This window comes from Triticum urartu, chromosome 3A (assembly GCF_056163025.1).
Source record: "Triticum urartu cultivar PI428250 chromosome 3A, HENAU_Tu73, whole genome shotgun sequence".
In the NCBI taxonomy this organism is placed as follows: domain Eukaryota; kingdom Viridiplantae; phylum Streptophyta; class Magnoliopsida; order Poales; family Poaceae; genus Triticum; species Triticum urartu.
This window is the reverse complement of record NC_141875.1, coordinates 196,576,041-196,648,129: the sequence shown is the minus strand read 5'-3', so window position 1 is coordinate 196,648,129 and position 72,089 is coordinate 196,576,041. Positions and strand designations below refer to the sequence as shown.

At 44.8% G+C, this 72,089-nt stretch overlaps 2 protein-coding genes across 2 annotated transcripts; both read right to left on the bottom strand.

Annotated features, from left to right (window-relative positions):
• Positions 1–43,321: 43,321 nt before the first annotated feature.
• LOC147979177 (uncharacterized) lies at positions 43,322–44,546 on the bottom strand. Its single transcript, XM_087515069.1, has 2 exons — positions 43,833–44,546; positions 43,322–43,738 (listed from the first exon to the last, which is right to left on the bottom strand). Exons 1-2 carry the CDS (start codon positions 44,544–44,546, stop codon positions 43,322–43,324), a joined length of 1,131 nt encoding a protein of 376 aa, XP_087371195.1.
• Positions 44,547–45,045: 499 nt separating this feature from the next.
• On the bottom strand, positions 45,046–54,640 carry LOC147979176 (uncharacterized). The gene is made up of 4 exons (XM_087515068.1): positions 53,927–54,640; positions 53,643–53,832; positions 52,234–53,387; positions 45,046–45,813 (listed from the first exon to the last, which is right to left on the bottom strand). Exons 1-4 carry the CDS (start codon positions 54,638–54,640, stop codon positions 45,046–45,048), a joined length of 2,826 nt encoding a protein of 941 aa, XP_087371194.1.
• Positions 54,641–72,089: the final 17,449 nt, after the last annotated feature.

Sequence of the window (72,089 nt, the reverse complement as noted above, 5' to 3'; positions counted from 1 at the left end):
TTCGAGGGAACACGCCTTCGGTGCGTCCTTCCGCTCCTCGTCGTCATCTTTTGGTGCGTCCACCATGTATACGTCATATGACGAGGTGGCGTTCCAAGGCCCAATAGGCGCTGGTTCTTCATCGTCTCCTTCATCGGTGTCCATACCGTCAATGTCTTCGGAGTCGAAGTCGAGCATGTCGGTTAAATCGTCGACAGTGGCTACAAAGTGGGTGGTGGGTGGGCTTTGAATTTCTTCATCGCCCGAATCCCAACCTTGCTGACCGTAGTCCGGCCAGGGCTCTCCTGATAAAGAGAGAGATTTCAGTGTCTTCAGAATATCGCCGAAAGGCGAGTGCTAAAAGATGTCCGTGGCAGTAAACTCCATAATCGGCGCCCAATCAGATTCGATTGGCAGGGGCGCAGAGGGTTCGGAGTCCGGAGAGGAGTCCGGCTCCTTGGAGTCACGAGTCTCGCAGAGTGTGGGGCTGGTGTTCGGCTCGATCGCCGTTGGGCTCGCAGCCCCTGAGGCGGCGTCCAACCACCCATCCTCGATCGGCGCAGGTGGCTCCGAATTAAGGGTCGAAGCCGATGCGGGTGCGTTCTTCAGGGCACTGTTCGGCGACAGGGCTAGATCATGCTCGTCGTGACAGTGCGGCGCGCTAGGCAGCAGCTCGAATCCGTCGAAGATCAAGTCCCCACGGATGTCAGCCGTGTAGTTAAAACTTACAAATCTGACCTGACGGCCAGGGGCGTATCTTTCGATCTGCTCCCGATGGCCAAGTGAATTGACCCGCAGTGCGAAGCCACCGAAGACGAAGATCTGTCCGGGGAGGAAGGTCTCACCCTGGACTGCATCGCTATCGATGATCATAGAAGCCATCTAGCCTGAAGGCGACGATACAGAGGAACTCTCAATGAAAGCACCAATGTCGGTGTCAAAACCGGCGGATCTCGGGTAGGGGGTCCCGAACTGTGCATCCTAGGCCGGATGGTAACAGGAGGCAAGGGACACGAAGTTTTACCCAGGTTCGGGCCCTCTCGATGGAGGTAAAACCCTACGTCCTGCTTGATTAATATTGATGATGTGGGTAGTACAAGAGTAGATCTACCACGAGATCGAAGAGGCTAAACCCTAGAAGCTAGCCTACGGTATGATTGTTGTTGTGTATGTTGTCCTACGGACTAAAACCCTCTAGTTTATATAGACACAGGAGAGGGTTAGGGTTACACAAAGTCGGTTACAATGGTAGGAGATCTGCATATCCGTATCGCCAAGCTTGCCTTCCACGCCAAGGAAAGTCCCTTCCGGACACGGGACGAAGTCTTCAATCTTGTATCTTCATAGTCCAGGAGTCCGGCTGAAGGTATAGTCCGGCCATCCGGACACCCCCTAATCCAGGACTCCCTCACCAAGGCTTGTGTTTGTATGGTTGAGGGGGAGTAAACTTTACCTTTCAGTTTGGGAACCTGTGCTAATGTGTTTAGCAAGGAAGATATTGAAAACTCTCGGTCGTGACGTTGACAGGAAAGGCATACCTCTCAAAATTATATTAATCTCTTTTTAAGCTTCAAGCTCTCGCACCACTACAAATCCCTGCTTCCCTCTGCAAAGGGACTATCCATTTACTTTTATGTTATTTTACTTTTATTGTTGAGTCATCACCTTCTCATTTAAGCACTAGTTGGAGAGCACTATTGTCATTATTATGCCTTGAGTATAGTTAATGTTTGGTGTAACTTGACTGGACCTCTCCTACTGTGAATTACAATATTTAGTCGCTACTTGAACGTTGGAGGTGCTCTGCATTTATGTTTTGCGGACTCAGAAAGTGCTAGCGAGATATCATGTTATCATATTATATCATGATTGTTTTGACAAATTGTGGGCACCCGAGATATCTTATTATTGCTCGCTAGTTGGTTATGTCATAGATATGAGTAAATGAGAGACCTAAATGTTATCATGCACATGGTTAGTTCATAATCTTTGATGAAAACTTGAACATTAGTTAAGTATATTTACAACAACAAGAACAAAAAGAGTTTGTAAAAGTTTTTCTTTATCACTTTTAGTTTGTCAACTGAATTGCTTGAGGACAAGCAATGAGTTAAGCTTGGGGGAGTTGATACGTCCCAAACGTATCTACTTTTCCAAACACTTTTGCTCTTGTTTTGAACTCTAATTTGCATGATTTGAATAGAACTTACCCAGACTCACATCGTTTTCAGCAGAATTGCCATGGTGTTATTTTTGTGCAAAAATAAAAGTTCTCGGATTGAGCTGAAAATTTACGGAGATTTTTTTCATAATATATAAAAAATACTGGTGAAGAGAAATACCAGAGGGGTCCCACCAGGGTGCCACAAGCCCAGGAGGCAAGCCACCCCCACCCCAGGGCACACCTGCCAGGCTTGTGGGCCCCTGGCAGCTCCCGCAACCCTAACTCCAACTCCATAAGTACATATTCGTCCAAAAAACAACGAGAAGGAATCATCATATTTTGTGATACGGAGCCACTGCCACCTCCTGTTGTTCATGGGGGGCTGATCTGGAGTCTGTTCGGGGCTCTGGAGAGGGGGATTCGACACCGTCGTCATCATCAACCATCCTCCATGACCAATTTCATGATGCTCACCACCGGGAGTGAGTAATTCCTTCGTAGGCTTGATGGACGATGATGGTTTTGATGAGATTTATCATATGATCGAGTTAGTTTTGTTAGGGCTTGATCCCTAGTATCCACTATGTTCTAACATTGATGTTGCTATGACTTTGCTATACTTAATGCTTGTCTCTAGGGCCTGAGTGCCATGATTTCATACCTGAACCTTTTATGTTTTCACGAATATATTTGTGTTCTTGATCCTATCTTGCAAGTTGGATGCACCTATTATGTGTTATGATCCGTATACCCCAAGGTGACAGTAATTGGGATTCTTTCCGGTGATTACCGTAGTTTGAGGAGTTCATGTATTCACTATGTGCTAATGCTTTGTTCTAGTCTCTATTAAAATGAGGCCTTAATATCCTAGATTTCCTTATGGACCTTGCTGCCACGGGAGGGTAGGACAAAAGATGTCGTGCAAGTTCTTATTATAAGCGTGTATGACTATATACGGAATACATGCCTACATTACATTGATGAATTGGAGCTAGTTCTATGTCTGTCTAGGTTACACTACAAAAAAAGACACATCCGTGACATTTTGGGCCGAACGAATTTTTTTCCTGTCATACTTATGACACTTCTATGACGATGATTGTGACAAAACCCGGTATCATCATAGATGTGGCGGGCTCCTACTTCTATGACAAAAAATCATGACAGAAAATGGGCTTTTCATCCTGGGCAGGCCAGAGATGCAGCTGCATGACATTCTTTGAGCCGTCCATGACAGAAAAAACCGTGGTAGAAGCGAGGGCGAGGAAAATATCGGGGTGTTCCCGGTTACGGTGGGTGGTCGAGGCCGAGCGATGCGCATTTCTCTCGTACACGCACGCGCATGGGTGCGAGGCGTTGGGCTCTAACTGAACCCGAGTGATGCGTTCGCCTACTGAACCCGAGCAATTGCATTGCAGGCTACGTGTTACTGAACCCGAGCGATCGATCGATGGCTGTTAACTGAACCTGATCGAGCAATTCCTTTGCTACTGCTACTAACTGAAGCCGATTCATGCTGCCTCTGGATGAACAGTGAGCGTTGCTGGGGGGTTTGGATGAATAGTTCCCGGTGGGGGTGGATGAACATGACCCCGTGGTGTTGCCTCTGGATGAACAGGACCCCGATCGATTGAGCTGGTTGGGGCTGGATGAACAGGACCCCGTGGAGGGCTGGATGAAAGGACCACCCCGTGGAGGGCTGGATGAACAGTAGACGATGGAGGGCTGGATGAACAGTAGCCCGTGGAGGGGTGGTTGAAAAGGAGCCCGTGGAGAGGGCTGGTTGAACAGTAGCCGGTGGAGTAGCGCGCGGTGGAGGCTGGATGAACAGGAGCCCGTGGATGAACAGTCGCAGGTGGAGGCTGGAGGAGGTCGACGGTGGATGAACAATACCCCGTGGAGGCTGGAGGGGGTCGACGGTGGAGATGAACAGTATCCCGTGGAGTCCCGTTTTGCGGTACGCCACACCCCTCCCAATGAACAGGACCCCCGTTTCGACCGTAGCGCTCCAACACAAGTCCGTTTCCTCCGTTTTGTGGTACGCCACACCCCTCCCGATGAATAGGACCCCCGTTTCAACCGTAGGAGGTCCGTCTCCTCCGTTTTGCGGTACGCCAGACCCCTCCCGATGAGCAGGATCCCGTTTCGACCGTGGCCGGTCGAACACAATACCGTTTCCTCCGTGCTGCGGTACGCTAGGCCTCGTTTCCATCGGCTGTTCCATCCAAGCCCTCCCGATGAACACGACGACGCATTCCATTCCGATCCAGCCGGTTGGCTCCCCATGAACACGACGATGACGTTGTTTCTCCGTTCCGACCCAGACATGTACACGAGCCCTGGCCGTACGTATGCGCGAGTAGGCGTTCGAGACCCCTCCCATATGTACGTATGTGGCCGTATTTTCTTTCTTGCACACTAGCCGCTGTACGTACATGTACATGCTACGTGCGCCTCTACTACGACACGTGCATGCCTCTACATCGACCAATATGTACATACACATTCGCGACCAGAATGACAACGCTACGTACGCTTCGACCAGGTGGGTCCTGACTGTCAGGCACTTCCTTGCGTGTGAAGATATAGCTGGTGGGTCCCAGCAGTCAGGGGGCGAATCGTTTTTTTGCCCGGACGCACTTCCTTGCGTGCGAAGATGTAGCTGGTGGGTCCCAGTAGTCAGGGGGGAAATGTTTTTTTTGTGAAATACGGTGGCCCGTCCGATGGGTCCCCGCTGTCAGGTGGAGGAATAATTATTTTGCGCGTAATAAGGAGGCACTTCCTTGCGGCTGCCGTGGACCCAGCTATCAACCTCTCGACATACAGTACTCTTCTGATGGAAGTCGGTCGTTGACCACATTGACCACGCTGGGCCGAGAGCACCACGGCGGTGGACGACGGCGAGGCCTAGGAAGGGGACGACGCGGAGCCGGGGAATACGTGGCAGTGGATACCCACATGGAGAGGAGTACGAGGGTTCACTGGTTCGGCTGCGGTGTGAGGCTACCGTCGTCGCAGAATAACAGGGGGTGTGGGTGAGTGGAGGGATGGCCTGGCCAGCGGTGGGAGTAGTAGGGGGCGGTGAGGCCTCCGTGGCAGCACAGCCGGCCACGGGAGGCAGGAGCAGGCGACACGACCGGCGCTGCTTTGGGCGGCTGGAGCAAGAAGACCAGAGGTTGAAGAAGCATGATGGCCGTTGGATGGACATCGTATGGTCACCGCAGCTAGAATCGTTTATATTGATTAAGTTGACAAAGTTCTTGGTACGCATCAACTTAGTAGACCCACAGGTCAGCTTCCGAAACGGTGCGCCCCAGATGTCAGGGGAAAGAATCATTTTTTGGGAGGGTGAAGCTAGAATATCCGAGATTGAAGAAGAAGCATGGAATCCGTTGGATGGACATCCAACGGTCACTGCTACTAGAACCGTGTGTTGACTATAAGTTGACAAAGCCTTTCATACGCGTCAACTCTTTTTTTGAGGGGACGCGCCAACTTAGTAAGGCCACAAGTGTGTGGCAAAGAACTTATAGCCCATTTGAGATTTGTAAGAATGTGCAGCCAATTTTTGAATTCTAATGGAATTTACTACAGCCCATTTACATTTTGTTAAAAGTAAAGCCCATTTCAACCAACTGTTCAAAACAGAATTCAATAAAATTTCTCCCATTTTGATGGGATTCGAAATACTTTTATCCCGAAATTTCTAGTCATATTAAATAAAATTTCAATATAAATTTATATTACGTAAAAATCCAACGAAACATTGTGCTCGCAACAATTAATGAAATTAAAATTTTCAATATCTAAAAATAATATTTTATAAAGTAATTACGCGCTTGGTGCATTTTTTATAGTTACTGCCCAGTTTTTATAATTACATCCCATTTATTATTTCTTAAAGCCCATTTTCTTGTTAAGCCTAATGCATCCCTCCTAGGAAAGAATTGCAGCCAAGCAGGGCGGAGAATAACAACTTGACCTTGCCTGGGTATTTCTAAAAAAAAGTATAGGTGGGCTAGCCATTTTTAGCTTGAAAAAAAATTAATATCTGGGCTGGATATCTGGCCTAGGCTAGACGGGCCACAGCCCGCCCAGTTAATACCTGCAGCGATGTTTTCGTTGTTGTTTAGAGAAGAAAAATTAATATCTGGGCTAAACATCGCTGAACAAAAACTCTGCAGTGCTCACACCTCAAAAACACAAATACTGCTCAAGCTGCTTGGTCCCAGCTGTCGGCCGCTTCTTGTGCAATTCTCTCGTTTATTGACTACATAGGTTGACAATGGTGTGGGACCGTGATGTCAGGAAACCAGGAGGAAGCAAAAAAATTATAGTTTTATATACTAATAAGGAGGCCCTTGCGTACGTGCGGCTATGGCCCTGGTGAGTCCCCACTGTCATCCTCTCCAAGTAAAGTCATCTCCTCATCCTCATGCCCATTAACCATGTTGACAACGCGAGACGGCGGCGCCACGGCAAGCACAACAACTCAAAGGATGACGGAGAGGGCCTCGCGGGCCCTACGGATGGTCTGATACAGCGGCCGCTGCTCATTCAGGAAGCCAGGATTATAGGACCACATATCCGCGATGGCATTATCGTTCGCTTGTTCACTGGTGCTCGTTGAGGAGGCGGAGGTTGCAGCACAGGTCCTCCTGCGCTGGTAGCTCTTCCTCCATTAGGGCATCGAAGTGTAGCCGCAAGTGCTCTATGGTGAACACGGCATGAACCGGCTTGGACAGTGGCGCTGGCTCCTGGTCGGAAGCTACGTCCATCATCTGATTGTCGTCGCTCAGCTCGGCGAGCTAGCTGGCGAGCCAGCATGTCCGGCTGCTGGACCGACCTGCTACCAAGCACAAGTCTGACTGCCGTGGCCCACCCAGACTGCCTCCCTCGCCCGCGCGTGATTTTTGCCCGAAACGGTTAGCGCCGCCCGCCCCGCTTCCCGGTACAGGCGATTGCTCCGCCTTCAAATATCACAAGTGCCATCCGTCCGTCCTTCTGCCGCCCACATTAATGATACGCGGTTGCCAAGGCGGCTACTCCGGCGCCACATGTTCGTCCCTCCACCGCCCACCATTGCTATATAAACTGCTGCGCCGGCCATAGCCACAGTCATCCGCATCCGTTCCCTTTCTCCTGTCCATACCACTACTGCCCACCATGGCTTCCTCGCGCTCCAGCGCTCTTCAGGACGGGCGGACGATGGACCACAAGGAGATGGCAGCCATTGCTGCCGACTGCTAGGGAACGTAGTAATTTCAAAATTTTCCTACGCACACGCAAGATCATGGTGATGCATAGCAACAAGAGGGGAGAGTGTCTTCCACGTACCCTCGTAGACCGTTAAGTGGAAGCGTTATGACAACGCGGTTGATGTAGTCGTACGTCTTCACGATCGACCGATCCTCAGTACCGAACGTATGCACCTCCGCGTCCAGCACACGTTCAGCTCGGTGACGTCCCGCGAACTCACGATCCAGTAGAGCTCGAGGGAGAGTTTCGTCAGCACGACGGCGTGGTGACGATGTTGATGAAGCTACCGTCGTAGGGCTTCGCCTAAGCACCGCTACAGTATGACTGAGGTGGATTATGGTGAAGGAGGGCACCGCACACGGCTGGGAGAGATCAATGATCAACTTGTGTGTTCTAGGGTGCCCCTGCCCCCGTATATAAAGGAGCAACGGGGGAGGCCGGCCGGCCCTGTAGGGCGCGCCAGGAGGAGGAGCCTCCTAGTAGGAGTAGGACTCCCCTTTCCTACTCCTACTAGGAGGAGGAAAGGAAGGGGAGAAGGAAGGAGAGGGAGGAAAAACAGGAAAGGGGGGCCGACCCCCTAGTCCATTTCAGTTTGGGCTAGGGGGCCCGCGTGCCCTGCCTCCTCTCTTCCACCACTTGGCCCATTGAGGCCCAATACTTCTTCCCGTATTCCCGCAATTCCCCGGTACTCCGAAAAATACCCGAATCACTCGGAACCTTTCCGAAGTCCGAATATAGTCGTCCAATATATTGATCTTTACGTCTTGACCATTTCGAGACTCCTCGTCATATCCCCGATCTCATCCGGGACCCCGAACTACCTTCGGTACATCAAATCACATAAACTCATAATACCGATCGTCACAGAACTTTAAGCGTGCGGACCCTATGGGTTCGAGAACTATGTAGACATGGCCGAGACACGTCTCCAGTCAATAACCAATAGCGGAACCTAGATGCTCATATTAGTTCCTACATATTCTACGAAGATCTTTAAAGGTCAAACCACATAACAATATACGTTGTTCCCTTTGTCATCGGCAAGTTACTTGCCCGAGATTCGATCATCGGTATCTTAATACCTAGCTCAATCTCGTTACCGGCAAGTCTCTTTACTCGTTCCATAATACATCATCCCGCAACTAACTTATTAGTTGCATTGCTTGCAAGGCTTATAGTGATGTGCATTACCGAGAGGGCCCAGCGATACCTCTCCGACAATTGGAGTGACAAATCCTAATCTCGATCTATGCCAACTCAACAAGTACCTTCAGACACACCTGTAGAGCACCTTTATAATCACTCAGTTACGTTGTGACATTTGGGTAGCACACAAACTGTTCCTCTGATAATCGGGAGTTGCATAATCTCATAGTCATAGGAACATGTATAAGTCATGACGAAAGCAATAGCAGTAAACTAAAATGATCAAGTGCTAAGCTAACGGAATGGGTCAAGTCAATCACATCATTCTCCTAATGATGTGATCCCATTTATCAAATGACAACTCATGTCTATGGTTAGGAAACATAACCATCTTTGACCAACGAGCTAGTCAAGTAGAGGCATACTAGTGACATTCTGTTTGTCTATGTATTCACACATGTACTAAGTTTCCGGTTAATACAATTCTAGCATGAATAATAAACATTTATCATGATATAAGGAAGTAAATAATAACTTTATTATTGCCTATAGGGCATATTTCCTTCACCGACTGGCTGGCCGGCAGGCAGCCGGAGGACGACGACGTCCCAATGGAGAACATGGTAGTCGACGATCCGGCGCCAACGCCCTCCTCCGCGCCATCCTCGCTAGTGCATTGCACCATGACCATCGGCGAGGCCCATGCCCAATATATGGACACAGTGAGGCAGAAGCATGAGGAGCAGTTCCGGGAGGCGCAGGCCGACACCGCCTACAACCACCATCTCCTCCAGGAGCACCTGCAGGCAGAGGAGCAGATCGCCGCGGAGCAGGAGGCGCTGCTCGACTCGTACCGCTCCGCCCACGAGGGCCGCCTCGAGCGCTGGCGGTACCGCATGCGGGTGGCGGAGGCTGCGGCGGCCTACAAAGAGGGCGATGAAGCGGGCAAGGCGCTGTTTGGCGAGACCGAGGACTAGGCAGAGGACAATGCCGGTTCCGACGAGTCCCCACTCCGCTGGCGTCGAGGAGGCCCTACTCCGCCGAGGCCCCACAGTGCCAACAACGAGGCAGAGGACAACGCCGGCTCTGCCGAGGCCCCGCGGCACCAACAACAAGGCAGAGGACATCGCCGGCTCTGCCGAGGCCCCACCCTATCGGCAACGAGGGGGGGGGGATTTCCCCCGCTCCGCCGAGGCGCCGCCCGCCGACAATGAGACAGAGGACATCGCCGGCTCCGTCGAGGCCCCGCCCCGCTGCCAACAAGGCCGAGCCACACAAAAAACAAGGAAGAGTAGAACACGGTAGGTCGCTGCCGCTCGGGTCCAAGTAAGGCCACCGCTGCTACCCTCCGGTTGCTGGAACTGAGCTGTACATCATGTAGCAATTCTATGATTACATGATGATTAAATACCGCTCCGTGGTTGAGCAAGCTCATGAGATACAATCATTTGCTAGAGAACTTGAGCACTTCAGTTTTATGCTACCGGGCACAGGTGGGTAGCTTCGGTTAATTAATTATACATCCAGCACACCCCTTTTTAGTTGAAGAATGTATGAAATGTAATGAAATCTGGCATGTTTATATGAAATCCGACCGTGTATGAATGAATTTATTTCGATTAGTTCGAATTCTTGTATCACTGGCATTGGATGAACATGCAAAACAATACATACCAGCATTATTCCCAGGGTGATCACCTCGTTTGCAGCAGTTTCACATGTACTCCCTCCGGTCCTTTCTAGTCTGCATATAAGTTTTGTGTGCAGTCAAAGTATCTCTACTTTGACCAATCTTATAGAAAAAGGTATGCACTTTCACAATGTGCGAAGGGAACAGAAGGAGTACAAAGAGCTTGAGCAGCTTTTTAGCGTTCCTGTACATTGCTATCAAACACACAAGCCTGGCAATTCATAGAGAACATTCAAAACAATCGATGATTATGCATCTTAGCGATTCACATGTCAGAGCCAATATTTACTTCACAACTAAAGAAAAAAGAAAAAATGGATCGACGCTGCTGACAGCAAAGGGCGTCCCATTCGAAAATATCAAACACATGTCTTCTTGCTAAAATCAGTGAGCAAAATTTGACAAGGTTGTTGATACGTCCATTTTGCCTCATGCTTTTATATCTATATTTATTGCATTATGGGCTGTTATTACACATTATGTCACAATACTTATGCCTATTCTCTCTTATTTTACAAGGTTTCCATAAAGAGGGAGAATGCCGGCAGTTGGGATTCTCGGCTGGAAAAGGAGAAAATATTAGAGACCTATTCTACACAGCTCCAAAAGTCCTGAAACTTCACGGAAGACGTTTTCCAAATATATAAAAAATACTGAGAGCAAGAAGTTCACCAGGGGGGCCACACCCTGCCCATGAGGATGGGGGCGCGCCCTACCCCCCTAGGCGCGCCCCCTACCTCGTGGGCCCCCTGGTGGCCCTCCGATGACCATCTTCTGCTATATGAGGTCTTTCGATGAGAAACAAAATAAGAAGCCAACTTCTCGGATGAAACTTCGCCGCCATGAGGTGGAACCTTGGCAGAACCAATCTAGGGCTCTGGCGGAGCTGTTCCGCCGGGGAAACTTTCCTCCGGGAGGGGGAAATCATCGCCATCATCATCACCAATGCTCCTCTCATCGGGAGAGGGCAATCTCCATCAACATCTTCACTAGCACCATCTCCTCTCAAAACCCTAGTTCATCTCTTGTATCCAATTCTTGTCTCCAAGTCCGGGATTGGTACCTGTAGGTTGCTCGTGTGTTAATTACTCCTTGTAGTTGATGCTAGTTGGTTTATTTGGTGGAAGATCATATGTTCAGATCCTATATGCATATTAATACCCCTCTGATTATGAACATGAATATGCTTTGTGAGTAGTTACGTTTGTTCCTGAGGACATGGGAGAAGTCTTGCTATTGGTAGTCATGTGAATTTGGTCTTCGTTCGATATTTTGATGAGATGTATGTTGTCATCCCTCTAGTGGTGTTATGTGAACGTCGACTACATGACACTTCACCATTGTTTGGGCCTAGAGGAAGGCATTGGGGAGTAATAAGTAGATGATGGGTTGCTAGAGTGACAGAAGCTTAAACCCTAGTTTATGCGTTGCTTCGTAAGGGGCTGATTTGGATCCATATGTTTCATGCTATGGTTAGGTTTACCTTAATACTTTTGTTGTAGTTGCGGATGCTTGCAATAGAGGTTAATCATAAGTGGGATGCTTGTCCAAGTAAGGACAGTACCCAAGCACCGGTCCACCCACATATCAGATTATCAAAGTACCGAACGCGAATCTTATGAACGTGATGAAAACTAGCTTGACGATATTCCCATGTGTCCTCGGGAGCGCTTTTCTCTATATAAGAGTTTGTCCAGGCTTGTCCTTTGCTACAAAAAAGGATTGGGCCATCTTGCTGCACTTTATTTACTTTTGTTACTTGTTGCTCGTTACAAATTATCCTATCACAAAACTACCTGTTACTACTTATTTTAGTACTTGCAGAGAATACCTTGCTGGAAACCGCTTATCATTTCCTTCTGCTCCTTGTTGGGTTCGACACTCTTACTTATCGAAAAGACTATGATAGATCCCCTATACTTTTGGGTCATCAAGACTCTTTTCTGGCGCTGTTGCCGAGGAGTGAAGCGCCTTTGGTAGGTGGAATTTGGTAAGGAAAAATTTATATAGTGTGTTGAAATTTACTATCACTTGTTACTCTGGAAAGTAATCCTGTGAGGGGCTTGTTCGGGGTATCTTCACCCCGACCAGTAGAGCAAAGAGTTGCTCTTCAACCTACTAAACCTACTGAAAATGAAAATGTCTGCTTTGAAATTCCTTTGGGTATGATAGAAAAACTGCTAGCTAATCCTTTTGTAGGAGATGGAACAAAGCATCCTGATGAGCATCTAATATATGTGGATGAAGTTTGTGGATTATTTAAGCTTGCAGGTGTACCCGGAGATGTTGTTAAGAAGAAGGTCTTCCGTTTATCTTTGAAGGGAGATGCATCGACATGGTATAGGCTATGTGATGATATGGGGTCATGGAACTACAAACGATTGAAATTGGAATTTCATGAGAAGTTTTATCCTATGCATCTTGTTCATCGTGATCGCAATTATATATATAATTTTTGGCCTCGCGAAGGAGAAAGCATCGCTCAAGCTTGGGGGAGGCTTAAATCAATGTTATATTCATGCCCCAATCATGAGCTCTCAAGAGAGATGATTATTCAAAATTTATATGCTCGGCTTTCTGATAACAATCGCACCATGCTCGATACTTCTTGTGCTGGCTCTTTTATGATGAAGACTATTGAATTCAAACGGGATTTATTGGAAAGAATTAAACGCAACTCTGAAGATTGGGACCTCAACGAAGGTAAGGAGTCAGGTATGACACCTAAGTTTGATTGTGTTAAATATTTTATGGATACCGATGTTTTCCGTAAATTTAGCACTAAATATGGACTTGACTCTGAGATAGTAGCTTCTTTCTGTGAATCTTTTGCTACTTATGTTGATCTCCCCAAGGAGAAGTGGTTTAAATATCATCCTCCCATAGAAGTAAAAGTAGCTGCACCTATTAAAGTTGAAGAAAAGATTGTCACTTATAATGATCCTATTGTTCCTACTTCTTATGTTGAGAAACCACCCTTCCCTGTTAGGATAAAGGATCATGCTAAAGCTTCAACTGTGGTTCATAATAGCAATATTAAAACTTATACACCTCCTGAGCAAATTAAAGTTGAACCTGATATTGCTATTGTTAAAGATCTCTTGTCTGATAATATTGATGGGCATGTTATTCATTTCCTTGATGAGACTGCTAGAATTGCTAAACCTTGTGCTAAAGATAAAAACACACCTGTGGTAGGCATGCCTGTTATTTTTGTTAAAATAGGAGATCATTATTATCATGGCTTATGTGATATGGGTGCTAGTGCTAGTGCAATACCTTACAACTTATACAAAGAAATTATGCATGATATTGCACCTGCTGAGATAGAAGATATTGATGTCACAATTAAACTTGCCAATAGAGATACTATTTCACCAATGGGGGAGTTGTTAGATATGTTGAAGTCTTGTGTGGGAAAACTAAATATCCTGCTGATTTTCTTGTTCTTGGTTCCCCACAAGATAGCTTTTGTCCCATTATATTTGGTAGACCCTTCTTAAACACTGTTAATGCTATGATAGATTGCAAAAAGGATGTTGTTACTATCGGTTTAGATGATATGTCTCATGAATTTAATTTCTCTAAATTTAGTAGACAACACGGTGAATAAGAATTACCTAGTAAGGATGAAATATTGGTCTTGCTTCTATTGCCGTACCTCCTAGTGATCCTTTAGAACAATATTTGCTAGACCATGAAAATGATATGTTTATGAATGAAAGAAGGGAAATAGATGAAGTATACTTTAAACATGAACCTATTCTGAAAAACAATTTACCTGTTGAAATCTTAGGGGATCCTCCTCCACCCAAGGGTGATCCCGTGTTTGAGCTTAAACCGTTGCCTGATACTCTTAAATATGCTTATCCCGATGAGAAAAAGATATATCCTGTTATTATTAGTGCTAACCTTTTAGAGCATGAGGAAGAGAGATTATTGAAAACTCTGAAGAAGCACCATGCTGCTATTGGGTATACTCTTGATGATCTTAAGGGCATTAGTCCCATTCTATGTCAACATAAAATAAATTTGGAAGAAGATGCTAAACCAGTTTGTGATCATCAACGACGACTAAATCCTAAAATGAAAGAAGTGGTAAGAAAAGAAACACTAAAGCTCCTTGAGGCAGGTATAATCTATCCCATTGCTAATAGTCAGTGGGTAAGTCATGTCCATTGTGTCCCTATGATGGGAGGTATTACTGTTGTTCCTAATGATAAAGTAGAATTGATTCCTCAAAGAATTATTACAGGTTATAGGATGGTAATTGATTTCCGCAAATTAAATAAGGCCGCTAAAAAGGATCACTACCCCTTACCTTTTATCGATTAAATGCTAGAAAGATTATCCAAACATACACATTTTTGCTTTCTAGATGGTTATTCTGGTTTCTCTCAAATACCTGTGTCAGCCAAGGATCAATCAAAGACTACATTTACTTACCCTTTTGGTACTTTTGCTTATAGACGTATGCCTTTTGGTTTATGTAATGCACCCGCTACCTTTCAAAGATGCATGATGGCTATATTCTCTGACTTTTGTGAAAAGATTTGTGAGGTTTTCATGGACGATTTCTCCGTCTATGGATCTTCTTTTGATGATTGCTTGAGCAACCTTGATTGAGTTTTGCAGAGATGTGAAGAAACTAATCTTGTCTTGAATTGGGAAAAGTGCCACTTTGTGGTTAATGAAGGTATTGTCTTGGGGCATAAAGTTTCTGAAAGAGGTATTGAGGTTGATAAAGCCAAGGTTGATGCTATTGAAAAGATGCCATGTCCCAAGGACATCAAAGGTATAAGAAGTTTCCTTGGTCACGCCGGATTTTATAGGAGGTTCATTAAGGACTTCTCAAAAATTTCTCGGCCTCTGACTAATTTATTACAAAAAGATATACCATTTGTCTTTGATGATCATTGTGTAGAAGCATTTGAAATACTTAAGAAAGCATTGATCTATGCACCTATTGTTCATCCACCTGATTGGAATTTATTGAAATTATGTGTGATGCTAGTGATTATGCTGTAGGTGCTGTTCTAGGGCAAAGTGTTGATAAGAAATTAAATGTTATTCAATATGCTAGTAAAACCCTAGACAATGCTCAAAGAAATTATGCTACTACTGAAAAAGAATTCTTAGCAGTTGTGTTTGCTTGTGATAAGTTCAGACCTTATATTGTTGATTCTAAAGTAACTATTCACACTGATCATGCTGCTATTGAATATCTTATGGAAAAGAAAGATGCTAAACCTAGACTTATTAGATGGGTTCTCTTGCTACAAGAATTTGATTTACATATTGTTGATAGAAAGGGAGCCGAGAACCCCGTTGCAGACAACTTGTCTAGGTTAGAAAATGTGCTTGATGACCCACTACCTATTGATGATAACTTTCCTGATGAGCATCTAAATGTCATAAATGCCTCTCATACTGCTCCATGGTATGCTGATTATGCTAATTACATTGTTTCTAAGTTTATACCACCTAGTTTCACATACCAGCAAAAGAAAACGTTCTTTTATGATTTGAGGCATTACTTTTGGGATGACCCACATCTTTATAAAGAAGGAGTAGATGGTGTTATTAGACGTTGTGTACCTGAGCATGAACAGGAACAGATCCTACGCAAGTGTCACTCCGAAGCTTATGGAGGACACCATGCTGGAGATAGAACTGCACATAAGGTATTGCAATCTGGTTTTTTATTGGCCTACTCTCTTCAAGGATGCCCGTAAGTTTGTCTTATCTTGTGATGAATGTCAAAGAATTGGTAATATTAGTAGACGTCAAGAATGCCTATGAACTATTCACTTGTTATTGAACCATTTGATATTTGGGGCTTTGACTATATGGGACCCTTTCCTTCCTCTAATGGTTATACACATATTTTAGTTGCTGTTGATTACGTTACTAAGTGGGTAGAAGCTATTCCAACTAGTAGTGCTGATCATAACACCTCTATTAAAATGCTTAAAGAAGTTATTTTTCCAAGATTTGGAGTCCCTAGATATTTAATGAATGATGGTGGTTCACATTTTATTCATGGTGCTTTTCGTAAAATGCTTGCTAAATATGATGTTAATCATAGAATTGCATCACCTTATCACCCTCAGTCTAGTGGTCAAGTAGAATTGAGTAATAGAGAGCTCAAATTAATTTTGCAAAATATTGTTAATAGATCTAGAAAGAATTGGTCCAAGAAACTTGATGATGCATTATGGGCCTATAGAACTGCATATAAAAATCCTATGGTATGTCTCCGTATAAAATGGTTTATGGAAAAGCATGTCACTTACCTCTCGAACTAGAACACAAGGCATATTGGGCTATTAAAGAGCTCAATTATGATTTTAAACTTGCCGGTGAGAAGAGGTTATTTGATATTAGCTCACTCGATGAATGGAGAACCCAAGCCTATGAGAATGCCAAGTTGTTTAAAGAAAAAAGTTAAAAGATGGCATGATAAAAGAATACAAAAGCGTGAGTTTAATGTAGGTGATTATGTATTGCTATACAACTCTCGTATAAGATTTTTTGCAGGAAAACTCTTCTCTAAATGGGAAGGTCCTTACGTTATCGAGGAGGTCTATCGTTCCGGTGCCATAAAAATCAACAACTTCGAAGGTACAAATCCGAAGGTGGTGAACGGTCAAAGAATCAAACATTATATCTCAGGTAATCCCATAAATGTTGAAACCAATGTTATTGAAACCGTAACCCCGGAGGAATACATAAGGGACACTTTTCGGAATGTTTTAGACTCCGAAAAGGAATAGGTATGTGGTACGGTAAGTAAACCGACTCCAAAACATTTTTTAAGGCAATATTTCTCCGTTTTGGAATATTTAGAAAAATAGGAAAATAAGAAGCAGTCCAGGAAGGACACGAGGGCTCCATGAGGGTGGAGGGCGCGCCCCTACCTCGTGCGCTCTCTGGACTCCGTTTTCTTACACTACACATATTTTGGTCGGTAAAAATTCATTATATAATCCCCCTAGAGGTTTTGACCCCCGTATCACGCAAAAATCTCCTGTCTTTGTTTCGAGCTGTTTTCTGTCAGGGTTGTCAAGGCCAGGCACTATGTCGTCTCCCTCCTCCTCCAACCATGAGGGCAACGATGCTTGGCTAATGAAGATAGAGCTGAAGAGAGAAGAACCCATGGAGATCAACAAGGATGAAGGGATCAAGAAGGCCATGGAGGACCAAGTTCCAGCAATAGAAGACACCCCTCAACTTGATCACAATCTTCTTACCCCAACAGAGATTGAAGCTTTCAAGATGATTGAGTTAGCTCGTATACAAAATAAGTATCTCACATGTGAAAATATTTTGTTGAAGGAGCATATCATCGCACTCAAGGGCATTATCCGCAAGTTAGAAGACCTCCTACGCTCGATGTGTGACTATCCATCACCAACAAAGAAGACATAATCACATGGGTATGGGCACTCCCCTTGGCAACTGCCAAGCTTGGGGGAGTGCCCCGGTATTGTATCACCATCAATTTTATCTTTACCGTTTTTCTTAGTTCGATCCTTTTAGTAATATCTTGATCTAGTAGAATAAAAGTTCTTAGTATGATCTAGTTGTGAGTTTTTCTTTATAATCCTTCTATGTAATCAAGTCCGTGAGCTATATATATAAAATAACGATTAGTATTGAGTCAAGGGCTTGATTATTTTGCCATGATTCTAAGTGAATAAAAGAAAAGAGAAAGAAATAAAAAGAAACAAAGAGATCATATGGATCTCATGGAGAGTAATGAGCTCACATAGAAAAATATGATGAATAAAAGTTGTTGAGAGTTGACAAACATAGTTTTGGTCATCGTTGCAATTAATAGGAAGTAATAAAGAAAGAGAGGTCTTCACATATAGATATACTATCTTGGACATCTTTTATGATTGTGAGCACTCATTAAAATATGACATGCTAAAGAGTTGATGTTGGACAAGGAAGACAACGTAATGGGTTATGTTTTCTTACATCTGAGATAAATTATATTGTCATGGATCATCCAACATGGTTGAGCTTGCCTTTTCCTCTCATGCTAGCCAAATTCATTGCACCAAGTAGAGATACTACTTGTGCTTCCAAATACCCTTAAACCAGTATTGCCATGAGAGTCCACCATACCTACCTATGGATTGAGTAAGATCCTCCAAGTAAGTTGTCATCGGTGCAAAGCAATAAAAATTGCTCTCTAAATATGTATGACTTATTAGTGTGGGAGAAAATAAACTTTATACGATCGTGTGATATGGAAGAAATAAAAGCGACAGACTGCATAATAAAGGTCCATATCACAAGTGGCAATATAAAGTGACATTCTTTCGCACTAAGATTTTGTGCATCAAACCATAAAAGCGCATGACAACCTCTGCTTCCCTCTGCGAAGGGCCTATCTTTTACTTTTATCTTCTACCTTGCATGAGAGTCATGGTGATCTTCACCCTTCCTTTTTACATTTTATCCTTTGGAAAGCACATTATGTTGGAAAGATCCTAGTATATATGGCTAATTGGATGTGAATTTTCATGAACTATTATTGTTGACATTACCCTTGAGGTAAAACGTTAGGAGGCAAAACTATAATCCCCTATCTTTCTCTGTGTCCGATTAAAACTCCATACCCATAAGTATTGCGTGAGTGTCAGCAATTGTGAAAGACTATATGATAGTTGAGCATGTGGACTTGCTGAAAAGCTCTTATATATTGACTCTTTCCTATGTTATGATAAATTGCAATTGCTTCAATGACTGAAATTATAGTTTGTTAGTTGTCAATGAAGTTTACGATTCATACTTGAAATTGTGATTGAATTATTACTCTAGCATAAGAAATTACATGACAAGAATTATATAAGTTGTTGTTCTAAGAATGATCATGATGCCCTCATGTCCGTATTTTATTTTTATCGACACCTCTATCTCTAAACATGTGGACATATTTTTCGATTTCGGCTTTCGCTTGAGGACAAGCGAGGTCTAAGCTTGGGGGAGTTGATATGTCCATTTTGCATCATGCTTTTATATCAATATTTATTGCATTATGGGCTGTTATTACACATTATGTCACAATACTTATGCCTATTCTGTATTATTTTACAAGGTTTCCATAAAGAGGGAGAATGCCGGCAGCTGGGATTCTGGGCTGGAAAAGGAGCAAATATTAGAGACCTATTCTGCACAGCTCCAAAAGTCCTGAAACTTCACGGAAGACGTTTCCAAATATATATAAAATACTGAGAGCAAGAAGTTCACCAGGGGACCACACCCTGCCCACGAGGGTGGGGGGCGCGCCCTACCCCACTGGGCACGCCCCCTACCTCGTGGGCCCCTTGGTGGCCCTTCGATGACCATCTTCTGCTATATGAGGTCTTTCGATGAGAAAAAAAGAAGCCATCTTCTCTGATGAAACTCCGCCGCCACGAGGCGGAACCTTGGCGGAACCAATCTAGGGCTCTGGCGGAGCTGTTCTGCTGGGGAAACTTCCCTCCGGGAGGGGGAAATCATCGCCATCGTCATCACCAACACTCCTCTCATCGGGAGAGGGCAATCTCCTTCAACATCTTCACCAGCACCATCTCCTCTCAAAACCCTAGTTCATCTCTTGTATCCAATTCTTGTCTCCAAGTCCGGGATTGGTACCTGTGGGTTGCTAGTAGTATTAATTACTCCTTGTAGTTGATGCTAGTTGGTTTATTTGGTGGAAGATCATATGTTTAGATCCTATATGCATATTAATACCCCTCTGATTATGAACATGAATATGCTTTGTGAGTAGTTACGTTTGTTCCTGAGGACATGGGTGAAGTCTTGCTATTGGTAGTCATGTGAATTTGGTCTTCGTTCGATATTTTGATGAGATGTATGTTGTCATCCCTCTAGTGGTGTTATGTGAACGTCGACTACATGACACTTCATCATTGTTTGGGCCTAGAGGAAGGCATTAGGGAGTAATAAGTAGATGATGGGTTGCTAGAGTGACAGAAGCTTAAACCCTAGTTTATGCGTTGCTTCGTAAGGGGCTGATTTGGATCCATATGTTTCATGCTATGGTTAGGTTTACCTTAATACTTTTGTTGTAGTTGCGGATGCTTGCAATAGAGGTTAATCATAAGTGGGATGCTTGTCCAAGTAAGGACAGTACCCAAGCACCGGTCCACCCACATATCAGATTATCAAAGTACCGAACGCGAATCTTATGAACGTGATGAAAACTAGCTTGACGATATTCCCATGTGTCCTCGGGAGAGCTTTTCTCTGTAAGAGTTTGTCCAAGCTTGTCCTTTGCTACAAAAAGGATTGGGCCATCTTTCTACACTTTATTTACTTTTGTTACATGTTGCTCGTTACAAATTATCCTATCACAAAACTACCTATTACTACTTATTTCAGTACTTGCAGAGAATACCTTGCTGGAAACCGCTTATCATTTCCTTCTGCTCCTCGTTGGGTTTGACACTCTTACTTATCGAAAGGACTACGATAGATCCCCTATACCTGTGGGTCATCAGTTGTCCCATTCCAAAGTATCCAATGCCTACGATTGTGGAATGGGCAGGGTTTGCCATCAGTTTGGACATTGACATGGCACCTCATGCTAAATAAACCAGCTGTTCTTCTTGTGCAGTTCCACCAAAATTAACCAAATTCGCTCGACACCTCTTTTCTTGTGGTGGAAATGAATGATTCGATGTATTCATGAACATTTTGTGCAGTTCCCATTGAAATCAAGCTGAGCACCCATGTTTGCACAAATACAAAAAAGTGATTAGTATAAAGAAAATTGTACTATGAATTGACGGTTTAAACAGGCACCTACATGGTCCGTGTAGAGCACACTTTTAGAGAAATGGAACTCACCGGAAAGAATCCTAGAACAACACTGTACTCGCGCATCACAGCAAGAAAATGGAGATTTTTCAGTCCTTCTGAGCTGAAGTTAGTTTGGTCTTGTGGGGGGTAATGTAACCATCCTTCAACTGCTCCTTCTGATGAGAAGATAGACAGGGCTTCTTCATCCTGGCATAATAGGAACTAGTCACTTCACGTACTCCATATTCTTCTTCAGAGGAGGATGATCCTGTTGTGCAAAGACAAGAGGACAACTAAATGCTAGCATCCCTGTTTGCTCGAAAAAAGGAAAGGAAATATTTAAAACATCACAGATGAAGCACCTCTCAAGGACAATACCACTTTTTATGATAGTATCTAAACAGTAGCACAACACCAATAGAGATGACAAAGCTCAATCATATGGATGAAATCTGTGGGCGAGTACCAACCTTTGTCAGGAGGCTTATTGGCCGGAGCATACAGATGAAGCATTTCTCCGAAACCATCTGTTGCTATCTACTGTGGTGGCCACGCTTACTATATACTCCTCGATTAGTTTAATGTTTCCAACATCTTCTTGTACAGTTCCACTAAAATATATGGTATCTTCAAAAAAGATCCCTGTTTGCACAAGTAGAGATAATTACGTATTACATTAAGAGTGGCATCAAATCAGTGGCAAAACAATTGCTCGTTCTAGCCATAGCAATAAACTAAGATGCAAAACTATATCATTACTTGTGTCACCACAGTTCCAGTGTCACCACAGTTCCAGTGCTTCATTACAGCACCGGGAGTTGATTTTTGTTTTTCTTCCGCTTGTTCTTCCCCTTCATCACTTGGTTTAATAACAGACAAGCTTTGCCTTCAATGTAAGATTTGGCATGTCAATTAGGCTGCACAAGTATAACACTAAACAATGACATTAATTTTCGGATGAAAGTGGCAAAATACAGGCCAACAGTTGTGAAATATCCTTATCTTACCTCAATGGGATATTACGATGCACATACAGATTGGAAGTCTTGTCTCCATTTGTGCAGTTCACTAAAATCAAGCAACATTACCGTACAAGTAGCACAACATATGAAAGCACACTGCAGAATCATGTGAAAGAAGGCTAGTACTGACCTCTCATGACACGGAATTCAAACAACTCACAAGAAGAAGATCTGAACCAAATTTGCCAACACGGATAGGAAGTAAGATCTCCTCTTGTGCAGTTCCACTAAGATCAAGCAATCAAGCAACATTGTCGGTGTGACATTTTGGTTGAACTGCACAAAACACTCTTAAAACAAAAGTGTTTTGTGCAGTGCAACAAAAGGTCACAATGGCAACGAGGTGAAGTAGATAACCCTGTTTACATAGAGGTGCAAAGGAAGCAACTAGTGGTCAATAATGGTGGATGACACAGAAGCCAAAAAAAAGAAGCATCTACCTTATCTAAATGGGAAAGAAAGCAAGACAGTAGCATTTCTCAAACGGTGGCATTGTTTAATATTAATAGAGAGATTATATTAATAATAAAATTCGTTAAACATGTAATTTGCTTTTAACTGTAGCATTGCATCAATTTTCCAGCGGCATTATTAGAGGGTGTTTCTTTATAGGGACATTTTGGTGGAGGGACTAAAAAAACTCCGTGTCAGTCCCATCTAAACCAAACAGGAGGGACTTTTAGGGACTAAAAGTGGGCATTTGGGACTAAAGAAAGAAGAACCTGCCACGCATCGCACCTTGTCTCTATTAGTTCATTACTAGGGGTAACATGGTCTTTTAGCATGTCATTTAATAACCTCTACTCCATGTTTAGTCCCTGGAACCAAGCAGGTAGGGACTAGGGAGGTTTTAACCAAACAGGGCCTTAGATTAACAACAGCTAAAGAGTTGCACGGGACAGTGGACGCACCAGCACCATGTGCATCTACCGATGTACTGGGGTGATGCACAGTCTGTTGCAACAAAGAACAAACAACCAAAGAGCATATTTGTGTTGGTCCCAGTTTTTTTATATTTAGACACCTTTCCCTATGTGAGCGCATCAAATCTAGTCCTGCTCAAACTCTATAGCCTTGTCCCCCAAAACAAAACAAAAGATCAGTTCGTTATAGATGTGCATACTGCGTTTGTCATTGTTTTCCCTTTTCGACCAACATAGGTGCTGGATAGCCAGTCTGTACTAGTACTTTCCCCCCTTCCTTTCCTTTTTGAACCACGTCCTAGATTTATGCTATACAACTTTCCCCACAACTTTCCCCCATTCCTTTCCTCTTTGAACCACGTCTTAGATTCATGCGATACAACTTTCCCCACTACTTTCCCCCTTCCTTTCCTTTTTGAACCACGTCCTAGATTCATGATATACAACTTTTCCCACTACTTTCCCCCATTCCATTCCTCTTTGAACCACGTACTAGATTCGTGGTATACAACTTTCCCCACTACTTTCCTGTTTGATCCAACACCTAGATTCGAGTGCAGAAGCGGAAAAAGCCCACATGCAGCTAGAGCAATGCATGTGGAATAAGTAAATTATACCTCAAGGTTCTTGGGGTGTGGTTCGGTGGGCAACCGGAGGCCGTTCGGCCCACACTATGTACGTTGGCAAAGAAGAAGGGGTCGAAGGCCCTCCTGCACTGCCGCTGGGTGAAAGTGAACAGCTGAGCCGGTAGTGGATTCCCTCCCTCGCCGACGGCGGCAGCGTTAAGCCTCCTTCCCTTCCCGGTGGATGGATCCTGCCGGCTCTTTGACCAGTAGTGAGGGGAGAGAGAGAGAGAGGTCAAAGAAGTCTTATTTAGATCTGGAGAGAGTGATAGAGTGTGAAGAGAGCAACTACAAGAAGGCCAGCAGTGAGGGGAGAGAGAGAGGCCAATGAAGTCTTGTTTAGATCTGGAGAGGGTGAGAGAGTGTGAAGAGAGCAACTACAAGCGTTGAGGCTCCAGCGTGTATATATATACTCGAGAGAGTGTGAAGAGTGCAAACCCTAGAAAACAAGCGCCGAGGCTGCAGCTGATCGTATAGCTCTGTATCCATCCATTTTGAGCAGTCAAAGAATCCTCCTGGCACGAATTATGCTCAAGTGTAGTTATCGAACCCGAGACCTCAAGTTTGATGAGCGAACATGCTAACCAGCTACACAACCCCCCGTTATGTTCAACGAGAGGAAAATAACCTTTTATACATTCCTGCATTCGTGTGACAAGCATGCCGTGTTTTTTTGTGTGGGAGTCATTGGGATTTAAATCATAATCATGTCATGTGGCTTTGGTGGTAAGACTATCCACAGTGGTGCAGAAATAATGCTGCCTTAGTCACCTTACCTCTCTCCACGTAGTACATTGGGTCCCACCAGTCAGAGGGTGAAACAAACAAATTAATAAGAAAAATTAAAAGCACCAGCGGTGTATCTTACCTCACACATCTCGCTAATGCTCGGGAACACTGTCCAATTGATCCCTCTGTTCTCTCACGTACTATTTTAAGTGAATCCTTATTATAACATGCGCACAATTTTGGGCACTTGTATTCGACCTAAGTTAGTGTGCCACCGTATCTCGTATGACTCCCTCCGTCTAGGTGTAATAAGTCACATTAGAAGGTGCAGCAGGACCAAGGTGCAAGTAGATTGGAGGAGAAGGAGAAACTTGACCGGTCATTCCTCCAATCAAAGCCCTGGTTTCTGTCTCTAAACGCAACAATTAATCTAAACAACTAAGAGATGCCGTTCTAGCTACCATGCAGGGCCACGTATTAACTCACATGCAAGCCGACTTTGATTTCTTGACTGATCAACGCGTAGTTGCGCTCCATGCATTGGGTTTCCGGGGGAGATAACAAGGCAGAGTAAGGAGCGTTTGGTTACATTGCTTAGGCTGGTCATAGTGGTGAGTAACTTGGACTAGTAACATGCATATGTTACTAGTCTATGTTACTACTACGCGAAGTTTGCCGTCGGAAGCGAGCCGATCTGGCTCTCCTGAGCTAGCAAGGTTTTTCTAGCCCACCCAAGCTAGCTGGCCCACAAAAGCTAACATATTTTAACAGTTCCAAATGCCTAACCTTGCCCGGCTATGCTATAAGCTGTTCTTTCTAAGGATCCAAACGCTCCCTAAGTAACAACGCTCGCTAGCAACGAGGCCAGGAGGGGATTGAGATGCGAAGTTAATGGACGACGCCTAAATATTTTGGGAATATCTGATTTCCGTAAGATGACTTAACACCTAGACGGAGGGAGTACTACTCCTCAGTCCAGGTTTGATGGAATATTCGTCACCTCTTCGCTTCTTGTACGTACTCCATTTGTATCTCACTTCATGTGGCTTCGCACTCGCATGATTTTCCTATTCTATGAACTGGCGTGTGCGTGCGTGTGTGTGTGTGTGTGTGTGTTTAATAGCATGTGTGTGTTAGAGAGAGCGACAGATCGACCTACTCCTACAAAGAGATGGTGTGTAGTGTATGATTTTATCCACGAGAGTCGGTGCATCCTCTCGTTTCCGGGCCTCCAGTAGAGGGACAGGCGGACAGGTGCCACGCCCGCTCCTGACCAGCCTGGCCCACCCAAAGCCCCTCCATCGCCCGCGCGCGCTTCCTCCCGAAATGGTCAGCGTTGATCCACATAATCGGTGCCACATTCATGCCCGGGCAGAGCGGACGTGACCTCTCACTGGCGCCTGCGTTGAAGGGAGAAGCGGATTCAAGAGTGATGGTTGCTTCGTCCGTCCAACTTACTGCTGGGTCTATGTGATTTGACGGCTCATTGGTCATTATTACTAAGGTGGTAGGACTGCTATATGTCCCACGCTTTCGGCGAAAGGAGGTACTACTAGATTACAATTTTCTCCATTCTTATGGCGGAGGAGTGCAAGAGCAGCGAAGACACGCAGGCTCAGTGATTACATGGCCCACCTCACACTATCACCATATTTTCTGGGCACCATGCGACACCTAACTCTTTACATAGTACTCCCTCCATTCCTAAATATATAAATCTTTGTAGATATTCCACTAGGTGGACTACATACGGAACAAAATGAATGAATCTACACTTAAAATGCATCTATATACATACGTATGTGGTTCATGATGAAATCTCTACAAAGACTTATATTTAGGAATGGAGGAAGTACTAGTATAGTACGTACTGTAATTTATCAGTGAGATAGTACAATGCTATGAAGCTTCCAGCTTCTGTTACATGTATCTTGCATCCAAGGATGCCTGTTGCAACATTTCATCAAATACAAAGGAGACGAACATGCATGCTATTGCATCTCAATGATTGACAGACCATTGCAAATATGTACTCCCTCCGTTCTAAAATAAGTGTCTCAACTTTATGCAGGGGGGTTTGTTTCCAGGGACTTTTTAGTGTAGGGACTAGAAAAAGTCCCTCTTAGGGACTTTTTAACCAAACAGGAGGGACTACTAGGGACTAAAACTTGCTTTTTGGGACTTAATGAAGAAGACTCTCAAGGAGAATCTTTTTTGGGACTTTTCCAACAATGCCCCTCCCTGCACCCATTGCCCCACTGCCCCATGGTGTTGTTTGGTTGTTATTTTTCTGTATACTAGTGGTAACATGGTCATTCAATAACCTCTACGGAGGGACTAGGGACTTTTTAGTCCCTGAAAACAAACAAGGAGGGACTTTTTAAGGAGTAGGGACTTTTTAGTTGGGACTAGAAAAAGTCCTAGGACTTATGAACCAAACAGGGCCGCAATATGGACTACATACAGAGCAAAATGAGTGAATCTACACTCTAAAATATGTCTACATACATCAGTGTTTGGAGTATGTACTAGTAGTTCATATTGAAATCTACTAAAGGTCATATATATTCCAAACAATATGATAATCCCTCTAACCAAGGTAGTAGGGACGAGGAGTAAACGGAGGGAGTAGTAAAATTTTCTCCTCGTCCCGCGAGCCACCGCGCGCATGGGCGAGGGAGCGGGTGTAAGGCGTATAGTACTACTACTAGTAAGCAAGCTTCACCTCATCCTACGAGCCACCGCGCCCGTGGGCAGGGGAGACGGTGTACTAAGCAAGCTTCTCCTTGTTCTGTGAGTTGACGGGACACATCAAAAGTACTCCAGTGTATAGAGCCTTGCCTCTAAGGTAGGCCCCACATGGTTTGCCTCTTTTTTAACATAATGCGTCAAGTCGCAATTTGTTTGTTCACCCGTGGTAGACGATCCACCCTCCATCTAGTGGACAACCAGTACACATGTCAAATTACCACGTGGGCTGCCTTTTCATACAGAAATGAGCTCCACCGTGTACCCGCGCGGGTGTGGTTGGGAAAGAGACGGGAGTACGTGCGCCGTGCGTGCATCTCTTCTCTTCATGCACGTCCACCACCTACGTGGGTGTGTGTGAGAGATACAAACCTAGACAAATGGCTTGTGCGTTCGTGAGTGTTTTTTGTTTTTTGTTTTTTTTTGGGGGGGGAGGTTGATTTCGTGAATGTATTTGTGGGAATATGTGTCGATGACATCTCAAACAAAATTTTGCATGCAATGTGTGTGAAATGGAGGCCTATCCATATCATATATGGAGGGCCGGGCGATCCACGAGAAGAGAGGGAGGGGTCATAGATTTTGATAGAGTCGAAGAGAGGATCAAGTGGGTGGGTGCGAGATCGATGAAGAGAGCCATCGAAATTGTGTATGTGTGCAAGTCAAAGATATAGGGTGACTGACCTACCGGAACATCAGAGGGCACAAGTCAAGTTTGTGTGTGGCAGGGAGACATGACTAGAGCGCTCGATGTATCGGTGTGTGTGTGTGTGTGGGAGGGGGTGGGGGGAGGGGTAGGCAGAGGCCTAACTATAGGGGTAGAACGACTCATGTATGTGTTGAGAAGGAGAGACCCAGCTATGTCTTGAGGGAGATCGGTCGACATCCATACATAACTGAAGGACGGGAAATAGGATGGGACAAAAAGAGAGAGGAGAGAGAGAGAGGCAAGGAGAGGGGTAGAGTGCTGGATGGGTGATGGAGTTGCTTCTCAAAGATGGTGGGAGAGGCCTACTAGACAAACTGAGGGTGGAACTGCAATATTATCAATAAGAGTGGAGATGTGTTTCTGTGTGTGCCTGTGCATGATAGATCTGTCGGGATGCCTCCATGGATGATGAAGGGGAACCATGTGTTTGGTAAGCAAACCTAACTAGATCGGTAGATCAATTGTTGTTTGTCGGAGGAAGGGAGAGACATAACTAATGAGGTAGATTGATCGACGCGTGGGGAATAACGAGTTGTAAGGACCTAGCTAGCTATATGTATAGCGGGAGATCGGTCGGTGTATGTCCATTTGTTAGAGGCAAATAAGGCCCGGCGAGACAGATAGACAAAGAGAATGGAGCTAGGAGGTGGTGCGAGAGGCCCATCTACTAGCTAGATAGGGGGGGGAGTGTGCGGTTGTGAGATTGTTGAAAAGAGGGGCGAGAGTTTACACGTGTGTGGGACCATATGAGAGACACGAGGCAAGGACACATAAAGGAGGAGATTGAAGGTGCGTGTGTATGTTGTAGGCAGACATCGCTGGAGAGGTTTATCGATCGGTGTGTGTCAGAAAGGAGTTGTGGAGATTGTGGGAGAACGACCTAAAGAAAATAAAATGAATGTGCACGATGGATAGAATGCTGAGGGAGGGGGAGGGCGAGGAGGGCGTGTGCATGCATGAGAGAAAGTTAGTGGTAGCTACAAAGGTTAGAGGATTGTGTGGGTGTAAGAGACTAATAAAGATCATAATTTGATATGAAAGTGGATTCATATTTGAATAGGAGATCATAGTGTTTTAAACATATGCATGCATGAATATAGGGGTGATACGCGTGTTGTGGTTTTGCACATGTTATACCATAATGTGATAATGCATGGCGTTTGCAACTCACAACTAAATGTCGAACAATCTAAACCATACTATACATCGAACAATCTCACATTTTATTTGAATTTGTGATAATGTGTGGCATTTGCAGCTTACAACTAAATATCGAACAATCTAAACAATACTATATATCGAACATTCTCACATTTTATTTGAATTTGTGGTAATGTGTGGTGTTTGCAACTCACATCTAAATACTTGTAGGCGTAGGGGGCGGGGCACCGTACATAATGTGATAAACACATTATACATATGAGACATGGTTTAGATTATGAAGATCTAGCTAGAGCTTGAAATGTACTATGATTTGAAATCAACATAAAGTGGATTCAAAAAATTGAGTTCGAGTTCATATAGTACACATAGTTCATATCTAACTCGAGACTAATCATGTGGTGTGGTGTGAAGATAATACACAAACGATGGTTTAACTTGACAATAATGATGATTGTAGATCTTATTAAAATAGAGAAATGAATTCAAATGCTTTGACTTCACAACAATCATTATTGTAGATCTTATTCAAATAGAGAAACAAATTCAAATTTAGTTCATATTGAAGCGGTAATATATACATTTGCAATGCACTAAAACGTTCATTTGAGTAGTAGGTTGCATGCATTATACACGTAGAGAAATATTTTAATTGAACATAACATGAATTCAAAGTTTTGAATGACATTTGTAGTGCGAATTGATTTGGTACATTACATGTTAGGCTTGTCCGAAAATTTCAACCCGCACCTTGTTAGCCCGAAATATTTAAGATATATCTTTGTCTCGTTGTGCTCCGACAACACCCTCCATCTCAACCCGCGCCTTGCTGTTCCAAAATTACAACGCGCGCGAAAACTCCCACCTCTTGTGAAATCCCGACACGCAAAATGCCCATGATACCCCTGAACCGAAACAACTGCCTCAAATCGGTGGGGGTATTTTCGTAACTTACCCCACATTTTGGACAAGCGCGTACCTAAGCCATGGTTCCCCACTCCCATCCCATCCGCCCACCCATTCGTACGCCGAGGCCGGGAAAACCCACGAAGCCCCACACCCTCCTCCGTCCGCCACCCAGCTGGAGCCTCTTCCCCGACGACGTCGTCCACAGCAACACCTCGACGTCCCTCATCCACCGTACCAGATGAGGATCCGTCGTCGATCTGGTCGTCCCACCGGTTCAGCCACCCCGTCCTCCACCTCCAATGAGCTGCCCCGACGTTCCCCTCGTCTTTCGCGCCACCTCCATTCCCACACCGTCGTCTTCACCTGCACCACCGGAAGAACATCATCATCACCGTTTCCTCGTATGAAGATGCGGCTTAATCGGCGCCACCAAAGAGGTTGTACACTAATCGCCGCATTTTCTTCTTGATTCGATCTTATGGTGCTACCGGCGCTCGGTCCCGAGCCGACACGGCGCGGCTCCATCCATGGCGGCGTCGCCAGCCACTTCCTCCATGGCGTCGCTCCCTCGGCGGCGACGTCCACATCAGTAGGAGCTGCTGCTGCTTTAGCTCTCGCTCGTGTTGCTGCTCTGCTCTTGCTCTTGCTCGCGCTGCTGCTCTCGCTGTTGCTCTTGCTTGCGATGCTGCTCCGATTTAGCTACACTTCAGTCGACTGAATCGACTTTTGTGTCAGTCGATTTTCAGGGGGTGGGGGGGGGGGCTTGCCGGAGTTAAGGAAGAACCAGCCGCAGTGGGGAGGGGGCTCGCCAGAGAGGTACCTCACTATCTATCTTAGGGTTTAGGGTGGGGCGGTGGTCGCCGGCGGTGGTGGGGCGGTGGCGTGGGGATCGCCGGAGAAAAAGCTCGGCAGGGGGGGCTAGAGGGATGGCCGGGGCGGCGGCGGACTGGTGGTGGGGAGTGTTTTCGGGGCGGGCGGGGCGGCGCACCGCCGGCCGCGGGCGGCGGGGGGCGCTGTTTGGCCGGTGGTGGCTGGCGGCTCAGGGGGGTGGAGGTTGAAGATGAACTGCAGGCCCTTGATTTCGTATCCAACGGCTGCAAAATCGACCAATCAGAGATGAAAAAGTCAGTCGACTGACGTGTAGCCTCACCTCTAGTGCGTTCAGTTTCGACAGCAAAATTCAGTTTCGACTGTTAAGTTCAGTTTTGACAGTTAAATTCAGTTTCGACAGTTAAGTTCAGAGATGAGCGGATGATGTATTTTACATCTAGCACTTTGTGGTTATGTATTTTACGTCATCTATTGGAGATGCCATTAGAATTCCACTCAGGTTAACGTTGTCTCTCTTGTCCTACTTCAGCCTCGGCCTCGTACAACTCACCGGAGCTGCTTCAACGATGAAACCCTCCATCACAGCGGAGCAGTACCTCGGGCTCCATATCCAGACGCCTAAGATCTTCTTCCCCTCATCCGAGAGCCAAGTCAGCCGGAGCATCCTCACCGGCCAACCCAATCACGCTGAGATTGACATGGCTTTGCCAAAGAGGTTGTACACTTGTTGCATCCCTTTTTTACTCTACATGTTATATATATTGTCCACTGAGCACACAGAGTAACGGGAAATATGATTATTTTATCCTACTATATGACAAGCAGTGAGGTACCAGGCAACTTAGCTATCCGTGATGGACTGTCCTGAACGCCATCATTATTTATCTTTGCGCATTTGAGCTGTGCATTTGTCGATAGCCCTGGGAGCTGAGCTAGTAGGGCAGTGGCCCGGGTCCAAAGTAATAGAAGTAGCACAAAACCATTTTTAGTTTAGGCTTTTCCTTGCTCAAGCCTGCCTACTAGAATCGCCAATGCTTGAAAGGAAAAGTGAATGAAAAACATAGGAATTGGAAAGTTTCCTATGGTACTACTTTTCATGAATTTGGTGCAAAGGAATGGAGCAAAGGAAAACTGTAGGATTTGTTCCTTTAGTGTCTCCTTGAAATAAAAACCGTAGGAATTTTAATTTCCACTTGTCCTCCTTTTCAAATTCCTATTCATGAAGCACAAGACTAAGAGATAGTAGCATAATAGCATTATAATCGTGCATTTTCTTGTGGTTTGACTTAATCTCACCATGCTTCTTTGCATCCTATGTTCTTACAATTCTTGTGAACCAAACACCCAGATTGGCAGAAATCCTGTGTTTTTAAATTCTCTGTTTTGCACGTGCATTCCTGTCCTATTCCTGTCTATTTCCTATCCCTGCATTGTTAGAATCCTCAAATTTAAACAAGCCCTTACACAATTACTTCTGTTACAGATATGTGTCAAAGAAAACCTTGTGTGGTTTGTCTTGCTCCTGTGATGTTGTCTTCCACCCCAGCTCAGCTGCTCCAGCGACGGAAGGGTTCACCACAGCAGGGATCCGCTCTCTAGACTGTCTTTTGCTCCCTCAGATCTTCTTCCCCGCCACCGGCAGCCACGACAACTGCATTACCATCATCAACTGAGCAGATGACCTTGAGGACTACACGGGTCCACAAGAGAGGTCACACTCTTCCGTGTCTGCTTACGTTATGCATCGCTTAATATGATGACATGCTACTTTATCGTCGTGTTCACCTATTAGACTCTGAGTCAGGTCCAAACTTATGCTGAAACTTGAGTTTTTAAATGGTTGTGGGGTACATATTGGGGTAGCAATCAGTACTATATGTCTACTATCTAGTTAATCTCGGGTGTCTACTATGAGTTTCATGTTGGGTGAAAACAAATATTAAAGGAGCCATTATCTATATTTTTTAACTATAGCTATTATCTGCCTGCTATCATTGGTTTTGGGTCTATCCACAATTTTCTACCATCACTCTGGATTTGTGCATGCACTCCTTACATAATCTCACTATGTTTTATTCCTATGCATGTCAGTTATTGTACACAACGGAACTGAACATGTAGAGCAAAAGAGACGAGCCTTGTGTGGCAATAAAATTTCATGCAGACGTTGCTCCATGGTGGGCACAAAGGCAGCCCCCCTCCACCATTTTGGATCGTAGTCAAGAGGAAGATAACTGTTCTGAGGGGGATTCAGAAGCAGAAGAGCACTCCTATTTATCCCATGAGGTCTTCGCTCTAACTTGGCATGCTGATGTTGGTAATATCATGCATATGGTGCCTTGCATTGCTTACTGTATACATCAAAGATGTCATCTGCTTAGTTTAGACATGCTTTATGTCAATGCCACCTCTTTAGTTTCTTTATCGTATATGTGAATCATGGAATGCCATCTTGTTTAGCCAGGCATCATATATGTGAATTTTGCAATGCCACCCTGGTTAGCCAGTCATCTTATATGTGAATTATATCATGATATCATTTTTTATTATGTGTTAAATTTTTCAACAATTTTAGTACATTCAATTACTCTTCCTGTGCATCAGCCATTCGGCACGGACATGGAAAAATCTGGAGAGGAAACAAGGTCTTCAGAGCATTCAATGCTATCTGACGAAGTGCATGTCTTGCTGGTTACAGATAGCTCCTCAGAGGAGGATTCAGAGATAGATGACCAGTCCTATCCCCCCCGAGGTGCATGCTCTAACTTGGTAGGGTTATGTTGCTCATATCGTGTGTATGGTATCTTGCATTGCTATGTCATTTGCTTAGTTTAGACATGCTTTGTGTGAATGCCACCTGTTTAGTGTCTAATTACCATATATGTGAATTATGCAATGCCATCTTGTTGCAAGACATTATATATGTGAATTATGCAATGCTATCTTGTTGCAAGGCATTATATATGTGAATTATGCAATGCCATGCTGTTTAGCCAAGTGTCATATATGTGAATTATATCATGCCGTCCTTTTTTTTATTTCTCATTGCTTTTGTCAACAATGTTTGTATATTCAACTGCTCTTCCTGTGCATTAGCCATTTGAATTGGTGATGGAGAAATCTGGAGCGAAAACAAGGTCTTCAGAGCAGACAATGCTACCTGCTGAAGCAGATATCTTGTTGGTTACAGATAGCTCTTCAAAGGAGGATTCAGAGGCAGATGACCAGTCCTATTATCCCCCTGAGGTGTATTCTCAAACTTGGCAGGGTTATATTACTCATATCATGCATATGTTGTATTGCAATGCTTAGTTTTTACATCATATACATGATATTGAATGCCATCTCCTTAGTAGACACATCATATATGTGATTGCCCTCTGCTCACTTCCTTAGTATATAAATCATATATTTGAATTATATCATGCCATGATGTTTACATATACATCATGTATCTGAATTATGGCATGCCAACCCATTTTCTAAAGACATAATATAGTTATATCATCTCATCCTGTTTACAGAGTCATCATATTTTGAATTATGTCATTCTATCCGTGAATTATATCATGCCATCATGTTTGCATCGACGGCATGCTTGCGATTTATGGCATGCCAACCACTTTAATAGACACATCGTATAGTTATATCATGTCATCCTGTTTACATTCATCATATTTTGAAGTATGTCATTCTATCCTATTTAGTTAGCCATCATACATGTGAAATTGTGTCATGCTATCCTGTTTAATTAGCCATCATATATGTGAAATTATGTCCTGCTATTCTGTTTGGTTAGACCACACAAATGTGAATTATTTCATGCCCTGTTTTCTTCCCTACTATCCATTGCACCTGTCTATCTTACAATGTCTGTACATTCAATTACTTTTCTTGTTTATCAGCCATTCCAATTGGAGGGGGTGATGGCAGTATCTATGGGAGTAAAAACACGGTCTTCAGAAAAGATCATGCTACCTGTCGATGGAGATAGAACCACGATTGTACTTCCCCAAGAACTAGCCCCACCACACATAACCAAGACTCACGCAGATTGTACCCCTACCCAGTTGGACAGAGAACCAGCTACACCCCTTCTTACCCCAACCCCAGCAGATGGTAACCCAGTTCCCGTTGACACAGCACCGTCTCCACCACAGAGCACCCAAACACGAGCAGTTAGTAAGGCAACTGCAGTGCCCAAAGCACGAGGACCACCACTCCGGACCCCAAGTCAACGCTTAAAGCAGAAGAAGAATTGTTCTCATGTCATGTTCCATAGCTATGGTTCATACTACTTTGCTCTTGCATCACTATATTTACTCATACCAACTAATTTCAAATTTGAAGGATGCAATTGAAACTCTAATGGCGCAACAAGTATGTTTTAAACCTGTTTCTTTAACGTGTTTGCTGTTGTAACTTGCTCTATGTTGATTTCAGTTTCAATTGAATAAATAGTTATGTTCTCATGCCATGCACATTACAAGTGTTGTTATTGCTATGTAGTTTCCCACACTTATATTCTGTCTATGCCGCTTTATCTTAAATAGATATGATTCGAACTGTATCTATCTTGATTTGGCAACATAAACTAGAATGATATAGACCATACAGTGACCATACTACATAGATATATGTTTGTTTCATGCTGTTATCCTGTCCACCTTACTACTGATCTGGTTTACCAAAATGAGTTTCATATACTACATTGTAAACCTGTAATGTGTTTGTTTGTTTCTCTTTTAGAACGCGGCTATATATTGGAGAAGAGTACCCTGTTATGCAATGGTAAAGGAAGTAATGCAGATAAGGTTCAAGATAGTAAGACATCCCTGTTGGTCTCCAAGAAAGTTGATAAAAACTATATTGAAGACACTGAGACAACCCCAAAGTCCTGTCTTGATGTAGTGTTCGAGTTACTGGCTACTACTGCTGGCACTAGCTCTTCGAACTCGCTGCCTGAATTAGTTCGGCTTCTTGAGTCTCAACTTCAAGTTGAAAGACATCGATCAGATGTTATGTGACAGGAAGCCGAAGGACTGAGGAAGTCCCTACAGAATTCAGATGCATACTTTCTAGTGCAACAGCAAGTGTTGGAAGATTTAAGCGCCAAACAAGAGAAAGTTAATAAGCTTACTAAGCATCTTGCAAGCATTATGGGTACCTAGGATATTGTTTCTTGAGCTCTTCTGAAGTGGTTTCAGTTCTAGACTTGTTTTGCTGTGGCGTTTATATGCTGCTTTGTTCCCTATATTTGCACTGGTGGCGAACTTTGATGCCTAGTGGATGTAATATGTGTAATAGCCGTGATAGCCTAGCGTAAGTTGCTTGCTAATTTATTTCCTTATTGTCTTGTTTATTTGTTTTCTTGTAGTCAGTGCAGTTCTTTTTCTTCGGCTTGCTAGTGGCCGCAATAACCTATTTTTTAAAACTAGGCCACAGTAACCATGGGCTACATATTTACTGTAGTTAACATGGGGCTCCTACGGGCCGTAGAAACAATGAGCCTTCTATGGGGCGTAGAAACAATGGGCCTTATACGGGCCATAGACACAATGGGCCTTCTACGTACCGTATCATCAATGGGCCTTCTCCGGGCCGTATGATCGGTTGGCCAAACATGGGCCAACAACAGACCACATTATGGCCGTAAATGGGCTAGAGTTGAAATCGTCCGTTCATGGGCCGACCATAATGGGCCATCGTTAATCGGCCGTATTTGATGATGCTATGAAAATAGACCAACGTATTAATGGGCCACAAACGGGCCGACTGTAACCACGGGCTGAATTTGGCCCACAAGCAGAAAATGACAGTAACGGGCCGTAAGTAAACGAATAATGGAAATGAGCCCAACAATAAATGGGCCTTGAGAAGGCCGAAAGATAACATGGGCTGGAAACGGCCCAACGGAATAATGGGTCGTTAATGGGTATAAAGTGATACACTGTTCATTACGGGCCAGTTTCACCACATGTCGTTAATGGGCCGAGGGTTACTAAGGGCCTCATATGGGCTGAAAGACGTCATGGTCCATACATGGGCCTGAAGTTAAAACGGGTTGGAATTATATTGGACGGTCCAGATGACGCTACTGGGCCTAATTTGGATAGGCCGTAAACAGGCCCTGGGTTAGCGGGCGGTAAATGGGCTATATGTGAACACGCCGTTAACAGGCTTGCCGTGGGCCGGCCCGCCACCTTTTGACCAAGTCAAACGGGCCGGCCTTTTCATAGGAATGGGCCTCTGTTGGGCCGTGCCATGTGTCGACGTATCATAGGCGCTTTGGGTCCAATGAGTGGATGACATCTGTCCCAACGGTGAGCCGACACGTGTTTCCTCCAGCCAATGATGATTTTACACGTGGAAAATCCCCATTGGTCGGGGCTGTTAACAGGTTATCGGATCCAAAACCGGACCCAATAGCTTAATGGCATTCCGTTACAGTGGATGCCACATGTCGGTCACCCTTGACGAAAGCACTTCTGTGACGCACGATTTATCGTCATGGAAGTGGACACTTCCGTGATGATAATTTTGGTAATGTCATGGAACACTTCTACGACAGCACAGGTATGACTATCTTGATTCTGTCATAAATTTGTCATGGATGTACATGCATGATAGAAAACGTGACCTACTGTGACAAACACGTATCATCACGGAAGTGTATTTTTTTGTAGTGTTATGATTGTTACATGATGAATGTCATCCAACATAATTATCCATCACTAATCCAATGCCCACGTCTTTCGCATATTTATCTTTGCTAAGTTACTTTCGTTGTTGTTGTTGCTGCTGTTACAATCACTATAAAACTGCTGTTGTTACTATTACTATTGGTACTATTACCACTGCTATCAAACTATCATACTACTGTGCTACTAATCACTTTACCACAGATACTTAGTTCTCTAGGTGTGGTTGAATTGACAACTCAACTGCTAATACTTGCGAATATTCTTTCGCTCCCCTTGTGTCGAATCAATAAAATTGGGTTGAATACTCTAACCTCAAAAATTGTTGCGATCCCCTATACTTGTGGGTTATCAAGGACCTTCTCCTCAAAGAACTTCTCCTAAAGATGTTCATTTTATTAAGAGAAAATTTCTGAAATTTTTGGACCACAAAAATACTTTAACAAAACTTAACTAGATTGATAGCAACCACTCATATAAGTGTCTTGAGGCTATATAAAGCATTCAAACTACTTGGAACCCAAAGAATTCAACACGAAAGCTCATTTTTAGTGGCCCCAACAATAGCAATATAAGAAAAAAAATAATCCACTAAACTAAAAACTAATCGGAGCAATGGAGGAGTCACATACCAAGGAGCAATATCACAAAACAGTTTTAGAAACGGAGCTTCGAGCAAAGAGATAGAAAATCTCAGTTTTGGAAGCAAGAACACGAGAGAGAGGGAACTACCACGATTTTTCTGGAGGTAGGAGATGAAGTGGGCTGAAGCACTAAGTGAGTGGGGTCCTTTGGGCCCCACAAGGCAACATGGCATGCCATGTTGCCTTGTGAGCAACAGGTGCACCCCCTAGGATGTGTTCAGTGCCAAAAATTCTTAAATATTCCAGAACAAATCATGTTAAAAAATTTCAACACTTTGAGCACTTTATTTTTGGGTAATTTTTTTATTGCATGGATAATTCAAAAAATAGGATAATCATGGCATTTTACTTTATTAAACTATAAATAACAAAGGGTAAACTAAGATTACAGAAATGTGTGCGTACGAAATTCATTGACCACATGCCCCTCAAAAAGAATCCATTAATAATGTTGATCAAGTCTTATTAACAAACTATTTTCGAGTAACATGAAACTGAAGAACTTTTGTATAGCACTAAGTTACCTCAACGGGGGTATGCATCTCCCCAACAATAAGAGTTTGACATTTCTTTTTGGGAGCCGGAAGAGGAAATTCAAAACCTCCAATAGCGATTTTCATAATTCCTTTAATAGAGTTGACACTGTTCACTAAACTATGTTTCTTTAGAAAATATACCGTATGCCCTTTACCATTGACCTGAAAAGTGACCTTGCTTTTATTGCAATCAATAGCTACCCATGCAGTTCAAAAAGGGTCTACCAAGGATAATCGACATGTTGGTCCTCGGGCTTATCAAGAATGACGAAGTCTGTTAAGGTGGTAACATTTGCAACTACAATGGGAACATCCTCACAAGTTCCAATAGGTATAACAGTTGATTTATCATCCATTTGCAAAGATATTCTACTAGGTGTCAACTTGCTCAGATCAAGTCTTCTATATAAAGAGAAAGGCATAACACTGACACCAACTCCTAAATAACGTAAAGTAGTTTTGACATAATTACTTCTAATGGAGCATGGTACAGTAGATATTCCTGGATCTCCTAATTTTCTTGGGTACTTTCCCATAAAAAGAGTAGTTTCTAAGCATGGTGGAAATTTCAGCTCTGGTATCTTTCTCTTATTAGTGACAATATCTTTCATACATTTAGAGTATGGAGGCATTTTCAAAATATCAGTGAAATGTGTTTGCAAGTACAAAGGTCTAAGCATTTCAATAAAGCAATTAAAAGCCTCCTCATCTTTATATTTCATGGCCTTACTAGGGAAAGGCATGGGTTTTTGAACCCATGGTTCTCTTTTTTTACCATGTTTCCTAGCGATGAAATCACCTTTATCATATTTTTTATTCTTAGGAGGTGGGTTATCAAGCTCAACTGCAGGTTCTATTTCTACTTCATTATCAGATTCCTCATTATTGTCTAGTAGAGCATCATTATGATCATCATTATCATTATCACTAGGTGCATGCTCATTACCAGACTGTGTCTCAGCATTAGAAATAGAAACATCATTATTATTGTCGGCGTTCTGGGAACGGGGGTCCCCAGACTTGCCTGCCTGCGGCCCACGGCGTGGATTTGCTAGCAGGCATGTACGGCTCATCTTCATCAACAAGGAATCAAGACCCTCAAGAGGGGCCAAGCCTTGCGAGGCGAACGACACAAGACCTCCTCAGGAGAATCCTCGCCTAGCTGGCTCGTGAGGGGCAGAGAGTTCAAGGTCGGGCAAACCTCGCGAGGTTCTCGTGACATGAGACATGACGATAGAGACCAGACGGGCGCCAGCGCGCGTAGCGTCCTTGTTTCCTCTTTGGTGCTAAGGGGGCAAGCGCAGGCGCGGAGTACCGAGGCATCAAGCAAAGGTTTCCATATTGATGCAACGAGACCAAGACCAGAAGGACGGCAAGACGGAGGTCACCTTGGAGCCCAGGACGGCATCACCACCAGAACCTTTGGCAGGCGAAGACCACCTTTTGTCAGGATAGCTTGTACTAGGTGTCCCCTTTCAAATTGGCCGTTGTTGGCTCCCTTCCCGCTCAATTTTTGGGGAGAGGACCAGGGCCTCTATAAATAGGACTAGCCACCACCATAGGTAGGGACGGATCATCAAGATCATCCTCAGCCACACAAGTGCACCAAGCACAAGAACACCTCAACCTGAGGAGGCTGTTCTTCCCCTTGTACTATTCGTCCTCAGCCCAAGAGGCAATCCACCATCACACTGGAGTAGGGTATTACACCACAATGGTGGCCCGAACCAGTATAAATCTTGTGTCCTTTGTGTTGTGAGTTCGTCGAGTTAGTTCATGAGATCTAGACTAAGTTAGGACACGGATTGATAGGGGGGAGATCTTCACGCGCACCGCAGTGTTTGAACCTTAAGGGTTTTGCCGGAACCCGTGATCCGACAATTATCCTCAGAAGTTTTTTCTACAACACATTGATAACCCACAAGTATAGGGGATCAATTGTAGCCCATCTTTATAAGTAAGAGTATCGAACCCAATGGGGAGCTAAAGGTAGAATTAATATTCCCTTCAAGTTCTATCGACTACTAATACAACTCTATGCACACTTAATGTTTGCTTTACCTAAAACAAGTATGAAACTAGAAGTACTTTGTAGGTGTAAGGATAAGTTTGCGAGAATAAAACTAGATGTAGTGAGAATAAAACTATGAGTAATTTGCAAGATAATAAAATTTAGAAGTGTAGTAGAAAGCTTTTTGTAACACAAGAGAAGGATTTGTGCTTAGGCAATCGATAACTAGACCGGTAATTGTTATTGCAATTTTATATGAGGGAGAGGCATGAGCTAACATACTTTCCGTACTTGGATCATATGCACTTATGATTGGAACTCTAACAAGCATCCGCAACTACTAAAGATCATTAAGGTAAAACCCAACCATAGCATTAAGTATCAAGTCCTCTTTACTCCCATACGCAACAACCCCCTTACTCGGGTATGAGCTTTTGTCACTCTGGCCACCCACAATAAGCGAATTATGAACATATTGCAACACCCTACAGCGAATCCCACACGCTTGCATGACACAAAGGGTACCATAGGACGACACCAAAATAAAACATACAACTCAAACCAATCACGATCATCAATCAACCCATATGACAAAAACAAATCTATTTGAACATCATAGGATAGCCATACATCATTGGATAATAATATATAGCATTAAGTGATTGCTTGTATCTGCATTGGTAATTCCCCGAAGAGGAAAGGAAGATGCAGCACAACAAAGGTAAGTATTTCCCTCGGTTATGAAACCAAGGTTATCAATCTAGTAGGAGAACCAAACAACACTACATAAACAACACCTGCACACAAAAACAAATACTTGCAACCCAACGCGTAAGAGGGGTTGTCAATCCCTCAACTGTGGGGACCCCGACTCATAAGTCATGATCACCGAATGCACGTGTATAGTGATCCCAGAGATGAATGCTCACTGAACACACAAAAGCTGAATAACAAGAGTCTTACATCCATACATATCGTCTTACACAAATTATGACCATTATGGTCAAGCCTTACATTGATAAAGCCTTAAGGGCTGAACATCAAATGAAACACAAGCAGCGGAAATCTTCGTCGATAAGTAGAACCCATGCCATCTGCCTTAATCCTACAGGCATTCTGACTGGGAAGCGTCCTAGTTCGCATGTTCGTCTCCACAGAATTCTTCTTCGAACTCCTGTTCTTCCATGCCTAGCCAATTAATTAACCAGTGGCAAGCCAATGAGTACTTTGAATGTACTCGCAAGCAACCCATGTTTTGGTTCAAGATACAACAATGCATGATATAGGTAAATTTTTGCGGAAAGCTAGTTTTGAGTGCAATGACAAGTTCGACCACTCATAAGACATGCATCAGGAGAATTCAAGTAACCATGAGGACAGGTTACAGATATCAACATAAATAGAGCGGGCACCAACCCAACTCAATCATGTCAAGTCCTTGACTTGACCCAAGTAGTTCTTCCCACTTATCCAACACACACACTGGTTTGTAAACAAGTGGACGTAGCCCAAGAGCGTTTACCCAACTGTCCTTGACCGTGGACACGGCTATTTGAATAGTTTTACACTCTGTAGAGGTTGCACACTTTACCCACAAGATCCGGGGAACTTCCGTGTCATCCACGACCCGCAGTACCTCAAGTACCCGGGGCAAGCACCCGATCACTATCTTTCCCTAGACGACACTAACATGGAGTCCACTCGATTGGTAGTACCCCCCGTGCCCAACATTTCACAACCTAAAAATTGTGGAGTCTTGCTCCCATATTCATCACATACCATTGGCACAGGGTACCAACGGTGCGTCCGGTGCCCCATAAAAACGTTCTTGGCCGCCCTACCTGGCACGACCCCATCCCGAGAGAGAGCACCAACTCTCCCCCGTCACTAGTAATGCGGGCTCCAAGCTAGTATCGGCCTAGGTAATCAATAATGCCCTTTCCCATATAAGGGTAGAGTGGTCGCGCATGTAAGGTTGGAATAACGGTCGCAACTTAAACCAATCCGTTTTTGAAAGCAACACACACACTCGCCTTGGTACACCACTTCGTCATCAAGTGGCTACCCAACTCATCATCTCCCCCGGGCATAAGTGTCCCCCGGGTACACACACACTCGTCTGATTTTCAGCTGGTAATATCCAGATCTGAGGTCGATCTTGGAGAACACCTTGGCCCCATTGAGTTGATCAAACAGATCTTCAATCTTGGGAAGTGGATACTTGTTCTTGATTGTAACTTCATTGAGGGAGCGGTAGTCAATGCATAAGCGGATGGTACCGTCCTTCTTTGCCACAAACAGAATAGGTGATCCCCAAGGGGAGGCACTAGGGCGGATAAATCCCTTCCTCAACTACTCTTCCAGTTGCTTCTTCAATTCTGCTAACTCTTCGGATCCCATTCTATAAGGCTTCTTATAGATGGGTCCTGCCCCGGGTATGAGTTCGATGATGAACTCAATGTCTCGGTCAGGAGGCATTCTCGGTAGCTCATCAGGAAAGACATCGGGGTATTCTCATACTACCGGCACTTGCTCCAATCCAACTTCTGACAGAGAGTTGACTTGGGTGGCTTGAGCAGAGGAGGGGTTGGAGGCAAATTTAACTTTGACTCCTTGGTCATTGGTCACAGTGACAGTCTGGTTGGCACAATCTAACAAGCCTTGGTGCTTGATGAGCCAATTCATTCCTAAGATCACATCCAAGCCTTGCGATATTCAGATGATAAGGTCTGCTTGGAAGTCTACCCCATTAATGACAATCCCGACTCCTTTAAATCCTATCTTGGCTCTCATCTCTGCTCCGGGGGTTTGTACCACCATAGGGTTATTTAGGGGTGTAGGGGTCATGCCACTTTTTAATGCAAATCTTTGGGTGACAAATGAATGCGTGGCTCCAGAATCAAACAAGACAGTTGCAGGTGTTGAGTTGACAAGGAATGTACCTAGCACGGCGTCCGGGTCTTCCTGGGCTTCTTCAGCAGTGACATGATTCACACGACCCCTGCCGTTGTTGGGCGGGTTGCGGGGAGCTTGGTTCCTTAGTGGCATTCCACGACCTTGTCCTGGGTCCTGCGCATTGGGGCGCGGGGCGTCTGGCTTCTTGTTGGGGCAATTCTTAGAGTAGTGTCCTGGCTGACCACATCCAAAGCAAGTGACTTGGTTGGGGTTGCTGCTCTTGCCGGCATTGTTATTGGGGTTGTTGTAAGCTGGCCTGGGGTTGGCATACTGCTGGGGTGGATAGTTGGTGCGGGGGTGCAGGAGCTCTTGGTTGCTGATAGGTTGGCTTGACCGGGGCTGGCTGCCACGGGCGAGGCTTCTGGTTGCTGGAGCTACCCTTGCTGATCATCTTGCGCTTACGGGTGTCATCCAAAGCACGTCGCTTATCTTCAAGCATGAGTGCCTTGTTCACCAGATCAGGAAAGGTCGGGTAGTCACACACAACAAGCGAGTACTGCAGAGTCTGGTTAAGGCCTTCCATGAAGCGTTCCCTTTTGGCAGCATTAGTGCTGGCATCTTCAGGGGCATACCTTGAGAGAACACTGAACTTCTGCATGTACTCCTTGACAGTGCTAGTACCTTGCTTCAGGGCTCGGAACTCACGCTTCTTGATGGCCATGATTCCGGAAGGAATGTTGGCTTTGCGGAATTCTGCCTTGAAGTCATTCCAAGTGATGTTTCGCTCAGCATGCATGGCCTTGAATCCATCCCACCAAGCTCTAGCAGTTCCCCCGAGATAGTGAGCAGCATATGCCACCTTCTCACGGTCCTCAGTGCATCCGACTAGTTCTAGCAGATCCTCAATGGTGCGGACCCAGTCGTCTGCATCCAGGGGTTCAGCAGTCTCGATGAAGGTGGGTGGTGCATGCTTCTTGAACTCCACCAACGTGGAACGTCCATTGCCGTTTCCCGCCGGCTGGCGGTTGACAGCTTGAGCAATCATCTGGAGGGCTGCAGTGTTGGCTTGGCGTTACTCTCGGAAGGCTTGGAGAAGCTGAGCCATGTCCATGTTTGGAGGTGGTGGCGGTGGTGGAACTTGTCCTTGGGTTTGGTCCTGACTGGCTCCTTCTCCGGCTTCTTGCTGCTGGGTAGAGGTACCAGTACGAGTTACAACAGGCATCCTGTTGGAGCGATCAAGGTCTCATGATTGGGAAAGATGGGAAAAGCAATATAGACGGGATGCCTAGTAAGGGTGTTGGTATGACACCAATTGTTTTCATGCAAGGGCCAAAAGGCCAAACACATTCATTGAAATCCAAATGGGTGATGTGGTCGCTTACAAGTTCCCGAAGGAAAGCACGACGTCCATCAAACACATCAAAGCAAACACAACACTACATGGTTTCATATGAACCATTACAAGGACTCGACTTCGCATAGGGGTACACGATCTATCCTACCGTAGGGGTTACTAACGGGCATATCCGGGTTGCAAATGATGCCTAAGTGGTGGAATGCTCGATCGCGTAGTCTGGCTCTTCTGGGTCTTCCTCCTCGTCATCGGTGGCCTGACTTTCCTCTTCACTTGAAGGGGTGGGGGAGTGAAGGAGCTCAACACGGCGTTGCTTTGCCGGTGGTGCGAAGAGCTTGCGGTATTCCTTTGCGCTCATGCGGTGTTTCTGTGGTGGTTCTCCATCCTTTGGGGGTCTTCCGCCTCTGTATGCGATTGCGGGTTGACCAGGGGAAGCACCTTCCTTCTTGATCCTATCCATCTTCTCTTGTGCTTGGCGAAGAAGTGCCATGGTCTCATGAAGTTCCTTTCGGAGCTTCATCGATTCCGAGGCCAAGTGTTGTGCCAAACTATCGGCACAAAGGCTGAAGTAGGTCTGGAATCGGAGTGGAAGTCCTTCTTCTAATGGTGGAGCTGGTGCACTGCCCTCATCCTCACCTTCCTTCCGATAAGGCAAGAAGCGGGTTTCCAACTCGTCTGCCATCTCTGGAAGAAGGTCTCGGAGGCGGGTGAGTGCCTTGAGGGTTGCCGTCTCGACGGCAAGAACCAGCGTTGCCATCTGGGGTCCCTTGAAGAACCAGCTTGTTGGAGAGTCATTGGCCTTCACGATCACTTCCACATGATACTCCGTCTCGGTGTCATTGATCCAATACTCATGGTAGGTGAAAATGGGGGCTCGGTGGAACTGGCACTTCTTGAGGCTATCCCCGAGAAGCACGGGAAATCCTGTGGTCAGGAAGTCTTCAGGTACGGCAACCATCTACAAAGGTTGAATGGGAGAGGTCAATAAGGGAAATATATCTTGGGGTGGGTAAGCTTTAGAAAAGAAGAGAAGTCTAGATGGTCTCAAGCTAACTAACGCCCATGCTAACTAAGGCTTCCTACAGTCAGGATGGCTCTGATACCAGCTCTGTGGGGACCCCGACTCATAAGTCATGATCACCGAATGCACGTGTACAGTGATCCCAGAGATCAATGCTCACTGAACACACAGAAGCTGAATAACAAGAGTCTTACATCCATACATATCGTCTTACACAAATTATGACCATTATGGTCAAGCCTTACATTGATAAAGCCTTAAGGGCTGAACATCAAATGAAACACAAGCAGCGGAAATCTTCGTCGATAAGTAGAACCCATGCCATCTTCCTTAACCCTACAGGCATTCTGACTGGGAAGCGTCCTAGTTCGCATGTTCGTCTCCATAGAATTCTTCTTCGAACTCCTGTTCTTCCATGCCTGGCCAATTAATTAACCAGTGGCAAGCCAATGAGTACTTTGAATGTACTCGCAAGCAACCCATGTTTTGGTTCAAGATACAACAATGCATGATATAGGTAAATTTTTGCAGAAAGCTAGTTTTGAGTGCAATGACAAGTTTAACCACTCATAAGACATGCATCAGGAGAATTCAAGTAACCATGAGGACAGGTTACAGATATCAACATAAATAGAGCGGGCACCAACCCAACTCAATCATGTCAAGTCCTTGACTTGACCCAAGTAGTTCTTCCCACTTATCCAACACACAACTGGTTTGTAAACAAGTGGACGTAGCCCAAGAGCGGTTACCCAACTATCTTTGACCGTGGACACGGCTATTCGAATAGTTTTACACTCTGCAGAGGTTGCACACTTTACCCACAAGATCCGGGGAACTTCCGTGTCATCCACGACCCGCAGTACCTCAAGTACCCGTGGTAAGCACCCGATCACTATCTTTCCCTAGACGACACTAACATGGAGTCCACTCGATTGGTAGTAACCCCCGTGCCCAACATTTCACAACCTAAAAATTGTGGAGCCTTGCTCCCATATTCATCACATACCACTGGCACGGGGTACCAACGGTGTGTCCGGTGCCCCATAAAAATGTTCTTGGCCGCCCTACCTGGCACGACCCCGTCCCGAGAGAGAGCACCGACTCTCCCCCGTCACTTGTAATGCAGGCTCCAAGCTAGTATCAGCCTAGGTAATCAATAATGCCCTTTCCCATATAAGGGTAGAGTGGTTGCGCATGTAAGGTTGGAATAACGGTCGCAACTTAAACCAATCCGTTTTTGAAAGCAACACACACACTCGCCTCGGTACACCACTTCGTCATCAAGTGGCTACCCAACTCATCATCTCCTCCGGGCATAAGTGTCACCCGATGGGGTTTTCGAAAAGTCCTTGAAAATACTATGTCTCCATCACCATGCATATTCCCGTCCCTTTATGCGTAGCACTACTTTAGCATCCTATCTACTCCCATCGGCATAACCCTCATAAGGAGGTAGGGTCATGCACAATGCAGGTATCAACAAGGAGGAAATGAAGGCAACCCACCAAAGTGGCTACCCTCTCATCATGATCCCAATGCAATAATAATAAAGTGCTATATGAAATGCATAAAAAGGGTTTCATAGACATGGTCAAAGGGATGCTTGCCTGGCTCAACAAAGTCTTCTGGGTCTTCAAAGTCTTCTGGTCCAACTCCTTCGTCAGCAACGCAATCTATCGTCGCAAAATAATAACAAGAAAAAAATAAGGCAATAATAAAACAGAAAAACCAAAGTGCTCAGAAAAATGTCAACTCATTTTTGTAAAATACTAGGTTGAAAACTAAGAAGGGGAAAATTCCTAGTTTTGGACTTGGTGTAGCAGAATAGGAGAAATGGATTTACAAAGGCATATTTAAATGCTTAAAATCACATTTAAATATTTACAGTGAAGAAAAGGTTGTTGGATTTGAATGAAAGTTGCACCATTAAATAGGTTGCAATATTTTAGGAATTTAGGAATTGGAATTAATTCATTTTGACATATATTCTGTCCTGTAGAATTTTTGGAAAAAGTGACAGAAAAGAAAAAGAAAAAGGGCCCTGTGCCTGCTGGGCCAGAACAGCCGCAGGGCAGTAGGCCCAGCCAGCGAGGCGGCCCAGCGCACTGGTGCACGCGCGCGCGCCAGGTTTAAACCTGACGGGCGGGGCCCAGGCGTCAGCGAGAGAGAGGGGGGTGACGGAGGGGAGAGGCTGACAGGCAGGGCCCGCCTGTCATCCCTAACCCTGAGTCTAGGTAGCCGGCGAGCTCACCGGCGACGATGCAGGGCATGGCGAGGTCGGGCGAGGGCACGGCTGGGCTCAGCGTCGTGTCGCCGTTCGGGTGGAGGTGGTGGACGTCACCGGAGTTGCCTGGTTTGCCGGCGATGAGGTCTTGCGGCGGAGGAGCTTCGGGTGTCGACGGTTCCGGCCGACTCCGGCTGCAAACGAGGCGGGGGAGAGAGGGGAAATGATCAGTGGGATGCAGGGGTTCCAGATCGAGGCAGAGGAGGAGCGGGGGAGGCCTATACCTCGCGAACTCCGGCGAGCCGAAGCGGCGGAGCTCGAGCTCGATCTCGAGCTCGGGCGGCTCTGGAGAGGAACTGGGGGTGCAGGGGGAGGTTTTGGTGGTGCAGAGAGCGAGTGGTGAGGAGAAAAGGGCTCGGGGAGGCATTTAAATAGGCGAACGGCGAGGTGCCGTGGACTCGTGCGCCGGAGAGCTCCTACTCGTCGCCACAGGGCTTGGGAGGAGCTGGCGCCGTGTCTGGGGTGTTCCAGGGCGTGGACTACGCCGAGGGGAGCTAAGGGAGAGAGCGGGAAGGGGTCAGAGACGCGCGCGTGTGAGCCGCGCCATTGGCGCGCTCGGGCGGCCTCTGTTTGCTAGCGTGGAGGCGCGGGGAGGAGGAGAGAGGAGGTGGCCAACCGCGTAGCGTGCTGCGGATGCCGAGGCGCATCGGCAGGCGTGCGGGGGAGGCCGGAGGTGGCCGGAGGTGCTTGGCAGGGGGCGGCTACAGTGCGGGAGCGCACTGTAGCGCGCTCCAGAGCGCCCAAATGGCATGCCATGGCATTTTATATGCCTTGTGGGCGCGGCCAGTAATGTCTGGTAGCTCTAGGAGGGAGTAAAGAAAGGGGAGGAAGCATTGGATGCCATGGATGGCCACTGGGGTGAGGGGAGAGGAAGAAGAAGTGTGCAAATGGGCTGTCCAGAGAGAGGAAGTGGGGTTTTACCCATCCAATAAGTGAGCTGTGGATTTGCCATTGATACTGGAGGTGAAAGGGGACTAGGAGGAGCTGTGGTAAAAAGTTGAGCTCAAGGAGATTAGTGGAAGGGGTCAAAATGGTGTTTTTGGAAAAATGGCAGAAGGTGTTTGATAAAGGTTTTGGCAAGCAAATGAACGCCAATTGCCATGATACTTAACAGGATGGAATGACACTTAGAAATAGGATGTTCCACCAAGTTTGAGCTCATTTGGGCAAAGTAGCCAATGTAACTTTGGTAAACCCTAGAAATTAGCAGAAATGGGTTTTCCAAGATCTAGTCATGCAAAACCATTCTCCTGGATGCACCACTTGGTGTAGCGTCATCATTTGGGGATTTGAACATGTCCACAAAAATTCAGATTAAAATAACACACTTGGCAATGTAGAGTTGCTCAAATTTGGTTCTGGACAAAAAAGGGTTTTGGGGCATTTTGGTGAACCAAAATGACTTTAATTGATTTGAGGCTTTGCAAGGTGATCACAACATGAATTTGTGACTTGCTGGATTTTTCTTGGATTTTTATGAAAATATTTCCTTTAGAAATATTTCAAATCCTTGAAATGGGCAGAAATGGTTTTGGGAGGTTTTGTCCAATATTTTGAACATGACCATGTGTTGAGACTCTTATATATGGGAAATATATGCCCACTGAGTTTCCCTGATTTTTGTCAAATATTTTTGAATCAATAAAATAATTTTTCCCTATTAAAGACCATTTATGGCCTTAAGAAAAAGCCTTTAAATAAAATAGGAAAATAACTTTTAAAATTATATTTTTGGGGTTTATGGGTATCCTATATCAAATAGGAGTCAAAAATACTTTTGGAAATATTTTTGCTGCCCTTAATTAAGTACTTGCAGTGCAAATCTCAATTCAAGGGTTTTTGGAAATCTAATTTTAGAAAATAATTTTTGGCCAAATTATTTTTGTAAGAAAATACTATATTGTACTATACACATGGCATGATCATTGGGCAGAAGTTTGGGGCAAGGAGATGAAGTACAGAAGGTGGAGTAGTTGACTTTAAAGAGCACTAGAAAAATCACAGAGAGAAAAACCAACTCCAAAATAAAAAGCCAAACAATGCAAAAGTTTTTTGTTGGTCCAAATTTTCATGCTTTAATAATGCAAATGAAGTGTTACAAAATGGAGGGTGTGACAGACCTACCCCCTTACAAGAATTTCGTCCCCGAGATTCGTAAACTAGGCTTTAAAGAGATACGGAAACTCGGATCTAAGGTAGTCTTCACGTTCCCAGGTTGCTTCTGCTTCAGTGTGGTTGCTCCACTGGACCTTGAAGTACTTGATAGTGCGGCTTCGAGTGCGTCGCTCATCCTCATCCAAAATGTAGATGGGCCTCTCACGGTAAGTCAAATCAGGCTGAAGGTCAATGGCTTGGTGATCGACGTCCTTGTAAAGATTAGGCTTGTCTGGGACTTGGAGACACTTCCGGAGTTGTGACACGTCGAATACGTTGTGCACCTCGGATAGTTCAGGCGGCAGTTCCAACTGGTAAGCCACTTCTCCTCGTCGGTCAGTGATCTGGAAGGGGCCGATGTATCTTGGGGCAAGCTTCCCTTTGACATGGAAACGCTGGGTTCCCTTGAGAGGTGTGACCCGGAGATAGACATGGTCTCCAACTCGGAAGGTCATGTCTCTCCGATGTGAGTCAACGTAGCTCTTCTGCCTTGACTTGGCAGTCTTCAAACGCTCTCTGACAAGCTGGACTTGCTCTTCTGCTTCACGGAGGATATCGGGCCCAAAAACTAGTCCTTCTCCGGTTTCTGACCAATTGAGGGGTGTGCGGCACTTGCGCCCATACAATACCTCAAATGGTGCCATCTGGAGGCTTAACTGATAACTGTTGTTGTAGGAGAACTCGGCGAAAGGGAGGCAATCTTCCCACCTAGCTCCGTATGCTAAGACACAGGCTCGGACCATGTCTTCGAGTATCTGATTCACTCGTTCTGTCTGACCTCCAGTTTGTGGGTGGAAAGCAGTGCTGAAGGACAACTTGGTCCCCATGGCCTCTTGGAACTTCTTCCAGAACCTTGAGGTAAACTGGGTTCCTCGGTCTGACACAATCTCCTTGGGAACACCATGAAGGCTTACGATTCTGTTGATGTAGAGGCTGGCTAGCTGGTTTCCCTTGTAAGTCGTTTTGACAGGAATGAAATGGGCTACTTTGGTCAAATGGTCGACTATGACCCAGATGGAGTCATGTCCCTTATTTGACCTGGGTAATCCAGTGATGAAGTCCATTCCGACTTTATCCCATTTCCATTCAGGCACCTTGAGAGGCTGTAACAATCCAGCGGGTCGCTGATGTTCAGCTTTAACCCTTTGGCATATGTCACACTTAGCGACGAAAGTGGCTATCTCTCTCTTCATGCCATGCCACCAGAATCTTTCCTTTAGGTCTTGATACATCTTGGTTCCTCCGGGGTGGATGTAATACGGGGTGTCATGAGCTTCTTGCAAGATCAAATTCTTGAGCTCAATCTTGTTGGGTATGCAAATGCGATTCCCAAACCACACAATTCCTTGCTCATCCTTTGAGAATCCTGGGGCCTTGCCTGCCTTGATCTTCCTCTTGATGCCTTCGATACTTTCGTGTCCCTTCTGAGCTTCCTTAATATCATCCATCAGGGTAGGCTTGACTTCAAGGTTGGCTAAGAATCCTGGTGCAACCAGTTCCAACCCGAAGCTTTCAAGTTCTTTATACAAGGCGGGTAGCCTTTCCTTAAGCATAGCATTCAAGGAACAAGCCTTCCTGCTTAATGCATCTGCTACCACATTAGCCTTTCCAGGGTGGTATTGAACACTGAGGTCATAATCCTTGATCAACTCTAGCCACCTTCTCTGCCTCATGTTCAATTCCTTCTGAGTGAAGATATACTTCAGACTTTTATGATCTGTGTATATCTCACACCGCTTCCCTAGGAGGTAATGTTGCCATGTTTTCAGGGCATGAACTACAGCTGCCAACTCGAGGTCATGAGTAGCATAGTTCTCTTCATGAGGCCGTAGTTGCCTTGAAAGGTAAGCTACGACTCTGCCTTCTTGCATCAGAACACCTCCCAGTCCGGTTCTTGACGCATCACAATATATCACAAACTCCTTGTGTATATCTGGTGTGGCCAGAACTGGGGCGGTGGTCAGTCTCTTCTTCAGCTCCTGGAAGCTCTCTTCACACTTCGGCGTCCATTCAAACTTCTTGTCCTTCTTCAAGAGCTGAGTCATGGGTCGTGCAATGCTTGAGAATCCTTCAACGAACTTGCGGTAATATCCCGCGAGTCCGAGGAAGCTTCTGACTTCCTTCACATTGCTTGGGGATTGCCATTCAGTCACAGCTTCAATCTTAGTGGGATCGACCGACAATCCTTCTTCAGTCAAAACATGACCCAAGAATCCAACTTCGCGCAGCCAAAATTTGCACTTGCTGAACTTGGCATACAGTTGGTGCTCTCGAAGCTTGTCTAGGACCATCCTCAAGTGTTGCTCGTGCTCTTCTTCTGTCTTCGAGAATACAAGAATGTCATCATTGAATACAACGACAAACTTGTCCAAATATTCCATGAAGACCTTATTCATGAGATACATGAAGTAAGCTGGGTCATTGGTCAATCCAAAGGACATGACCATGCACTCGTACAGGCCATATCTGGTTACAAATGCTGTCTTCGGAATATCTTGGGGTCTGATTTTCAGCTGGTAATATCCAGATCTGTGGTCGATCTTGGAGAACACCTTGGCCCCATTGAGTTGATCAAACAGATCTTCAATCTTGGGAAGTGGATACTTGTTCTTGATTGTAACTTCATTGAGGGAGTGGTAGTCAATGCATAAGCGGATGGTACCGTCCTTCTTTGCCACAAACAGAATAGGTGATCCCCAAGGGGAGGCACTAGGGCGGATAAATCCCTTCCTCAACTGCTCTTCCAGTTGCTTCTTCAATTCTGCTAACTCTTCCGATCCCATTCTATAAGGCTTCTTATAGATGGGTCCTGCCCCGGGTATGAGTTCGATGATGAACTCAATGTCTCGGTCAGGAGGCATTCCCGGTAGCTCATCAGGAAAGACATCGGGGTATTCGCATACTACCGGCACTTGCTCCAATCCAACTTCTGACAGAGAGTTGACTTGGGTGGCTTGAGCAGAGGAGGGGTTGGAGGCAAATTTAACTTTGACTCCTTGGTCATTGGTCACAGTGACAGTCTGGTTGGCACAATCTAACAAGCCTTGGTGCTTGATGAGCCAATTCATTCCTAAGATCACATCCAAGCCTTGCGATATTCAGATGATAAGGTCTGCTTGGAAGTCTACCCCATTAATGACAATCCCGACTCCTTTACATCCTATCTTGGCTCTCATCTCTGCTCCGGGGGTTTGTACCACCATAGGGTTATTTAGGGGTGTAGGGGTCATGCCACTTTTTAATGCAAATCTTTGGGTGACAAATGAATGCGTGGCTCCAGAATCAAACAAGACAGTTGCAGGTGTTGAGTTGACAAGGAATGTACCTAGCACGGTGTCCGGGTCTTCCTGGGCTTCTTCAGCAGTGACATGATTCACACGACCCCTGCCGTTGTTGGGCGGGTTGCGGGGAGCTTGGTTCCTTAGTGGCATTCCACGACCTTGTCCTGGGTCCTGCGCATTGGGGCGCGGGGCGTCTGGCTTCTTGTTGGGGCAATTCTTAGAGTAGTGTCCTGGCTGACCACATCCAAAGCAAGTGACTTGGTTGGGGTTGCTGCTCTTGCCGGCATTGTTATTGGGGTTGTTGTAAGCTGGCCTGGGGTTGGCATACTGCTGGGGTGGATAGTTGGTGCGGGGGTGCAGGAGCTCTTGGTTGCTGATAGGTTGGCTTGACCGGGGCTGGCTGCCACGGGCGAGGCTTCTGGTTGCTGGAGCTACCCTTGCTGATCATCTTGCGCTTACGGGTGTCATCCAAAGCACGTCGCTTATCTTCAAGCATGAGTGCCTTGTTCACCAGATCAGGAAAGGTCGGGTAGTCACACACAACAAGCGAGTACTGCAGAGTCTGGTTAAGGCCTTCCATGAAGCGTTCCCTTTTGGCAGCATTAGTGCTGGCATCTTCAGGGGCATACCTTGAGAGAACACTGAACTTCTGCATGTACTCCTTGACAGTGCTAGTACCTTGCTTCAGGGCTCGGAACTCACGCTTCTTGATGGCCATGATTCCGGAAGGAATGTTGGCTTTGCGGAATTCTGCCTTGAAGTCATTCCAAGTGATGTTTCGCTCAGCATGCATGGCCTTGAATCCATCCCACCAAGCTCTAGCAGTTCCCCCGAGATAGTGAGCAGCATATGCCACCTTCTCACGGTCCTCAGTGCATCCGACTAGTTCTAGCAGATCCTCAATGGTGCGGACCCAGTCGTCTGCATCCAGGGGTTCAGCAGTCTCGATGAAGGTGGGTGGTGCATGCTTCTTGAACTCCACCAACGTGGAACGTCCATTGCCGTTTCCCGCCGGCTGGCGGTTGACAGCTTGAGCAATCATCTGGAGGGCTGCAGTGTTGGCTTGGCGTTACTCTCGGAAGGCTTGGAGAAGCTGAGCCATGTCCATGTTTGGAGGTGGTGGCGGTGGTGGAACTTGTCCTTGGGTTTGGTCCTGACTGGCTCCTTCTCCGGCTTCTTGCTGCTGGGTAGAGGTACCAGTACGAGTTACAACAGGCATCCTGTTGGAGCGATCAAGGTCTCATGATTGGGAAAGATGGGAAAAGCAATATAGACGGGATGCCTAGTAAGGGGGTTGGTATGACACCAATTGTTTTCATGCAAGGGCCAAAAGGCCAAACACATTCATTGAAATCCAAATGGGTGATGTGGTCGCTTACAAGTTCCCGAAGGAAAGCACGACGTCCATCAAACACATCAAAGCAAACACAACACTACATGGTTTCATATGAACCATTACAAGGACTCGACTTCGCATAGGGGTACACGATCTATCCTACCGTAGGGGTTACTAACGGGCATATCCGGGTTGCAAATGATGCCTAAGTGGTGGAATGCTCGATCGCGTAGTCTGGCTCTTCTGGGTCTTCCTCCTCGTCATCGGTGGCCTGACTTTCCTCTTCACTTGAAGGGGTGGGGGAGTGAAGGAGCTCAACACGGCGTTGCTTTGCCGGTGGTGAAAGAGGTTGCGGTATTCCTTTGCGCTCATGCGGTGTTGCTGTGGTGGTTCTCCATCCTTTGGGGGTCTTCCGCCTCTGTATGCGATTGCGGGTTGACCAGGGGAAGCACCTTCCTTCTTGATCCTATCCATCTTCTCTTGTGCTTGGCGAAGAAGTGCCTTGGTCTCATGAAGTTCCTTTCGGAGCTTCATCGATTCCGAGGCCAAGTGTTGTGCCAAACTATCGGCACAAAGGCTGAAGTAGGTCTGGAATCGGAGTGGAAGTCCTTCTTCTAATGGTGGAGCTGGTGCACTGCCCTCATCCTCACCTTCCTTCCGATAAGGCAAGAAGCGGGTTGCCAACTCGTCTGCCATCTCTGGAAGAAGGTCTCGGAGGCGGGTGAGTGCCTTGAGGGTTGCCGTCTCGACGGCAAGAACCAGCGTTGCCATCTAGGGTCCCTCGAAGAAGCAGCTTGTTGGAGAGTCATTGGCCTTCACGATCACTTCCACATGATACTCCGTCTCGGTGTCATTGATCCAATTCTCATGGTAGGTGAAAATGGGGGCTCGGTGGAACTGGCACTTCTTGAGGCTATCCCCGAGAAGCACGGGAAATCCTGTGGTCAGGAAGTCTTCAGGTACGGCAGCCATCTACAAATGTTGAATGGGAGAGGTCAATAAGGGAAATATATCTTGGGGTGGGTAAGCTTTAGAAAAGAAGAGAAGTCTAGTTGATCTCAAGCTAACTAACGCCCATGCTAACTAAGGCTTCCTACAGTCAGGATGGCTCTGATACCAGCTCTGTGGGGACCCCGACTCATAAGTCATGATCACCGAATGCACGTTTACAGTGATCCCAGAGATCAATGCTCACTGAACACACAGAAGCTGAATAACAAGAGTCTTACATCCATACATATCGTCTTACACAAATTATGACCATTATGGTCAAGCCTTACATTGATAAAGCCTTAAGGCCTTAAGGGCTGAATGTTCGTCGATAAGTAGAACCCATGCCGTCTTCCTTAACCCTACATGCATTCTGACTGGGAAGCGTCCTAGTTCGCATGTTCGTCTCCATAGAATTCTTCTTCGAACTCCTGTTCTTCCATGCCTGGCCAATTAATTAACCAGTGGCAAGCCAATGAGTACTTTGAATGTACTCGCAAGCAACCCATGTTTTGGTTCAAGATACAACAATGCATGATATAGGTAAATTTTTGCAGAAAGCTAGTTTTGAGTGCAATGACAAGTTCGACCACTCATAAGACATGCATCAGGAGAATTCAAGTAACCATGAGGACAGGTTACAGATATCAACATAAATAGAGCGGGCACCAACCCAACTCAATCATGTCAAGTCCTTGACTTCATCCAAGTAGTTCTTCCCACTTATCCAACACACAACTGGTTTGTAAACAAGTGGACGTAGCCCAAGAGCGGTTACCCAACTGTCCTTGACCGTGGACACAGCTATTCGAATAGTTTTACACTCTGCAGAGGTTGCACACTTTACCCACAAGATCCGGGGAACTTCCGTGTCATCCACGACCTGCAGTACCTCAAGTACCCGGGGTAAGCACCCGATCACTATCTTTCCCTAGACGACACTAACATGGAGTCCACTCGATTGGTAGTAACCCCCGTGCCCAACATTTCACAACCTAAAAATTGTGGAGCCTTGCTCCCATATTCATCACATACCACTGGCACGGGGTACCAACGGTGTGTCCGGTGCCCCATAAAAATGTTCTTGGCTGCCCTACCTGGCACGAACCCGTCCCGAGAGAGAGCACCGACTCTCCCCTGTCACTAGTAATGCGGGCTCCAAGCTAGTATCGGCCTAGGTAATCAATAATGTCGTTTCCCATATAAGGGTAGAGTGGTTGCACATGTAAGGTTGGAATAACGGTCACAACTTAAACCAATCCATTTTTGAAAGCAACACACACACTCGCCTCGGTACACCACTTCGTCATCAAGTGGCTACCCAACTCATCATCTCCCCCGGGCATAAGTGTCACCTGATGGGGTTTTCGAAAAGTCCTTGAAAATACTATGTCTCCATCACCATGCATATTCCCGTCCCTTTATGCGTAGCACTACTTTAGCATCCTATCTACTCCCACCGGCATAACCCTCATAAGGATGTAGGGTCATGCACAATGCAGGTATCAACAAGGAGGAAATGAAGGGAACCCACCAAAGTGGCTACCCTCTCATCATGATCCCGATGCAACAATAATAAAGTGCTATATGAAATGCATAAAAAGGGTTTCATAAACATGGTCAAAGGGATGCTTGCCTGGCTCAACAAAGTCTTCTAGGTCTTCAAAGTCTTCTGGTCCAACTCCTTCGTCAGCAACGCAATCTATCGTCGCAAAATAATAACGAGAAAAAAATAAGGCAATAATAAAACAGAAAAACCAAAGTGCTCAGAAAAATGTCAACTCATTTTTGTAAAATACTAGGTTGAAAACTAAGAAGGGGAAAATTCCTAGTTTTGGACTTGGTGTAGCAGAATAGGAGAAATGGATTTACAAAGGCATATTTAAATGCTTAAAATCACATTTAAATATTTACAGTGAAGAAAAGGTTGTTGGATTTGAATGAAAGTTGCACCATTAAATAGGTTGCAATATTTTAGGAATTGGAATTAATTCATTTGGACATATATTCTGTCCTGTAGAATTTTTGGAAAAAGTGATAGAAAAGAAAAAGAAAAAGGGCCCTGTGCCTACTGGGCCAGAACAGCCGTAGGGCAGCAGGTCCAGCCAGCGAGGCGGCCCAGCGCACTGGTGCACGCACGCGCGCCAGGTTTAAACTTGACGGGCGGGGCCCAGGCGTCAGCGAGAGAGAGGGGGGCGACGGAGGGGAGAGGCTGACAGGCGGGGCCTGCCTGTCATCCCTAACCCTGAGTCCAGACGGCCGGCGAGCTCACCGGCGATGATGCAGGGCACGACGAGGTCGGGCGAGGGCACGGCTGGGCTCAGCGTCGTGTTGCCGTTCGGGTGGAGGTGGTGGACGTCACCAGTGTTGCCTGGTTTGCCGGCGACGAGGTCTTGCGGCGGAGGAGCTTCGGGTGTCGACGGTTCCGGCCGACTCCGGCTGCAAACGAGGTGGGGGAGAGAGGGGAAATGATCAGTGGGATGTAGGGGTTCCAGATCGAGGCAGAGGAGGAGCGGGGGAGGCCTATACCTCGCGAACTCTGGCGAGCCGAAGCGGCGGAGCTCGAGCTCGATCTCGAGCTCGGGCGGCTCTGGAGAGGAACTGGGGGTGCAGGGGGAGGTTTTGGTGGTGCAGAGAGCGAGTGGTGAGGAGAAAAGGGCTCGGGGAGGCATTTAAATAGGCGAACGGCGAGGTGCCGTGGACTCGTGCGCCGGAGAGCTCCTGCTCGTCGCCACAGGGCTTGGGAGGAGCTGGCGCCGTGTCTGGGGTGTTCCAGGGCGTGGACTACGCCGAGGGGAGCTAAGGGAGAGAGCGGGAAGGGGTCAGAGACGCGCGCGTGTGAGCCGCGCCATTGGCGCGCTCGGGCGGCCTCTGTTTGCTAGCGTGGAGGCGCGGGGAGGAGGAGAGAGGAGGTGGCCAACCGCGTAGCGTGCTGCGGATGCCGAGGCGCATCGGCAGGCGTGCGGGGGAGGCCGGAGGTGGCCGGAGGTGCTTGGCAGGGGGCGGCTACAGTGCGGGAGCGCACTGTAGCGCGCTCCAGAGCGCCCAAATGGCATGCCATGGCATTTTATATGCCTTGTGGGCGCGGCCAGTAATGTCTGGTAGCTCTAGGAGGGAGTAAAGAAAGGGGAGGAAGCATTGGATGCCATGGATGGCCACTGGGGTGAGGGGAGAGGAAGAAGAAGTGTGCAAATGGGCTGTCCAGAGAGAGGAAGTGGGGTCTTACCCATCCAATAAGTGAGCTGTGGATTTGCCATTGATACTGGAGGTGAAAGGGGACTAGGAGGAGCTGTGGTAAAAAGTTGAGCTCAAGGAGATTAGTGGAAGGGGTCAAAATGGTGTTTTTGGAAAAATGGCAGAAGGTGTTTGATAAAGGTTTTGGCAAGAAAATGAACGCCAATTGCCATGATACTTAACAGGATGGAATGACACTTAGAAATAGGATGTTCCACCAAGTTTGAGCTCATTTGGGCAAAGTAGCCAATGTAACTTTGGTAAACCCTAGAAATTAGCAGAAATGGGTTTTCCAAGATCTAGTCATGCAAAACCATTCTCCTGGATGCACCACTTGGTGTAGCGTCATCATTTGGGGATTTGAACATGTCCACAAAAATTCAGATTAAAATAACACACTTGGCAATGTAGAGTTGCTCAAATTTGGTTCTGGACAAAAAAGGGTTTTGGGGCATTTTGGTGAACCAAAATGACTTTAATTGATTTGAGGCTTTGCAAGGTGATCACAACATGCATTTGTGACTTGCTGGATTTTTCTTGGATTTTTATGAAAATATTTCCTGTAGAAATATTTCAAATCCTTGAAATGGGCAGAAATGGTTTTGGGAGGTTTTGTCCAATATTTTGAACATGACCATGTGTTGAGACTCTTATATATGGGAAATATATGCCCACTGAGTTTCCCTGATTTTTGTCAAATATTTTTGAATCAATAAAATAATTTTTCCCTATTAAATACCATTTCTGGCCTTAAGAAAAAGCCTTTAAATAAAATAGGAAAATAACTTTTAAAATTATATTTTTGGGGTTTATGGGTATCCTATATCTAATAGGAGTCAAAAATACTTTTGGAAATATTTTTGCTGCCCTTAATTAAGTACTTGCAGTGCAGATCTCAATTCAAGGGTTTTTGGAAATCTAATTTTAGAAAATACTTTTTGGCCAAATTATTTTTGTAAGAAAATACTATATTGTACTATACACATGGCATGATCATTGGGCAGAAGTTTGGGGCAAGGAGGTGAAGTACAGAAGGTGGAGTAGTTGACTTTAAAGAGCACTAGAAAAATCACAGAGAGAAAAACCAACTCCAAAATAAAAAGCCAAAAAATGCAAAAGTTTTTTGTTGGTCCAATTTTTCATGCTTTAATAATGCAAATGAAGTGTTACAAAATGCAGGGTGTGACATCAACGGTATTGAGATAGATTAAATTGTATGAGATTTGATAAATAGATCTAACTAAAACACAAAATGAACTAAAGAAAGAAAAAGTGCAACAAGGTATTTTTAGATTTAATATGATAGGAAATAGACCCGGGGCCGTACTTTTCACTAGAGGCTTCTCTCAAGAAAATAGCATATGGTGGGTAAACAAATTACTGTTGGGCAATTAATAGAAAAGCAAATAATCATCACGATATCCAAGGCAATGATCATGTATATATGCATCATGTCCAAGATTAGTAGACCGACTCCTGCTGCATCTACTACTATTACTCCACACATCGACCGCTATCCAGCATGCATCTAGTGTATTAAGTTCATGAAAAATGAAGTAATGCAATAAGAACGATGACATGATGTAGACAAGATAAACTCATGTATGAATAAACCCCAACTTGTTACTCTTAATAGCAACGATACATGCGTATCATGTCTCTTTCTGTCACCGAGGTTGAGCACCGCAAGATCGAACCCATCACAAAGCACCTCTTCGCATGGCAGGAAAAATCAATCTAGTTGGCCAAACCAAACCAAAATTTTGGAGAATAAATACGAGGCTATAACAATCATGCATATAAGAGTTCAACAATGACTCAAATAATATTCATGGATAAAACTGATGATAAACCCACAATTCATCGAATCCCAAGAAACACACTGCAAAAAGGAGTTACATCAAATAGATCTCCAAGAACATCAAGGAGAACATTGTATTTAAGATCAAAAAGAGAGAAGAAGCCATCTAGCTACTAGCTACGGACCTGTAGGACCGTGGTAAACTACTCACGCATCATCGGAGGGGTAGAAAGGATGATGAAGAACCCCTCCGTGATCGTTGCCCCCTTTGGCAGAGTGCCGGAAAAGGCCTCTAGGTTGGATCTCGTGGTTCTGGAACTTGCCGCGGCTGGAAAAGTGTTTCGTCGACTCCCCTAGGATTTTTGGGATTTTAGAGTATTTATAGAGGTGGAAGCCGGTCGAGAAGGTTCCCATGGGCTCCACTACCCACCAGGGCGCGCCTGGGCCCCTGGCGCACCGTGGTGCCTAGTGGGTCCCACGGGCCTCCTGCCATGTGCTTCTTTGGCTCCCTGGGTGTCTTCTGGGCAGAAAAAAATCTCCAAAAAGTTTCATTGCATTTGTACTTCGTTTGGTATTGATATTCTGCAAAGTAAAAAACAAGCAAAAAACAACAACTGGCACTCGACACTATGTCAATAGGTTAGTCCCAAAAATTGATATAAAGTTCCAAGTAAATGAGTACAAAACATCCAAGATTGATAATATAACAACATGAAACATTCAAAATTTATAGATACGTTGGAGATGTATCATTAAGCACCATGTTTAAGTAGAGATTGCAGCAAGGAGAAGAAGTTTTACACCGCTGCATAGAGGGGGAGAGAGTAGGTGTTGACAGCGGCGAAGTTTTTGGTGTAGATCGCCGTCACGATGAGTGCCCCAGCGGCATTTCGCCGCCACCGGGAGAGAGCCCCCTCCTTCTTATACTTCTTTGGCCTCCCTGATGGATGGGAGGAGAATTTCCCCTATAGTCCATGGCTGCCATGGCTCTCGGAGGGTAAGAGCCGCTCCGAGATTGGATCTCTCTCTCTCTCTATGTTTTCTTTTGTTTTGCTTTCCTGTTTTCTGGCCCTTCACCGTTTCTTAAATTCCTGGAGATCCATAACTCCGATTGGGCTGGAATTTTGAGGGGATTTTTATCTCTAAATTATCTTTCTTGCATCAAAAGAAGGGCTGCAAACGCCTTACGAGGGAGTCACAAGGCACCACGGCACGCTCTACCCCCTAGGCGTGCCCTACTGCCTTGTGGCCCCTCGGGCACCGTCTTGCGTTGATTCTTCTTCCCAAAAATAACATATATTCCAAAATAAATCTCCCTAAATTTTTATCGCGTTTGTACTTTGTTTGATATGGATATTCTGCGAAACAAGAAACATGCAACAAATAGGAACTGGCAATGAGCAGTGGATCAATATGCTAGTCCCAAAAATAATATAAAATATTGCCAAAAGTATATGAACGTTGTAAAATATTGGCATGAAACAATAAAAAAATATGGATATGACGGAGACGTATCATAGGTTCACTAGAAGCGTGCAAAGTTCTATCATTTTTATTTTTCGTTTTCTTCTTCCTAGATGAATTAGGTACATCAATATTGATTCTCTGATAATCTTGCTCAATTCTTTTAGGATGACCTTCAGGATATAGTTGACCCCGAGTCATTTTACCTCCTCTAGTCACTATTCTAACAACATGATCATTCATTTTATTAAGCAAATCATTTTGTAACTTAGAGACTTGTTCTAGTTGAGTGTGAACCATGGATGCATGTTTACATAAGCCTTTGACATCATTAGCAATTCTAAACATCAAATCACTCAAGCGTTCAATCATGATACCATTACATTTCAGCTGATTGCTTACGTATATATTGAAGTTTTCTTGCTTCACAACAAAGTTATCGAATTCATCCAAGCACTGACTAGGAGATTTATATTATGGAATATCACCCTCATCAACTCTATAAAGAGAAATTACCTCTACTTCCTGTGTCGGAATATCAAGTCCATGTATTTCTTCAATAGGTGGTAGATTCTTAACATCTTTAGATTTAATTCCTTTCTCCTTCATAGATTTATTTGCTTCTTGCATATCTTCTGGACTGAGGAATAGAATACATCTCTTCTTTGGAGTTGGTGTAGGTGGTGGTTCAGGAAGCGTCCAATCATCGGCATTCCTCAATATATTATTTAGTAATTCCTGAGCCCATTCAACAGTTCGTTCCCTGAAAATACAACCAGCACAACTATCTAGGTAGTCTCTAGAAGCATCAGTTAGTCCATTATAAAAGATATCAAGTATTTCTTTTTTTCTTAAGAGGATGATGAGGCAAATCATTAAGAAATTGGTGAAGCCTCCCCCAAGATTGAGGGATATTCTCTTCCTCAAATTGAAAAAGTTGTAAATTCCCTATAATGCATCTTGTTTCTTATGAGTAGGAAAATATCTTTTAGAGAAGTAATATATCATATCCTGGGGACTACGCACAAAACCACGAGCATGAGTTTTAAGCCATTCTTTAGCATCAACCTTCAATGATAAAGGAAACAACTTAAGAATATAGTAATAGATTTCTTTCCTCATGAGCAAATAGGGTGGCGATATCATTCAATTTAGTAAGGTGTGCCACAATAGTTTCAAATTCATAACCATGAAAAGGATCAGATTCTACCAAAGTAATTAATTCAGGATCAACAGATAATTCATAGTCCATATCAGTAACAAATATAGGAGAAGTAGCAAACTTAGGATCATATTTCATTATCTCTATCATGGCCTTTTATTTTAGCTTACTTAGCAATTTTTTTAAGATCATCTCTATCATTACAAGCAACAAATTCTCTCGCAATCTCCCCAGCCATAACATAACCCTCGGGTACTTTAGGCATTTTAAATATAGTAGGAGAGCTAGGCATAATAGGTGAATCATAAATCTCATCAAGTTCATCAAGTATAGTAGCATCATCATCAATTATTTGTGACATACCAGATAGTATAGCAGGTGGTGGTGTCGCAAGTATACTTAAAACAGAAGGTGAATCAAGTGTAGATTGTGGTGACAGTTCCTTACCTCCTCTCGTCTTAGAGGGTACGATCTTGGTCTTAGCGTCTTTCAAATTCTCTATAGTGATCAATAGATATAATTCCCAAGTGACTCGATAAATAGAGCTATGCTCTCCGACAACGGCGCCAGAAAAAGGTCTTGATAACCCACAAGTATAGGGGGTCGCGACACTCTTTGAGGGTAGTATTCCACCCAAATTTATTGATTCGACACAAGGGGAGCCAAAGAATATTTACGAGCTTAGCAGTTCAGTTGTCAATTCAACCATACCTGGAGAACTAAATATCTACAACAAAGTGTTTAGTAGCACAGTAGTATGATAGTTTGAAAGCAGTGTAACACTAGCAATAGTAATAGTAACAATAACAGTAATAGTAGTAGTTCTGTAGTAATTGTGTATGAGCAACAACAACATTAGTAACTTAACAAAGATCAATATTAGAAAAGCGTAGACATTGGATCAACAATGAATATTTGTGTTGGGTGACATTTATCATATAACAGTCACAACCTAGAGCGATACACAATAGCTCCAATTCATCAATTCAATGTAGGCATGTATTACGTATATAGTCATACATGCTTATAGTAAGAACTTCCATGACATCTTTTGTCCTACCCTCCTATGGCAGTGGGCTCCATGAGGAAATCTAAGGGATATTAAGGCCTCCTTTTAATATATATCCAGAACAAAGCATTAATACATGGTGAATACATGAACTCCTCATACTATGGTCATCACCGGACTGAATCCCAATTATTGTCACCTTGGGACTACGAATCATAACACATAACAGGTGCATAAAACTTGCAAGATATGATCCAAAACTGACTTATATTCATGGAAACATAATAGGTTCATATATGAAATCATGGCACTCGGGCCATAGTGACAAGCATTAAGCACAACAAAGTCATAACAACATCAATCTCAGAACATAGTAAATGCTAGGGATCAAGACCTAACAAATTGAATTGATTACATGACAAATCTCATCCAACTCCATCACTGTCCAACAAGCCTAGGAAGGAATTACTCACTCCCAGTGGTGAGCATCATGAAGATGTTGATGAAGAAGGGTTGGTGATGATGATGGTGACAAATCCCCCTCTTCGGAGCCCCGAACAGACTCCAACCGATGAAGAATAGTAGGTGGCGGCAGCTCTATATCGTAAAACATGATGAAACTTCTTCTTCTATTTTTTCTCGGGAAAACTGAAATTATAGAGTTGGAATTAGGTCAGATGGCCGCCTATGGGACCCACAAGGCATCAGGGCGTGCCCTGGGGGGTAGGCGCGCCCTATTGCCTTCTAAGAAAGTGGTGGCCCCCTTGAGTGGATCTTCATTCTAGTATTTTTATCTATTCAAATAAAAATCTCCGCAAAGTTTCGTCCGATTCTGAGAACTTCTATTTCTACACAAAAACAACACCATGGTAGTTCTGCTGAAAACAACATCACTCCGAGTTAGTTACATTCAAATTGTGCAAATTAGAGTTCAAAACAAGAGCAAAAGTGTTTGGAAAAGTAGATACGATGGAGATGTATCAACCGCTGACCAGTTTGCGCCTATCATCATAGTCAGTTTTCAGCTTTCTGCACTTAGGCGCTTAACCATTTGAGCTGGAAGCACAATCTTAGTGGTTCTCCCTTTACACACTTAGCCGAACAAAGCGGAAATGTAAGGGGTGAGCATAGGATTCGGGCAACCAAACTATTGACCAAAGACATGATTTCAAAACTGATACATATAATGCAATATCTGAGACACAAAATACTTTTGTATGAGTATTTGGGTAGGTTTTTAAATTCAAGCCCCTGGTTGAATATCGATGAGTTTGGAGAAATATTTTTTCATGAGAGTTGTCTCTAGCTCAGGGGCATAATAAAAGAAGAGTGCATAACAAAAATAGATCCGCGACGACCGCGAAAGGTCTGTTTTCTCATTCATTTGTAGGCTCAAGCTATACATGCTGAGCACATCAAATAAACTTTGAAAGATACATAAAAATATATAAGAGGGAGGGTTTATACAAGGCATACGTGGTTGGGTTTATCGTCCTGGCTCTGCCCTATCGCACGTCCGTGCCTCCGTGCTGTTTACTAGCTCAACCTTATCTATCGCAAGGTTCAACAATACTGCATGCTACATCTCTATTGCTATGCTTGACGCATTCAAAAGTGAGTCCTTTTAAGAGGTTGTAGTGAGTAGCTATGGTCGAACAACTTAATGCTGTTGTTGAAGCCATTCCTGGTGGGCCTGTCATAGTGCCTTGAGAATAACCAGGATGTAGTTGGGTTACCGTCCAACTGAGCCAAGTAGTATGCCCTCTGATTATGCTCCATAGCCCTCCCATGCTTATCCAACCAAGCCTGGCAGTCGATCTATCTAGCAGGAGCGTGTCCTCGCGATCCATAAATGGATTGTGCGTGAGCCAGATTTGTATTTAACTATGTTTGCAAATCGTACAACTCAGGGTATTGGACTGGGTCCTTGCCTTCACGACGCGGTATTGTGAGGGGATTTCTATTTGAAAGTGCAACTATCCCTGGGTGGTTTTGGTAATTCCTAACAACATATAGCTCATTGAACTAATGCTCTTTCAAGATGATCATTTCAGAAAGTTCAATGATTGGCATGACATGGACTAGCAATGTGGACCCCTCAAAATGCTAAGGACACATATTGGCTCAAGCTCAAGACTCTACCTTTTTCATTTTAGTGATCCAAGATCACATTGAGTCCATAGGAAAAGCCAATACTATTAAAAGGGGATGAGGTGTTGCTTAATGGCTTGCTTGCTCAAAAATGCTTAGTGATATGCTCCAAAGCCCTCAACCACTTTCTCATATCCACATATGTCCCAAACCAAAAGTCAAACTCAGCCCCACCGATTTGATCTATCCAGCGCCACCGAGTTCATTTGATATAGCCATTGCTAGAAACCCTAATCAGTTCGATCTCACTGATAGGGATCTCGGTCTCACCGAGATGGGATTGCAAACTCTCTGTTTCCCTTCGTAACATTTCGGTCTAACCGAGATGAGCGATCGGTCCCACCGAGTTCACAATCCAAACTCCGTGTTTCCTTTTTGTAATGTTTCGGTCTCACCGAAATGAGCGATCAGTCCCACCGAGTTTGCCTGACCAACTCTCTGTTTGCCTATTACAGAAATTGGTCCCACTGAGTTTATGTGATTGGTCTCACCGAGATTATGTTATGCCCTAACCCTAATGAAATCGGTCCCACCGAGTTGACATGTCAGTCCCACAGAAAATCCCAACATTCACATTTTGAACTAAATCGGTCTGACCGAGTTTTATGATTCGGTCCCACCAAGTTTGGTAAATTGTGTGTAACAGTTAGATTTTGTGTGGAGGCTATATATACCCCTCCACCCACTCTTCATTCATGGAGAAAGCCATCGGAACATGCCTAGACTTCTACCATTCATTTTCTGAGGGAGAAGCACCTACTCAAGTGTTGAGAGCAAGATATTCCAATCCAACCACAAGAATCTTGATCTCTAGCCTCCCCCAAGTTGCTTTCCACTCAAATCATCTTTCCACCAAATCCAAATCAGTGAGAGAGAGTTGAGTGTTGGGGAGACTATCATTTGAAGCACAAGAGCAAGGAGTTCATCATCAACACACCATCTATTACCTTTTGGAGAGTGGTGTCTCCTTGATTGGTTAGGTGTCACTTGGGAGCCTCCATCAAGATTATGGAGTTGAACCAAGAAGTTTGTAAGGGCAAGGAGATCGCCTACTTCGTGAAGATCTACCCAAGTGAGGCAAGTCCTTCGTGGGCGATGGCCATGGTGGGATAGAAAAGGTTGCTTCTTCATGGACCCTTCATGAGTGGAGCGCTTCGTGGACTCGCACAACCGTTACCCTTCGTGGATTGAATCTCCATCAACATGGATGTACGATAGCACCACCTATCGGAACCACGCCAAAAATCTCCGTGTCTACATTGCGTTTGCTCCCTCTAAACTCCCCTCTTTACCTTCATATGCAATGATTTACATTCCGCTGCTATACTCTTATACTTGCATGTGTAGGTTGATTGCTTGACTTGTGCTAAGTTGCTAAAATCTGCCAAGACTTAAAATTGGGAAAATGCTAGATTTTTATTTGGTCAAGTAGTCTAATCACCCCCTCTAGACATACTTTCGATCCTACAAGTGGTATCAGAGCTTTGGTCTCCATTTGACTTGATTTCCATAGCCTTGGTAATCATAGCATTGGTTTCACAAACTAGGAGAGTATGGCGTCTAGTGAGGGAAATTACCACCGTAGAGGTCCTTACTTTGATGGTACTAATTTTGCTAGTTGGAAGCATAAGATGAAAATGCATATTCTTGGACATAACCCCACCGTTTGGGCTATTGTGTATATTGGCTTGCAAGGTGAATTCTTTGATGGGAGAGAACTGAATCGTGAAGCTACCGCGGAAGAGTTCAAGATGCTGCAATACCATTCTCAAGCTTGCGATATCCTCTTCAACGGATTGTGCCCCGAAGAATTCAAGAAAATCAGCCGTCTTGAGAATGCAAAGGAAATTTGGTATACATTGATTGATATGCACGAAGGTACCGACTCCGTCAAGGAATACAAATTGGATGTGCTTCAAAGTTAGCTTGACAAGTTCAAAATGAAGGATGGTGAAGGTGTCGCTGAAATGTACTCTAGGCTTGCTCTCATCACAAATGAGATTGCCGGCTTAGGAAGTGAAGAGATGACTGACAAATTCATCATCAAGAAGATCTTAAGAGCCTTGGATGGAAAATATGATATCGTGTGCACATTGATCCAAATGATGCCCAATTACAAAGATCTCAAGCCAACCGAAGTCATTGGTAGAATTGTTGCTCATGAGATGTCACTCAAGGATAAAGAAGAGCTTCACAACAAGTCAAGTGGTGCTTACAAAGCCTCATGTGATGCTCCTACATCATCAAGTGAGAAACAAGACTTCAATGAGGAATTGAGCCTAATGGTGAAGAACTTCAACAAGTTCTACAAGAGTAGAAGCAAAGAAACAAGTTCCAAGTCAAGGTCCTACAATGACAAAAGATCCTCTAGTCGTGAGCGTAATTGCTACAATTGTGGAAGACCCGAACATTACTCCAATGAGTGTACAACTCCCTTCAAAAGAAGAGAAGACTCATCCAAAAGGAGAAGTAGAAGAGAAGAATCACCTCCAAGAGAGAGAAGGAGTAGAGATGATCGCTATGAACGAAGAACCTCTCGCAGAAGCAAGGATTTGGAAAGGAAGGACAAGTCATCAAGGAGCTACACAAAAACGAAGACATCAAGCTCACGTTGGTGAATGGGTATCCGGCTTCGACTCCGACCATCACTCGGAGAGAAGTTATCACTCCGACTCCGAATATACTCAAGATGAAGGTGTTGCCGGTCTAGCACTTGTGTCAACCAAATCCTACAACATATTTGACTCACCAAATGAAGGAATTGTAAGATGCTTCATGGCTAAAGGTCCAAAGGTATCACACCCCGAGTATGTTGATTTCAATAGTGATGAAGATGATTTGCTAGGTGATGATGATTTACTTGTTAACAACTCTAGTGATGAAAACTATGATGAAATTGCTATTAATCATGCTAATCAAGATAAAACGAATGATGATGATAAGGAGATTAAGCGTATAACTAAAGAACTAAGCACTCTTAAGTTATCTCATGAAACTACCTTGGAAGATCATCGAGAGCTTCTAAAGACTCATGAGAAGCTACGCTTTGAAAAGCTCAACCTTGAGCAAGAGCATGGGTTCTTAAAAGCAATCAATGATGATCTTCGCAAGAAAAGTTCTTCTTACATTGCCAAGCGTGTACTCTTGTCTACTTACATGCCACAAGTAAAATCTAGCAACAAGAACAAGAAAGATTCTTATTCTAGCCGTTATAGTAATCATGTTAAATCCAATGTTGTTGCTTCTAGTAGTACTCTTGATTCCACTAATGACTCTCTTAGCCAAGTCACTTGAGCAAGAAAATAGCCTATTGAAGGGAATTATAGAGAAAGGTGTTTACAAGAGCCTTTCCAGAAGTAAGCAATTCGAGGAAATTGTACACAAGCAAGGAAGGCACAGGAAGAATCAAGGTGTTGGTTTTGAATTAAAGTTCAATGCCAATGGAGTTGAGTGGGAAGAAGATCAATACCATAAGATGAAGTTTGTTCCTCAACAAGAGAAGTGTGATCCTACTTCTTTCCAAGGGACACAAGCTCAAGATGATCTTCCACCACAAGACCACAAGCAAAAAGGCAAGGACAAGCTTCAAGAGGAGATTGATCCATTTTAATAAGCTCCCAAGGCCTTGGTCAAGTGGGTTCCCAAGACTACACCAAGTTCTACTTCATCAAGTACGACTACAGCTCCAAGGATTCCCATCAAGATGATGTGGATCCTAAAGAAGAAGAACTAGAGAGTTCTTGAGGGTGACTCCACCAACATACTTCACTCATATCATCTTGGCGAGGACAAGTGAAAACAACTTCCACATCTTGCACTAGTTCATGGAGTCACAAACCCTCTTGTTCGTAAGACAAGGGACAAGGTAACCTAATGCTTTCATGGACATCATCTTGTGTGAACTACGCTCTATGTCTATGGATATCCTTGTTTGTTCCTTGTGGGAGTAACCCATGTAGGTATTGAAAGTGCAACTCACTTCAATGGATTGGTCCGAATGATGTACATCAACATTGAGCATCCACATCTTCAACATCTACATGAAGTCATCATCGACAAAACCCAAGGTTAGTTCATCCCTCTTAGGGGGGATATCACATCTAGGGGGAGCTTTACTCTAAGAAATGAGCTAAAGCAACTCTAATGGTGTGAACACAACAATGCTATATGTAAAAGTGGTAACCCCACTTGTGCTTAAACAATGAGTATGACCTATGATCAAATGTTCTCATTTGACTCCTAAGTCAATATACTCATATATAGATGACCTAGTCATCGCCAATTGCTTGATAGATGCTAGAGTATCTGTGCATGCTTTGCCACATATTTCATTTGTCATTTTATTGTGTGAGCATGTTGATTGCATATTTTACTCATTTGAGGACATCCATTTGTTGCTTTGATTGTTTGGCTTTTCCTCTTTTGCCAAATGGATGGACAAGAATGCCTAGGAACTTCCTCTAGCTATCTATGCTTTTCTCGTCTCAAACTCTATTCATGCTACATCACAAAGTTTGATCAAGTCAGATTTGAACCCTCTGTGTGAGGAGCACTCGGACTCACTGATTCATCATAGACTTAAACTTCCAAAACCTCTCTGTGCATTTCGGTCTGACCGATTCATCTCTTTCGGTCTGACCGAGTTCACTAAGTTGATCTCGGTTTTCAATCTTGGTGCAACCGATTAGAACTTTTCAGTCTCTAACCGCTTGCGATTCTGCATCTCGGTGCCACCGAGTTGTTCCACTCTGTCACACCGACAGGGTCAGGATATAAATACCAGCGGGTCAAAATTTTGAAATTCCTACAAAACCTCTCGGCCCGTGCGTGTCCTACTCTGCCGCCTCGGGTCTCCGGATCATCCTCTCGTCGCCAGTGACCTCCCGTCGCTGGTCTCCATCGCTGTCAACGGATTTTAACACCACCATTGCCGCCGTAGCGAACTCATCGCCGAGTTAGGGAATGAGTTCGACCCCTTTGTGCTGTTATTTTCTCCGATTCTGAGCACAAAGCAAATGCCATGTTTCTTACCACGTATGAAATCTTCCTATCCAGCAAAAACTTCCTTTAGTTTAGATTTGATTCGAAAATTTAGGGTTAGGTTTCCGCCAAACTCATCTCGGACCGACCGGGTTGTAGAAATCGGTCTCACCGATTTGGCTCACGCCATTGCACTTGCCTGTTTCGGTTTGACCGAAACTTGCAATTCGGTGTGACCGAGTTCAACTCTTTGTGAAACCCTAGCAATCTCGGAGTCACCGAACTGTGTCTCGGTCTAACCGATTTCACTAGTTTAGACTCTAAAAGTTGCTTCGGTGTCACCGAGTTTAACAAATTGGTAGCT

Coding starts and splice junctions, on each gene's coding strand:
- LOC147979177 (XM_087515069.1), bottom strand. CDS start 44,546: ATGATTGCTCAAGCTGTCAACCGCCAGCCGGCGGGAAACGGCAATGGA. Junction 43,739..43,832: donor ACCAACTATCCACCCCAGCA/GTATGCCAACCC, acceptor GGATGTGGTCAG/CCAGGACACTACTCTAAGAA.
- LOC147979176 (XM_087515068.1), bottom strand. CDS start 54,640: ATGATTGCTCAAGCTGTCAACCGCCAGCCGGCGGGAAACGGCAATGGA. Junction 53,388..53,642: donor AGACCCGGACACCGTGCTAG/GTACATTCCTTG, acceptor ATGTGATCTTAG/GAATGAATTGGCTCATCAAG. Junction 45,814..52,233: donor CAGATATACACAAGGAGTTT/GTGATATATTGT, acceptor CAACCTTTGTAG/ATGGTTGCCGTACCTGAAGA.